Here is a 72,089-nt window from a genome sequence, read left to right as displayed (position 1 = left end):
CGAGCAAATTGATGAACAACAGAAGGACAGCACTACAGTGCTACGGTGCCATTCTCACTGGTGTGGGGTGATATCTCATTTTTTCTTGATTTGGTTTGCTGATCACTGATAATAAGTGATGATGAGCACTTTTTCACATGTCTATCAGCCATTTGCGTCTTCTTCAGAGAAGTGTCTATTCATTTCCTCTTCTAATTTTGAATACAGTTTTTATTTCTATGTTGTTCTTGATCTTTGTAAGTACTTTACATATCTTAGATACTAACCCTTTGGGCTTGAGGTACAGCACAGTGGGTAGAGCATTTTCCTTGCATGCAGGCAACCCAGGTTCAATTCCTCCGTCTCTTTCAGAGAGCCTGGCAAGCTACTGAGAGTATCCCGCCCACACGGCAGAGCCTGGCAAGCTACCTGTGGTGTATTCAATATGCCAAAAACAGTAACAAGTCTCACAGTGGAGACGTTACTGGTGCCTGCTCGAGCAAATCAATGAACAACGGGAGGACAGTGCTACAGTGCTACTAACCCTTTATCTGATGTGTTGACTGTAAATATTCTCTTCCATTACTTGGCTGTTGTAACACATCCCTTTTATCTCCTAGTATTACTTAACTCAAATTTAGTAAATAACCCAATAATTAACTCAAGTTCAATGATTAAGACCCAATTATGTAATAGACAAGGCTTAGTGCAGAGGGAAAAAAATTGATTCGGTGCAAGAAACCTAAGCACATGGTAGACCTTGTACTTGTTCGCACAAACCATCTTACTCCAGTTGAAAAATGGGGATTTATATAGGACTTGTTGGTAACTTAAATCGGTATTAAAAACTGCATAGCATATCAGTAGGGAGAAAGGGTCCAGCTGTCATCAGTGGCTCAATAAATCCGGGGTGCTTGTAGTCTAACTCTTATAATATTGTTGAGCAACATCTTCCTTGGTGATAGCCTTCAGAATCCTTATGAAGAGCCTGTTGCTCACTTTTTTCCCTCCTTCCATAATTATACCTAGTTCAATATTAAACACCCAATGCATGAGATTCCTGAGTATAAAAAAAGAGGACAAAGGCCAAGCAGGATTAAGAAACTCTAAGAAGAACACACCTGAACAAGAGAGAGCCTATAATGTTTACTTAACCCTGCACATACAGTATTTCTTGACCCGTTTCATCTTGTATTAAATCAAAGAGTTAAAAACTATTTTGACAAGTCATAATACTAAATCAGTATCGTGTTAGAGGTATAGTCATAGAACCAACTAGACAGAGTATATGAACATGCAGAAACTTGAATGGAAACATATACAGAAGTTCCTGCTATCTTGGAGAATTCAAAGGGGGGAGTGCAGTCTCTCCTCCAAGAACATTTGGAAAACACTGGATACATTTTTTTTTCAAAATCTCTTCCTCTTATAGAAATGCAAATAGCTGAGGAATTCTGGCAAACTGGGAGAAATGGGTAGGCCTGGACTCTCTTTTTTCCCACATTTACAAAGTGAAATATTGGTCCTGAAAAATACCAAGAGTTAGAAGAGTAGGGGCCTCCAGGCAGACTGAGGGAGACACTGCAGAGGATGGGAAGAAATAGGATCACCCAGGGAGTCTCTAGGGTGCCGTGGCTTTCGAGAAGGAGGCACTGTGACTCATAGGATGTCATGCAAAATGTGAGGCCTTCTTCAGGAGAGCAATGAAATGTTGGGGAGCAGTGGTCCTGGCCAAGTGCTGTAGGAACAGACACTAGCAAGGGCCAATGCTTGACAGTCATTGAACAACCAAGCAGCCAGTAATCAAAGGGGAAGATGCCATGTATCAAGGCTCATGTCACGAGTTTCTGTGACAGCCTGTGAGGCTTTTGTTTAAGGTGGAAGCTTGACTCCTAAACTGGACCCTGTGAGTTGCAGCTGGATTTTGAGCCTGTGGTAGAGCCAGGTCATGAAGGTAGCCTGTTAGGAACCCAACAACTCCCTAAGAGTACCTTTTTCTGTTGATACCGGATATAATTGCTGGATTATCTTCATTTACTGACTCCTACTTGGAGTCGGGGTCAAAATGCAACTTGTTTCTCACTGATGACATTCATAGTCTGAAAAACACTATCAGTCTGAATTTACCTATGAACGCAGTAGAGACTGTTGCCTGACCAAAGGACAAACCCTTAGTTTCCCGACTGATCTTTCTCTGTCGCTTGCACCCTGATGAAAAATTTGGGTGACAAAATCTATGAATCATAAGTATATCCCAGCATCTACATTGCCTGAGAAACCCCAGACTACAAATGGGAGGAGAAGAAAATGGAGAGGAGCTGGAGGATGGAAGGAGGTGAGGGGACAGAAGGGAGGGGAGGGGAGGGAAGGGGAGAGGAGGGAAGGAGATGGGAGGGGGTAAGGGGAGCTTATAGATAGCAAACCCTTGGGAAATGTCATATATTCTCCAACAGCATTCTTTGTGCTTTTGACTACTGCATTTCCTACCCGGTACTGACACTAGACCTTCAACCATCCAGACTAGTGGTTCTGAGTTGATTGCATGTTGAAAATCACATAAACAAATTTAAAACTATGGAAACCTGAGTCTCACCCTCAGAGGTGATTCTGACTTCATTGGTGTGGTGTGGTGTGGCCCTGAATCATGTTATTAGGAATATTAGAAAGACAGAAATTTTTAAAACTCTTCGCATGAATTGAACAACAAGGAATGTTTAAGAACCTCTAATCTAAGCAGGTGTAGAAATGCCAGTATATAGAGAAAAAGACACTATAAAATTCTTGGGAGTTATCCTGGGAGCCCATTCTGCAATCTACAATTCTGATTGAAGGCCCACATTGCAAGTGAAGGAAAGACAGTTGTGCCAAAATTAAGAAGCATGCCAAAATTAATATGAAATATTAAGCAAAATGAAGAAGCAGGGATTTTCCAGAAAGGATGTAGAAAAATGAAAACCCAAGAGTGAATCTCCACCACCCAATGCCACCATCTTCTCAGCTATCCCCCTCACATTTCCACATCTTAGTTTGATCTCTGGAACCACTAAACATCCCTGGGTTTAGACTTTGGAACCCCTGGGCACTACTGGATGCAGACCTGAAAGCACCCCAGAACTGCTAGGGTAGCATAGGCAATCAACAGAACCACAAGGTCTCAGCATTCTTGAGCCTTTCCATTGACCTTCAGGTCTAGTTGCCTAAGAATTAACACTTGAGATCTTGGGCCTCCTGAGAAGGCCTTCTGAGAGATGAGTCCCCTCTCCATCCCAAAATTAAGGCTTTTTTGGTTTATCATACTTTCTATTAATCATTGATTAGCTATATATTATTTTGATCTTAAAGTTCTGGTTCACCTAGAAGAGCCAATTTGGTGGCTTGGGTCTCTGCATCTTCTAGAACAACAGAAGGGTGATAACCACTGTTGGATATGCTGCTGGTTGCTTAGCTACAGGTTGCTTAGAAACATGGAAAATCACCTATGCACTCTTAATTCTTACTACCAGAAAGATCACATGACACAATAAACTCATAATTCTTTATCAGAGGAAGTCATCTAACCACACTTAACTTCTAGAGAACAAATGAGCACAGACCCACCATAGCCCAGACAAGGGAGATGAAGTATTTGATAAAAACAAATGATTACCATAGCCAGGAATAATCTTCCACAAAAGTGAATTGGAGTCTCTCCCTTTAAAGGTAGAAAAACTCCTGCAAGTTTAAAGACTGGTTTCTCTGCTTCCTTCAATCCCTTGGTGTTTAAAAAATTTCAAGAATGTATTCATCTACAACTTGACTTATGGTCATTAAAAGGTCAGGAGGAAAAAATGGCTATCTATTGCTATTGAGGAAGTTAAGGAGGGGGATAGGGAAAAAAGATGAAATATGGATTTGATTTCGAAGGAAAGAATTTGTATTTTGAAAAAAGGAATGAGAACAATCCTGGTGGAATCACTTATGTGGAAAGTCAAAATGTCCAGGGAGGCTGTTAGGAAAATGAGAATAGAGTAACTTGCCCCCTGGCAGCATCACTTATTTAAGGTTAGGTGGTAGTTTGGAAACAGACTGTGGTAGACCAAGATAAAGAACACATCTCCATTCTACAGAAAATAAGAGACTGGAGACAGGGTGATGATTGGAGTGTAAGAAGATAAATCAGTTCATGAAGAAGTTGATAGATTGGGAGAGAAAACACAAATAAAGAAAAGCTAATTGGTCCTCTATGGCCCTCATCAATGTCCAGACAAGAATGGTGACAGCATCAATGGCTGGCCATAAGGGTAGGGGTCAGAGATTTAGAGGAAAATTTCTTGGAGTGATGACAAAGAGGGGAAATAGCAGGTCCATGCTTTCTTATTCCTCTAGTTAACATTGTTAGAATTTATAGTCATCACTCAATAGATATATGTGTTGTAGTTTGGGGGGAAAGCAGAGAGGAAGAGGGGGGAGAGAGAGAGTGAAAGAGAGAAGAAATTTATACTGTGGGTGCCCTTATAACTTGATTTTATTTTGACAAACTGTGAAAATTAATTGACTATATATATCCAAACTGAACTGAATGTAGAGTTGCTTGCTGGTCTAAGTCAAGTATTTGAGACACAAGAGTTAGTACTAGAAAAAGCAGTTTTATTCTCGTGATTGCAACCTGAGAAGATGATGAACTTGTCCCAAAATCATCCTAGCTCCCAGGATGATTAAGAAAGTAGACAAGAGACAAAAGAAGAAAAGTACAGAAAACTGTAGCATGGGGTCATGGGGGGAGCGGGGGAGTACTTTCTAGTCACGCAACATATTGTTGATTTTAGTTTTATGAAATCAGTGGGGTAAGCTGACCTGCTTTTTGTAAAACCTTGAGTCACTCCACTGTGCAGCATCTGCCCCCAGTGGACATGTGACACTATTAGGAATCTGGTATCTATGGTTCTCCGCCCCCCCCCCCCCAGTTGTGGTTGGATCCTAGATTAAATGAAGTATATATTGTATAGGAACATTTATTAGCATTAGAAAGGGAAGAGGCAAGAGAAAATAGTGAAAGAAAATCTAAAGATTCTGTGAACATCTAGATAGATGAAATTTTTAGCACCTTCTCTCTTAAAAAGAGAGTAAGGATATAATAAATTGAGTAGGACGATGCTGTTAAGACCCTACTATTTCTATGGGTAGTGCTTAGGGACTCAGGAACAATTCTCAAGGATATTCTTCCTGGAGATGCAGAACTGATGGTTGAGTGATAGGCCAGATTATGCAATGCTGTTTGGGACCCATCATGGCCACCCCAGGAATACTAGGGGGTGATTTTGCTCTTGAATTTTTGTCCCAGGCCATTCATAATTTGTTATTGTTGTTAAATAAAAAGGCCCTCCCGTTGTTCATCGATTTGCTCGAGCGAGCCCAGTAACGTCTCCATTGGAGATTTTGTTGTTACTGTGTTTGGCATATCGAATACATCACGGGTGGCTTGCCAGGCTCTGCCGTGTGGGCAAGATACTCTTGGTAGCTTGCCTGGCTCTCCGAGAGGGGCGGAGGAATCGAACTCAGTTCGGCCATGTTGGCTGCATGCAAGGCAAATGCCCTACCGCTGTGCTATCGCTCTATTTGTGTGTTCAATATTATACTCTTTTATTGAGGAGAGGTTTCATTTGGGCCACACCTGGCAGTGCTCAGGGATTACTCTTGAGTGTGCTCAGTAATCATTTCTGGCAGAGTTTGGGAGTCCATAAGTAGTTTCCATAAGCAGTGCTGAAGATTGAAGCAGCATCTGCCATCTGCAAAGCAAGTGCTGTAATATCATACTATATCTCTGGCCACTCAATATTTTACCCTTGAATAGTCATCTCTGGGGTTTCTAAGTTCAAATTGGCCTCCAATTTGAATTAAACCTGGAGCTCCAGTTTTTTGATTCCGTTATTAAATAATCTCTTTGCAGTCAATTTATACTTCTAGATTTTACCCCAACTCCATGTCAGACTTCCTATCGAATCAGAATTTGTACATCAAGTTTTTCCATATTTTACCTACAAACGTATTTCCAGCACCAGTATATTACTATTAGTAAATTTTGTTCAACTTATTAGAGACATTTCCTCATGACCGTTTCCCCAACTACCTGATTCAGAATGTTCCCAAGGCCAACCCTAATGGTTCCTAAGTGCTCGCTTAGGACATATTCCATCTTTGGTGGCTCACCACTTGTGTAGAATAGGTATTATTGTTCTTATACAAGAAAAAAATATGTTTTTCGTCCTACTGTTTCTCCTTTTTATCAACATCTACCCACAGTCTGTATTGCCCACTTAAAACGTGACTCAAGATATTTTCATTTTACACCCATAGATTTCACAGTAATTTCTCATTGAGGGAGACAGAGCCAGTAGGTTATCTGAGAAAGATCTTTATTTAAGATATTTTCATGTAAAATTCAAACTGCATCCGGCTTCTATTTAAGCTCCTTGATGACCGTGATCCTGAGACATACAAAAGAATCTCCAAACGGAATAGCTCGCTGCAGAGATTTCTCCAGACCGAATTTATCTAAAATTTTAGAATTTCAGGAGTGCACAACAACTTATGCTATTCATAACAAGCAAAACAAAATAAATTATCTAGTATTTGCCTTTTTGCCACGTTTGAGCGGTGGCAGGAAAATTCAAAATAATGGTGGTGGGAAGGTGTAAAAGGTGATGGTGGTACTGGTGTTAAAATATTGAATGTAATTCGTTGTTGTGAACGACTATGAAAATAAATTTTCTAAAAAGATATTTTGTGTAAAATTAATTATTTGTAAGAAAATACATCATTTTTAAAGCCTGGTATTTAGACAATGACAATATTTTTCTCAAAATTATATTATGTAATGAATATCTTTCACTGAAAGTCAACATCGAGTCTATTTTTAACTCTAGTATGAGCTACAGTATAACGATGATAGTATCATAGTGCTGTAAGAATCTACTGATCATGAAGAGCTTCAAGAATGAATAATTATTTTTGTAGAATTTTAAGTCATCTTTAACTGATTCTAAATATTACAATCCTAACTACAACGCTTGAGGTCTCTTGCTGATGCCAAAGTACCATACAAATTCAGTAAAGCAGTGCAGTGTGACTATAATAATAGATAACTAGATCACCGAAACAGAAAATAGATTAAAAAAACACTTATTTCTATGAGAGAAATTATGTATGATGATGGTAAGGAAAACATCAATTATTCAATAAATAGGCACTGTCCTCCTGTTGTTCATCGATTTGCTTGAGCAGGCACCAGTAACGTCTCCATCGTGAGACTTGTTGTTACTGTTTTTGACATATCGAATACACCATGGGGAGCTTGCCAGGCTCTTCTGTGTGGATGGGATACTCTCGGTAGCTTGCTGGGCTCTCTGAGAGTGGCGGAGGAATCGAACTTGGGTTGGCCAGGTTGGCTGAGTGCAAGGCAAATGCCCTACTGTGCTATTGCTCCAGTCCATACATACATACATACATATACACACACAACCACACACACACACACATATATGTATATATAATATATATTAGATTTCATAGTCTCCAAGCATTGAAAATAAGGTTTAGCTCTGTTAGCAAATATGGAAAGAAATCTGTGTTAAGTAAATTTCTGACAATTTTTGTATTCATTTATAAATCAAATCTGTGTATTTGTAAACCATACATGTTCAACTTGCATAAACAGACACTAAGAAACAGAAGAGGAAGTTTAACCCCATGAATAATCAGAGTGATAGGGGAAGAGTTTGTGAGTGAATGTAATCTTTTTATCTACAATTTACTCCACTTTGTAGTCCAAATAATTAAACACATTTTTCTCTTTTGCAAACTAAAAGATTATTCATTCATCCAAACTAAAACCATCTATACTAATTTATGTTGATGAGACAAACCAAGGAGAGCATCTTCAGTGCCTTCTATTATGTGAGCTTTTCTCCCTTCGCTTGAGCAAATACCTAATTCATCTGTTGTAGACTAGCACTCACCCACTCCAGTCTGCCATGGCACGTGGCAGGCAAGAGTTCTAGTCTCCTGCTGTGCCACTCGAAGTTCACTTTCTCTACAAATTTCAGTATTTAAATTTATATTTTAAATGGTACTTTAAAGCAGAGAGCCCGGCAAGCTACTGAGAGTATCTTGCCCGCACAGCAAAGCCTGGTAAGCTCCCTGTGGGAGTATTCGATATGCCAAACACAGTAACAAGTCTCACAATGTTACTGGGTCCACTTAAGCAAATCGATGAACAACAGGAGGACAGTGACAGTGACTACTCTGCTAACATCAGGAGGACAAGAACCATATCTGTCTTGTTCCACAAACAAATTCCAGTGCTTGGCATGAAAGAGGTAAGCAGATGATATGTACAAGTGAATAAGTAAAGAAATTAAAAAATGAATAAATTGCATGAATGAACAACTATGGACTAAATGAATGAATAAATTATTTAAATCAGAAGCTATCGATTGCAAAGTGCATTCACTATGGAGAAAATAGAAACCATAACTATCGTTCTCATATAACTAGAGGGAATTTAAACAGATGCCCAGGAAACTGGGCATTAAGGGAACACTATAACACTATCTCCCAATTTTCTTTGAACAAGAAACAGGCCAGGAAGTGCTAAGTGAGGAAGGTCAGATTTGTTACTTAGAAAGCTGCCTGAATTTTCCAGCTGGATTTCAGGTCAGAACTGGCTAGATAACGGGATTCCCAGGAGAGTTCTTTTTTGATTCTGTAAATGAGTGCTCTAAAAGAAAGATATTGGTGAAAGACAGAATCCCCAGACCCTGGAAGGAACATAATGCTGAGTAGGCCTGAGGGAGAGGGAAAAAAACCAACAGTTTTAACAGTGAATGAGACTACCTTTCTTTATAAGTAATGTTGGCAAAGGAGGAACCCTCAGAGGCACTGATGTTGGCTCTGTCTCCATCCATTTCCTCTGGCTCTGCTTGATAGCAGATACCAGCAGGATTTGGCGATGCGGTGGGGTTAGCCAAGCTAGGAAAGGGTCACCAGGGAAGCCCAGCTGGCTTCCAGAGTTGCTTTTCAACTGCATTTTCCCTCTCCAATCAGCCTTTAACCCATAGGGCTATCTACCAGACAGATTCAAATGCTGGGAACATTATTTACATTTCTGAATAAAAAAATTAGGCCTTGCACCATGAGTTTTTTCTTCACCAGTCTTTGTATTCTAGCTACATCGGGTAAGAAAATCAAGAGTTTTTAAATGAAAATTCTACAGACAGATCCTCTAAAACCATCCAAATAGATCCTAACTAGCCTCTTCTATATCTACAGATTAATGCAGACAAGGGCTTTGAACTTAAACTTATACGTTCCAAGGAAATGAAAATATTTTCTTTGAGAATAGCCATTAATCAAAAACCAGTAGCCACCAAAATATTTTTTTGTTTGTTTGTGTTTTGAGTTAAGGAGGTGGAAAACATCTGGAAAGAGAAATTTGATTCTTCAGAAAGAAAACACTGTCAGGCAGACCAGCATCCAAGTAAACTGTCCCTTTTAGCAGGAAAACAAGACCTTTAAAAATAAAAACAAAATCAGTGGTATAGTGTTGCTGTCTGGATGTTTTTGTTTGAATGTTTGCTTTAAAATATAGGCAACTACTTTATATTATAGTCACTTCTTTCCAGTGTTAATAATGGCATCATTTTCAAATATTACAGTTGAAAATAGATGCTCTGACTCATCTTTTTTGAGGGGGCAGTGGGGGGGGGGTGGGGATGTGTTGGCTCATTCTACATGGTCAGGGGTTACGTCTAACTCTACACTCAGGAATTAATCCTGATGGATTCATGAACCATATGGAATGCCGCTGATAAAACTATGGGTTGTGTGCAAGGAAAGTACCTCAGACATATCACTTGTAAAAGTAAAAATTGTGCAAGACTACTCATCTCCAACCACACTACAGTAACTCTTTTGCCCCAAATTTCAGTTTAACTAGCATATGACATTTATTGATTTATTTATATTTTTAATTTATTTTGGTAAACTACAATTACTATACATTTATTGTATTTAAAAGTTATTTAAGGTGAAAAGAAATAAATTTAATTTTATATGGCAGAAGAAATTATTTTTATTCTTGAGTATAGTAGTACTGGAAGCCCAAGTGTAAATCAGCATTCTTTAATTTTACTATTTATACATCAAAATTTATTGCTATTTATGCATTTTTGTGAAGTTTTGTGCCAGCATTTCCATTTGGTTCTTTTGAAATTTGCAGTCACTTGGAAAGGACTAAGTGAAACTTGGAGAGAATAAATCTGGTGCCACTCCCAGAATCCCAGAAATCTGCCTCACCAAAGCTGAAAATCTTTGAGCTGCATGTCCTCCTGTGATCCTAACTAATGGCAAGGAGATAAGGAAGCTATACCTGTTTAAGGAAAAGAATTTTATAAACTATCCAACAAAATTCAGGACTTGTGTTTCTACAGCTGCTTATTTTTTTAGCTGCAGGCATACTCTTCCAAGACCTGACTATAAAAGAGTATGGTGAAATGATGAAACGATTGGAATCAAGAAGTCCTAAATGCAAATACCAAGTTTCCAACCTATTATCTAAGCAGCATTCACATGGTATTGCACATTTTGTATAGCCTGTTTCCCCATCTGAAACTAAACATGAAAGATTAAAATTAATGTATATAAAGCATTTTGCTAAAAAGTGGATGTTCAATGATTACTGTTTAGGGTAGTAGGCAGGCCACATCTGAAAGTATTTTATTTTTAACACTGTTTTATGTTGTTGTTTTGGTTTATTGGTCTTGGTTTGGGGGCCACAACTGGCTGTGCTCAGGATGTACTCCTAGTTCTGTGCTCAGGGATCACTCCTGGTAGGCTCAGGGTATCGTATGTGGTGCCAGGTTCAAATTCAGATGGGTAGTGTGCAAGGCAAGTGCCCTACCCGCTGTATTATCACCCAGTCCTAATATTTTATTTTATATACATTTATAATTTAACCAAATTCTTATTGTTAAACTTGTAGCAAAATAGTTATCAAAAAATGTAAAAAGTAAACTGATTTTCTTTGGGCAAGTCATTTAACCTCAGTTCTCTCACCTGTAAAACAATGATTTCTGAAATTTACCTAATAAACTTAAGTCTGAAATGAATTAATTCATGCACTTTTTTGGTTTGTTTTGGGGCCACACCCGGCAATACTCAGGGATTACTTTTATCTCTGCACTCAGGAATTATGCCTGGCATGCTCTAAGAAATGGCATCAAGAGTTGGAGTGTATGCTATGCATGCCAAAGTCCTGGGTTTGTAACTCAACACCATATGGTCCCCAAAGCAATAAACTGGGAGTACCCACTGAACCCTGTGGGTATGGTTCAAATGCAAACAAAAAAGGTGGACTACTACTGCCACTATTACTACTACTCCTACCACTAATTCTACAAGTTAAAAAAAAATCTTCATATATGAGGTAAAGAATATAGTACAGTATTTCTCTTTCTTCCTCTGTTTAGATAGGCTTGAATTTGGTTGTGTGATAATGTTATTAGATTTAGAATCTATATTAAGTGTTATAATATTACTGTTTACTTTATAATTAATTTATAATATTTGAAAATATTTTTACATTTGTGTTTTTATTTATAGCTAAACTTTTAGCAATATGTGTATATATTTAAGTTTTAATTTAATTTAATTTAATTTAATATTGTCTATGAGTGCCACTTTATAATATAATCTTTCTAATCAGCTACTCATTTTATTTTCTCTCTCATAGTTAAGAAATGTTTTGCATGAATTGTACATGGGTGTTACATTATCTGTGTCTTTTCATGCCTCAGTATGAAATACTGATCTTTCCAAATTAAGAACAAGTTAACTAAGTATGAAATTTTTTTATTTAGTTATTTTGGTTTTGGTACCACACCCGGCAGTGCTCAGGGCTTGCTCCTAATTCTGTGCCCAGGAATCAATTCTTACTGTGCTTGGGGACCATTTGTGGTGCTGGGGATCAAACTTGTTTGGCTAACACCAGGAAAGAACATTACCAGAGATCTGTACTACTTCTCTGATCCCTAAGTATAAAATTGTTAAACCCAAAAATTGCCTTTCTAAAATCCTGTGTGTTATACATCATTATTTGGACAAGATGCATTTATTTATTTATTTAGGTTTTGTGGATACATCTGACAATGCTCGGGATTACTCCTGCCTCTACACTCAGGAATTACTCCTAGAGATACTCAGGGGACCATGTGGAATGCTTGGGATTGAAGCATGAAAGACAAGTGCTTTACCTGCTGTGATATTGCTCTGCCTAGGGGCAAAATGCATTTATAGAAAGTCATTTTATTGACATAGCCTAGAGCATGGTAATCCCTTTCAGAAAGCAGTTTTTTTGTCTTGATTATAGTGAATTTATTATTTAAGAACAACTCCTCTTTATAAAACATGGAAATTTGAGATAAATTGGCTGCATTTAGAATCAGTTGGGAGTTTTGAATTTTATTTATTTAATTTACTTTTATTGTTTTTTCTTATTTTTTTATTTTTTATTTTAATGAATCATCATGAGATACATTTACAGACTTACAGACTTTCATGATTGACTTTCAATCAAACAATGTTCAAGTACCCATCCCTCCACCAGTGCCCATTCCCCACCCACAATATTCCCAGTATCCCTCCCCCTACCCCCACCACTTTCCACCTCCTGCATCTGTGGCAGGCACAATCCCTTCTACTCTCTCTGTCCATTTGGGTGTTATGGTTAGCAATACAAGTAACAAGCAGCCTTCATGTTTGGTTCATAGTCTACTCTCAACATGCATCTACTATCCTGAGCGATCCCTCCAACCATCATTTCTTTAGTGCTCCTCTCTCCATCCCAGTAACCTTTTCCCGTAGTGCATGAGATTGGCTATCAAGCCATGGGGGAGTCCTCTTGACCCTTATTTTAATTGTCCTTAGGTGTTAATCTCCTATTATGTTACTTTATATTCCACAAATGAGTCCTTTTATGACTGTCCCTCTATTTCTAACTCATTTCACTTAGCATGATATTCTCCATGTTGATCCACATATATGCAAATTTCATAAGTTCATTTTTTTCTTAACAGCTGCATCGTATTCCATTGTGTAGATATGCTAAAGTTTCAGCTGTTCTCAGGCTCCTGGGTTTTTTCCAGATTCTAGCTATTGTAAATACTTCTACTATAAACATACAAGTGCATATGTTATTTCTACTGTAATTTTTTGCTTCTCCAGGATATATTCCCAGAAGTGATATTTCTGGGTCAAATGAGAGCTTGATTTCTAGTTTTTTGAGAAACGTTCATATTGTTTTCCAAGAAGTCTGGACCAATCAGCATTCCCACCAGGGGTAAAAGAGAGTACCTTTGTCCCCACATTCACGCCAACACCGGTTTTTTTTTTTCTTTTGCATGTGGGCCAGTCTCTGTGGTGTGAGATGATATCTCATACTTTGTTTGATCTGCATTTCCCTGATGATTAGTGATGAAGAGCATTTTTTTTCCATGTGTCATTTGGCCATTTGGATTCCTTCTTTGGGAAAGTTTCTATTCATTTCATAGCTCCATTTTCTGATGGGATTGCATGTTTTCTTCTTGTAGAGTTCAACCAGTGCCTTGTATACCCTTCATATTAACTCCTTATTGGAGGAATATTGGGGTGAACATCCTTTCTCATTCTGTAGACTGTCTTTGTATTCAGGTCACTGTTTCTTTTGAGATACAGAAACTTCTTAGTTTAAGATAGTCCCATTTGTTTATCCCTGTTTCCACTTGTTTGGTCAATGACATTTTGTTTTTGAAGATACCTTTGACTTCAATGTTATAGAGGTTTTGCCGACCCTGTCTTCAATATACCTTATGGATTCTGGTCTGATGTTGAGGTCTTTAATCCATTTTGATCTGAGTTTGTGCATAGTGTTAGGTAGATGTCTGAGCCCCTTTTTTTTGCATGTGGATGTCCAGTTTTACCAGCACCATTTGTTAAAGAGACTTTCCTTGCTCCACTTCGCATCTCTTTCTCCCTTATTAAAGATTATATGCTCATATATTTGAGGGTATGTGTAAAGATTCATCACCTTCCCCAACTTCAAACTGTATTACTAAGTGGCAATAATTAAAATGTCATGGTATTGGAACAAAAACAGACCCACAGACCAGTGAATAGGTTTAAACATCCTTACACAGGAAGCAGTTTTCTTTTCTTTCTTTCTTTTTTTTTTATGTAGGAGTACTGCTATTTATTCGCCACTGATTAGCTGATTGAATTGTGCATGAATTTCACCTTAATTTTTTTTTCATTTTTTATAATTTTATTTATTGAATCACCGTGAGAGCAGTTACAAAGCTTTCTGGTGTAAGTCTCGGTCATACAATGAAACACCCGTACCTTCACCAGTGCCCATTCTCCACCCTCAACAACCCCAGTATAGCCCCATCCCAAACCTTCCCCCTACCTTTGGGGCAGATGATTTCTACATTAGTCTCTCTCTACTTTGATCTCATTTTATATTTTTACACCAGACCCACCATTATTATTTGAGATTTTACCCCAACACTCAGATCTGCTAAAAAGTTGACAGTAGACAATTTGTTTTCTATTGCTGGTTATGAATAACATATGATGTCACCGACCCTGTCTTCAATGTACCTTATGGATTCTGGTCTGATGTTAGTGCAGTAGTAGCCGTGCAATTTTGAAATTCCAAAATTTTAACACTTAAATCTGGAGGGATTTCTGCCAAAACCTGCTGGGTTCCGAGATTTGCTCCTGAGTCTCTGGGATCATGGCCATTAAGCAGATTGATCAGGAGCCAGAAAGGCCATTCATGGGTGGTGACAAGGGGTTTCGTTGGGGTGGGGAGGGCAGGACTAGCTCCACCCCCATCCCTTGAGGCGCAACATATCTCATCACTTCGGCCCCAAACCTGACTGATCAATGGCCTCTGGAGGATGATGGCCACTGAGCTGCCAGGGGGAAGCAGGCAGAGGGACAACACCCTTTCCACCCTCAGGTGGCCCAGCGATAGTAACCTACTGTATGGTCTGGACACATTTCTGCCAAAAGCCTCTGGGTTTTGAGATTTGTTTCTGAGTCTCTGGGATCATGGCCGTTAAGCAGTTCGATCAGGAACCAGAGAGGCCATGCTTCCAATTAATTATATAGCTGTGCCAGAGGTGGTTTGTGGGTGTGTCTCCCACATACCTAACTTTTGGCCGTTTACTTTCTTGGTAAACTTTGCTCCAAGTTTTTGGAGTCTGGCCAAAGGCAACATTGTAATTTAGAACTTTGAACTTATTTTATTCTGAGGTATGTAAGACTGGATGTAAATGTTTTATTATTGAGGAAAGAAAACCCCCACTATGTGTTTTTGTGAATCATATATCTGAACGACTGGAACAAAGCCTCAATACTTTGTAGATGCAACTTCTGTTTAATATTACTCAAACGTGCCCCAAGATTGCTTGATGAAATTTGACAGACAAAATATTCTTTGGAAACCATTGAAAGGGTATGCATAAAGTATGCATAAAGATAAAAAGTCTTCAGAAAGATGGAAAGAAAAGAAAATCAGATTAAAAAGGAACCCTCAAGTATAACATTTTTCTACTCGGTTTTGGCATTTTTAGTTCCCAAAAAAATGGCATTAATTCCATGATTTTAAAAAGAGAAGCAGTTTGGAGTAATATTAAAACAAGCATCTCAATAAATAATAGGGATAGGCTGATATGCTTTCATTTAACTTTTTTCCTTCTTATATTTATTTATTGAGTCACTGTGGGAAAAGTTACAAAGCTTTCAGGTTTAAGTCTCGGTCACAATGATCAAATACCTTTCCCTTCACCAGTACTCATTTTTCACCACCAATATACCCCCTTCCCATCCCAATATACCCCCCTCCTACCCCTCCCAGTGCCTGTGAGGCAGAAGATTTCTATTTAACTCTTCTCTATATTGATTACATTCATTATTTTGACAAAAGATTCACCATTATTGTTTAGAATCCCCCCCAACAATCAGAATTGCTGAAAAGGCATTGTGAAATACTTTGTTTTCTATAGCTGGTATGAGAATCACATAATGTCGCTCAGCCACAAAAGCGGTCATGCAATTTTGGATTTCTGTAAAGAGCCAGATAATTATGAGATTGGTTTCTGTGCATTTGATGTTATGGCTGTGCCAGAGAGCCACTCGTGGGGGGCAACTTGTGACCTCGGTAGGGCATAAAGGATGAGCCGGTACCGTCCCCCTTCCCATGAGACTGCAGTTGCCCCATCACTGTTGACTCATACCTGGCTTTCCAATAAGCTCTGAGGTGGCAGCCACCTTGCTGCCAGGGTGTGGGGCGGGGGGAGGCAGAAGGGAGCAACACCCTTTCCCTCCTAAGGAGGCATGGCACCAGAGTTTAATGCATGGTCCATTCGCTTTTCTGCCGCAAGCTGCTGGGCTCTGGATTAAGTCCTTTTGCCTCTGGAATCATGGCCGTGCAGGAGAGCCACTAGTGGGGGGCAACTCTTGAAGGATGAGGGCATGAAGGATGAGCCAGTACTGCCCCCCTTCCCATGAGATTGCAGTTTCCCCATCGCCTCTGGCTCATACCTGGCTTTCCAATAAGCTCTGAGGAGGCAGCCACCTTGTATGAGGTCTAGATGCATTTCTTCCAAAAGCTGCTGGGTTTCGAGATTGTTTCTGAGTCTCTGGGATCATGGCCATTAATCAGCTTAATCAGGAGCCAGAGAGGCTGTCTGTAGGCAGCGACTTGGGGTCTCGTTGGGATGGGGAGGAAAGGGCCGGTTCCACCTCCATCTTGTGAGGCCCTGCATGTCTCATCACTGCAGGCCCAAACCTGACTGTCCAGTGGCCTCTGGAGGATGGCGGTCACTGGGACAACATGGGAAACAGGCCTTGGTCTGTTGGCACGAAGCCTATTCTCACCTGGAATGGGCCAGCGCCAGTAACCTACTGCAGGAAGAGGACGCATTTCTGCCAAAAGCCTTTGGGTTCTGAGATTCTTTTCTGAGTCTCTGGGATCATGACTATTAAGCAGTTCGATCAGGAACCAGAAAGGCCATGCCTCCAATTAATTATGTAGCTGTGCCAGAGGTGGTTTGTGGGTGTGTCTCCCACATACCTAACTTTTGGCCATTTACTTTCTTGGTAAACTTTGCTCCAAGTTTTTGGAGTCTGGCCAAAGGCACCACAGCAATTTTGGGGTATCTGAAAGTCTGACGGTGCCATCAGGCTGCTGATGCACTCGCCTCACAGGTACAGATTGACCTGCTGGTGCCTCATACCCCCTTATTTAACTTTTTAAATAGCACTGTAGCACTGTAGCACTGTCCTCTCATTGTTCATTGATTTGTTTGAGCAGGCACCAGTAACGTCTCTATTGTGAGACTTGTTACTGTTTTTTAGGCATACAGAATACACCATAGGGAGCTTGTCAGTCTCTGCCCTGTGGGATGGATACTCTCCATAGCTTGCTGGGCTCTCCAAGAGGGATGGAGGAATTGAACCCGGGTAGGCTGCATGCAAGGCAAACACCCTACCCACTGTGCTATCACTCCAGTACAACTTTTTAACTTTTATTCCCTTCATATATATATATTGTGATTGCAACATTAATTGTGATTTAGAATTAGTATTACCAAAAATTACTATGGGATGGGGGCTGGAGCAATAGCTCAGTGGGTAGGGCATTTGCCTTGCACGTGGCTGACCCAGGTTCGATTCCCAACATCCCATATGGTCCCCTAAGCACCGCAAGGAGTGATTCCTGAGTGCATGAACCAGGAGTAACTCCTGTGCATCGCTGGGTGTGACCCAAAGAAAGCAAAAAAAAAAAAATTACTATGGGAGGCCAGAGTGACAGTATAGTAGTAAAGCATTTGCCTTGCATATGATCAATCTGGGTTCGATCCCCCCTACCCACCCTCTTGATGTATGAGCCCTCCAGGAGTGATCCATGCCAGAAGTGATTCCTGAATACAGAGACAGGAGTGATCCCTGAATTCCTCCAGATGTGGCCTCAAAACAACAGACTATTACTATAAAAGTAACTGTACTATCAAAGAAACAGTTGAGCTATCCAATTAGTCTTTATGTGCCAGAGTAAAATCTAGCACTAGTTTAACTGTATTTTAAACAAATGCAACTTCTGTTTAATATTACTCAAATGCACAGAGACAGTAGTGATCCCTGAGCTCCTCAAGGTGTGGCCCAAAAATAAGAGAAAATTTTCTTTCCATCTTTCTGTGTGCTCTACATGTTTCTACATACTTTCTGCATCCCCTTCAAGGGTTTCCAAAGCATATTTTGTCTGTCAAATTTCATCAACAATTTAAATAAACTAGAGAATCAATTGAACATAGAACACACCGGTACAACAAATAACATGAAATCAAATAATTTTTATTTTGACATTTTTATTTAGAAGTTGTAATAATTGCTTCAAATCTAAGCAAGACATACTAAGGGTTCTACCAAAATAAATTGTACCAGAAGAAATTTAGCAGTAGAGATAAATAAGGTTATATGTACTGAATATGGTAAAATTGCCTAACATAGATAAAATAAAAATTTGACCATTATCTACTTATTTAAATCTAATATGGGGAGCCAAACTGAAAATTTTTTAATTTACAGAAGAATTAACAGATCTTTACATGATTATGGTGTTACAGACCTAAGTCCAGGAACAGCAGGGACCATTGTCTAAAGGTATTTGCATTCTTATTCTTATTCTTATTCCTAGGTATTTGCAAAAAATTAATCTTAATTGTGTACACTGAATGTGGGTATACATATGTTTTTCATCTCAAGTAAAAATGTCAAATTTTACTAAAATTATGACAGAAAGAGAACCACACCATGTGAAAGAGAAAAGCTTCAGAGAGTGAAATAAAACTAACTGCGTGCTGAAGTTTTTACTTGCAATATATGCTTTGACAAGGAGGATGGAGAATCAGGAAGTTTCATGTATGAGAAAACAAGGATAATCATGTCTTCAGCAAAAAGGCAGGCGTGAGCTGTGTTGCATGTTTTCTCTCCAGATCAGTTAAAGAGCAGGTTTCATTTCCGGAGTTCACTCATACAGGAAACAATTGAATTTCTGAAGATGAAAGCCTGGGGAAGATTCTGGGAACAAGCCAAAAATGACTAACTTTACTAACAGGATACAACATATGATTAAAAAAATGAATTTAAAAAATAGAATATTTGGGTTTGTTGATTGATATTTTATAAAGCAAATTTCTAAATTTACACAAGTATAGAAAACTTTGGTTATTTTAGTATCAAATTATAAAGATGCTTTCCTTGGAATTCATTACCTAATAAGAAGACCATATAGATAAAAATATAATTGTCTTTAGATTAATTATCTTTAGATAATTTTAAAATAGAAGATTATATATTTTAGATAAACATCTGGGATTGTGTCAATGGAGTCCCATTTTAACATTACCGATACTACTTTCACATTTATTTTTTTTTAGAAAGAGAAATTCCTATTTTCTCATACATTTGAACAGAGAAATCCTAAATCTCTTTGTTATAATTTTAAAGATCAGATTTCTTTTCAAATTTAATAAGCAGGAATGACCAATTTATTTGTCATAACTTTAAAAAATCTTATTTTGTTTGCAACAATTCAAAAAAATTTTACCTGTTTTTCCCCTTATTTGTAATATCCTTTTAAATATCCCAATCTCCCAAGCTCACTGTAACAAAGTAGTCATTTCTGCTCTCTTTATTTGTTTCTAATTTTAATTTGTTTAATTTTGTTTGGGGGCTATGCCTGGTGTTACTCAGTTCTTAATCCTCGTTCATTGCTCAGGATTCACTCCTGGAAGAGTTTACATGGCTATATATTCCTGGCAAAGGATAGAATCTGAGTTAGCCATGTGCAAGGCAAGAGACCTGCATTCTGTATTAGCTCTCACATCCTCATTTTTATTTCTTACTGTTTCAACATACATTTCTTTATTTTTTTCCCTGTGATAAAAAGCACACTGGGAATTCAAGGGATTCAAGCTAAATCAAATGGACGAGAATAATCAATTATGCTGCATTCACAGTAAGAAATTGAAAAGCAGCCCCTTACATTCAGGAACTGACCTACAGTTCCCAGCTGGGTTTTGGTGTTCTCCTTGTTGTTAAATCAACAACTTAACTAGATGTTGAAGTTTAGATGAGGGCCCATTGAAATCATGATATATCAAGATACAAACAAGATAATGCCACAATCATAGCAGCAAAGCATATTGTCGATGTCACTCACTCACACACACACACACACACACACACACAACACACACACAACAGTCATCTTCCCAATCCAATCCAATTAGTACAACTGGTTATTTTCTAGTGACCAGTTGGTTATTTACTAGTTGGTTATAACATGTTGATCAGTTACCATGTTTAAAATCTTTTCCTTTCTAGTAAGAGTTCATTAAAATGCCCAAACACAAAAATGGTTTGTTTTTTTTAAATCCTTCCCTAAGTCACCTAAAACATACCTGCTTGCCATTCCTAACAACTTTTTGTTGAGATGTTTTCATTTTTTCACTGCAAAGAAAACTAAAGCTACCTTTATCACACTCTTCTTCTTCTTCTTCTTCTTCTTCTTCTTCTTCTTCTTCTTCTTCTTCTTCTTCTTCTTCCTCTTCCTCTTTCTCCTTCTCCTTCTTCTTCTTCTTTATTGAATCACCATGAGATACAGTTACAAGCTTTCATGTTTGATCATGCAATGATCAAACACCCATCCCTCCACCAGTGCACATTCTCTACCACCAATGTCCCAGTATACAACCTCTTTCCAACTTTCCCCCCTATCTCCATGGCAGACAATTTCCCCCCATACTCTCTCTCTACTTTGGGGCATTATGGTCTGCAATTCAGATACTGAGAGGTTATCATGCTTGTTCTTTATCTACTTTCAGACACAGCTCCCATCCCAAATAATTGCTCCAACCAACATTGACTTAATGATCCCTTCTTTATTCCAGCTGCCTTCTCCCCCAGCTCCTGAGGTAGGTTTCCAGCTATGGGGCAATCTTCCTGGCCCTTGTTTCTACTGTCCTTGGGTGTCAGCCTCATATTATGTTTATATTCTACAAATGAGTGCAGTCCTTCCAGGAACCTCCTCTCCTCCCCCTATCCAGATACCTGCCCAGTGGGGCTGCTCCTCAAGACTCAGGACCAACCAGACCCACGCAGAGCTGGTTTTTAAGCCAGAACTGCAGGGCACAGGAACCAAGACTAAGCATGCCAAGAGCACACATTTATTCTTGGTGATTTATGGTGAGGAGGAACATTGATGCCAACTAACATTCATTAGTTTATAAAATTTTAAGTAGTGGCTGAGCAATGTTGATATTCAGAGCAGAGAACTGTCCCCCACAAATAGAATAGAATATTATTGAGTCATTATATACTCCTTAATTTATTTAATTATTCAACTATCAATCACATTTTTATTAAAAAATATTTGTTGATGTAAGAACTGTGCTAGGCACTGTTAGGATCTGTAGCACTGTAGCACCATCCTCCCGTTGTTCACGATTTGCTCAAGTGGGCCCAGTAACGTCTCCATTTTGAGACTTGTTGTTACTGCTAGGATCTAAGTATAAAAAAAGATTAAAGTCCCATTCTCATCATTCTTACATATTAGGCCAGATGTTACTTAGTTATGTACAAGTGCACAGAACTTAGCTTTTTAAGAGGATTTTGTTTCATACACTGCTATATTTATTCCATCACCATGAAATTAAAAATGCTTTAATCAGATAACTATTCCTATTTTGTGATGTGCATTGTTCCCTTTATCTGTTTATTCAGCCCATGGGGAATAAACAGATCAGTCGATACACTACAATGATACCAACTTTTGAACTGTAACTGAGATCTTTGAAATATTAAGCATTAAATGATTCAGAGTACAATAAAAATATTTCTGATTTGATAACCTAACACTAAAACCAGAGTTCCTTTCCTCACCACAGGAAATTAATATCTATCTGTATCAGCATTACAAGATATAGAATAGGATAAAAATTTGCCTATAGTTTATAGTAATAACATTTCCCAAATGTTATACATAATGAATTTCTAGAACGCATCTGAAAAGTTAATAATTTCCTATGAAATATAAATGAAAGAATTTTCATCATCAACTAGATGGTAATAACCAACAGACTAGAAGCTAAATTATGTTCTATGTCATGAGTCTGTTCATTCATTCGTTCACTCATTCATTTGGTTCTGTTTTTCAACCTAAGTTTATTGATATCTACTAGAGTTCAGGACTAGGCTAGTTACCAAAAACACAAATTAACCAAAGAATCACAAAATACATATTATATTTATATTTAATATTCATCTGTGCTAAGTGCTAAGAAGAAAGGCCAACACCTGATGAAAGTATCTAATGAGGAAAACAGTACTGCGGGGATGGTTTGAGAACTGCTTTTCTAGGATGATGCTAACCTGGTAAGATCTAAATGGAGTTAAGATGTTCCCAGCAAATAATAGCCAAAATAATAACCAAATGTTATAGGTAATGCTACATGACCTCTTAAAAGACAGAGCTGAGACTCAGTTGTATCTAGTAACAAAGAAATGAATAATACAAACTCTGTATTTGTAATATTTTACAATCCAATGTGAATTCAAATCTTAAGTGACTCAGTTCATCCCTCTATTAGCACAAACTTTCTTTGCTTAATGTTTAGACATTTACTTTCCCAATTCCAGTGAGACATACTAGGCAGAACCTGTACCTAATAGATTACAAAACTCAAATAAATAAGTATCACATTTAAAAATTCAACTAGATAATAACTAATATATGCAGTTAAATTTGGTTCATTGTAAAAGAACTCTTATAGGAAAAGATCTTAGGAAAATTTTTTGAAAAACAAAACATTTATAGAAGTTTAAACTGACTCTTTTTATCTCAACTTTAGGAGCATTTTTAAAAATTGTTTTATTAAAATTAGAGCTAACTAGAACTGTATAGTTTTTAGTGGCCTTTGTGGCCTATAACTATTTAAATACTTTCTTTGTTGTAAGATTTACTAAGAAAATCAAAACCATCACTGTGATTTATTTTAAAACAATTACGTATCAGTATCATATGGGCCTTGATTCAATTTATTTTACTTTGCCCATTTTTCCATGTATTTACTTTTTTTCCTCTTTTTTATAAATGTGTAAGTTGCCTATATAAGAGATATAATTAGCTAAACAACTATTTTTGAAAGCTCCATGAAGGAATTACGAATTAGAGAACAAAATTCCTTGGATCTAGTTTTATTGATCTTTTCATACTTTAAAATTGTTCCTCCCCATCTAAAGGAAATTAAGACAAATTTATCAAGGGAAATAAAACCAAAAAAAAAGGAATTTGAGGAGGGTGTACAAAATTGGCGCTGTGGAAAGAGATCAGTCATTGTGTCTTCACGGTGAGGATGGTGATGATGAAGGAGATATCTGGGATAACTGTATGGGTATGTTGTGAAGAACTTGCTTAGATGCAATAAACAGTTCTGTCATTAGTTTCTGATTCACTGCCAAGTGCCAAAATTGAATGAGAAAAATAGGAAAATACAAGTGAAGAACATGAGTGGTAATACAAGTAAATGAATAAGAGGAAAAAAGGAAAAGAGATAAAGCTGAAATCCTGTGTGCGAGGGTAGGTGAAAATGAAGATAAGATAGGCATTTTCTGGAGTTGCAGTTATAAAGAATTTTTGTTTCTTTGGTCATATTTTCCTAAAAGAAAAAAATTCATTCAAGGGTTTACAATGTAATTCTTTCTAAAGTAGATCCCTATGGAGCAAGTTTTCTAGATGGTATATTTCTAAATCACAAAAGTTTATCTACATTATAATCATTACATAAGTAACTGTTTAGTAAGAACTTTAATTTCATTTTCTCTAAAGTCTTCACACACTTCAAATCTTAAATTAAGTTTGATAATTTATTTTTGGGGGAGGCGGGATGTGGAGAGGCAGAACAGCACATGAAGTGCTTCCTTTGCATGCGCCAGATCTGGGTTCAATCGTCGGAATCCCGTGAAGTTCCTGAACCAATGTCAGAAGTGCAAACTGGTCCCAACCCCTGAGCATCACCAAGTGTGACCCAGAAACTAAAAATAATTTTAAAAATAGAATAGATATTAACTTAGATCTTTTTTAATTGCAAAAAGTATCATCCACCAGCTTGCTCACGTTTACTTTAGGAATACAATACACACCTCAGCCACCACTAAAGTACCACTATCTGTCCTCCACTCTCCATTAGACCCTCCTGCCCATGTCCAATGCCCCACTTCATTCTCAATTCTGTTTTCAGAGTCTAAGGACTTGTTTCACTGGACATTATCTCTAACAATGGAGCAATTCTCTTAAGGGGTAAGCATATGTACAAAATCATGTTGTTCATAAAAGCAGAAGGATCAAGGAGATAGGACAGAAGCAAAGGAAAAAGAAACCGGGAAATTTCTATGTATGATTTATCCAGTCAATCAATAGACTAACATTTAATGAACTTTGGTGGAAAATATAATGAAGGAAACAAAGAAAAATATGATGTAGCCCTTACTTATCAGATACTTTTAATAAATACACTAGGCTTTAAATTTAGTAATAGATCTAATAACTCTCATAACAATTCAAGTGCTATGCAAGTTGCTATTATAAGTTGCTAATATTCTTGGAGAATTTTTTTTCTTCTTTGTGTTATACTTTACTTTGATCATCATGAAGACAGTCTCTAAAATACTATCCTGTGCTATTGAACACTAGTGCTATACTGTAGCACTGCACTGTTCTCCCATTTTTTGTCAATTTGCTCCAGCAAGCCCAGTAATGTCTCCATTGTGAGACTTATTCTTACTGTGTTTGGGATATCCAGTATGTCACGGGTAGTTTGCCAGGCTTTGCTGTGTGGGGAGATACTCTCTGTAGCTTGCCGGGCTCTCTGAGAGGGGAGGAGGAATCAAACTCTGGTCAGCCGTGTACAAGGCAAACTCCCTACCTGCTGTGCTATCGCTCCAGCCCAGCACTATACTACAGTGTATAATAGTATATAATACAGTACTATGCTCTATTGATCTTAAAATATATAAAGTGTAAGTAGCTACATTTTTCCTCCTAATTGTACTTCATTGCTAAAATATGCATTGTATAAAAGACTCATATTTCAATGTACACATTTGTTTTCAGTATTTATTCCAAAATATATATTTAATAACCTTTCTACATTAGATAATATGTTTGGTGCTAAGATATAATTCCTAGGCTCATTAACTTGTAATTTAGTTGTCTATACTAGAGAAAACATATGACAAATTTGGAATTACACACAAGGAAATATGAATTTAAAGAAGTGTGTTCTAAATGTGCTCTATTTTAATTTTGAGGTGGTGCGGGCTGTGTTTGGATCACATCTAAGCATACTCAGGGCTTATTCCTGGTTCTGTGCCAAGGGATCAATCTGGAAGGTGTTGGAGGACCATATGTAGCACCATAAATCAAACCACGGTTAGTCCATGGGCCATGCTACAATCTTATGCCCTGAACTGTTTATCTAAACCAGGCCAATATTCATTTGTATGGGATTTATGGCAATTGAGGCTATCCTTGGGCTTATTCCTGACTCCTAGGAGTAATCCCTGGTATTTATTGCTCAGGTAACTATGCAATGTCAAGAATTCAAATTAGGTCAGCTACATGCAAGAAAACTATATTACCTCCTGTACTATCTCTCTAGTCCTCCTCTGTTTTCTTTTTTAAATCTTTGGGCCATACGCCCTGATTCTCTGGACTACTCCTGGCTTTGCACTCATAAATTCCTCCTGGTGGGGATAAAACCCAGGTCTGCCACTTGCAAGGCAAACACTTTGCCCACTTTGCCACTTGCTCTCATTTCCTTTAAATGAAATGATTTTAAATAAAAAACATATCAAAAATGAAAAGATAGTACATTCTCATGGATTGGAAGGATTAACATGGTCAAAATGAGTATCCTATCTAAAGCAACATACAAATTAAGGGCAATTTCTATATAATTCTAATGGCATTCTCAAAGTAAATGGAAAGAAGAATACTGAAGATTTATATGGAACTCCAAATCTTGAGAAAAATAAACTTTTGTCACATCATGGGCATTGTCCTTGATTTCAAACTCTACTACACAGCTATCAAATACTAAGTTATTGGAACAATACCAGACATAGCATTAGAACAGAATTGAGCAGCAAGAAATAAAAACAAATAGTGTGGGGAAACCTGAATATCTATATACAAAGGAATAAAACAAAGTCACATGTCATATCATGCAAACCAAACCAATTACGTCATATCATGCAAAAAAATGATTATTCAAATTGGAGAAAAAGCTTTGATATGAATCCCATAACTATAAAATACATAGAAGAAAGCATAGGCAAAGTTTTTCCTATTAACTTCTGGAATGTCTTGAATACCAGCAATGAATTTTGTTTTCCCCAGGAAAACAAAAGCAAAAAATAAATAGTTGACACTGCGTCAAATAAAAACCTGATATAAGGCAAAAGTAGCTATCACTATAATGAAGAGACATTCTACAAATTGAGAGGAAATATTTGTGCATCATATATCTAATGACATATACTAATATCAATCAACAATCCTTAAAATGTAGCAAGAAATATCATATAATCACATTGATAAATGGATAGAAACAATTAACACTTTTCTCCTAAGAAGGCATGCATATAGACAAACATAAGACAAAAAAGGTCTATAACTCCATTGATAAATGGATAGAAACAATAAATAAACACCTTTCTTCTAAGAAGATATGCAGATAGATAAACATAAAACAAATGCTCATTGTTACTTATTACCAGTGGGGAAAAAAATCAAAAGTACAATGAGACATCACTTAGACTGGTGATAAAGAACTTTATGTCAAAAGACTGAAACAATAAGTTTTGGGGACAACATATTTTGAAGAAGGAAATCTTGTACATACATTTTGGTGGGGAATATAAACTATCCATTCCTCTCAGAATTCTCCATTCTGATGCTAAAACATACTTACTATGTAATTCAGCAATTCAACTCATAGGTTATGATCTGTGTAGAATAAATGAATGAATTTGAAAAGATTATTGCAACCATTTATTCATTGCAATACTATTTACCAGACTGGAGACATGAAAACAATCCAGGTCCCCAATTTATGGATGAGTAAAGGCAAAATGTTATACATAAATAATGAAATATTATTAAATTAAAAGAAAATATAATCTTGTCATTCATCATTCTAATTGGAGTTATGCTAAATGAAATAACTCAGAAAGAGAAAGTTACATGTCAAATGATATTGTTCATATATGATACATAATGACACAATGCAAAGAAATAGGCAAAGCAATCCAAAACCCATCCTTAGGTCCAGACCCCAGATCTGAGGTTGTAAATGGGAGAGACTGTAGGGGCACAAGCGGTGGAAGAAGTTAAATAGATGAGGATAAAAAGATAACAGCACTTTGATGGTGAGTGTGGCATAACAATTTACATCTGAAGAGGTGTGAGAAATCACCTATTAAACATATACTATAATATAACCTGTTCTACTTCAATAAAAAATAAAATTAAATAAATTATTTTCTTTAATTTTATGAAAAGGAATCCAGGGTATTCATCTCTTCTCAGCAATACACCTAGACTCTATGAGTATGTTATAAGGAGAAATAAAACTCTAGTGGGTTATACGTAGTAACAGAAGAGGCTAATTTGGGCAAAAATGTACACGAATCATGAAACAGTGAAAGGGAAAAAATCAGGGAGGAAAAAAATTACAGTTAAGCTAACCAGAAAAAAGGATCTACTGTGTAATTATCTCTTACTTAAGGATATGGTACCTGTGGGTTCCCCAGACTTGTTTGGAGTTCGCTTGTCTGCTAGGCTGGCATGGTTATCGGCAGGACAAAGGAAGATAAAGTTTGCTGGGAACATAGGAGAAATGGTACCATGAAGCCTTGTAACTTAGAACATTCCCAAATGCCTCCTGGATTAGTTTGATGGAAGCTCTAGAATTTTAATATATTTCTGAAGAATCAGGTAAGCAAATAAACAAGTCAAAGCGGGTTTTGATAACATTTTCACATGAGAACAGCAGAATTTCCCTGGCCTATGATGTGGCTGGAGCAACAGCACAGCAGTAGGGTGTTTACCTTGCACGTAGCCAGTCCGGACAAGCCGGGTTCGATTCCTCTGCCCCTGTCAGAGACCCTGGCAAGCTACTGAGAGTATCTCGCCTGCATGGCAAAGCCTGGCAAGCTACCCATGACATATTCAATATGCCAAACACAGTAACAACAAGTCTCAAAATGGAGACATTACTGGGCCCACTCGAGCAAATCGATGAACAACAGGAGGACAGTGCTACAGTGCTATGATGTGGCATCATGTAACTGGTCAGTCACCAATCCAAGAAAATTTTATGTCATGTATTTTAATCTTCATTGATTCATTCATTTATTCATCATCATTTCATTCATCAGATTAATTTTATTATGCATCTTCTAGGTTCCAGCTCAACATTATGTACCAGGAATACAAATCATTTGAAAGAAAACATAGATATAAATATTGAACTATAAAGAGTTCTAATAAAAGGGAACAACCAGTATCATAAAAGTACCTAATGAGCAAAGTGACACCTTTGTGATGGGTGAAGAAGAACTCTTATGGGGTGGTGGTAGACATGGATAAAAATATTTAATATATATAGATAAGTTCTTCAAAAAGCTTTAGTTTTTCTGTACAAAGTTTGCCTACCATTTACACTGTGCTATTATAAACAGTTAAAATGTTGATGCCAGTTCTCATGTTAAGTATTTTTACCATAATAGCATAAAGGAAGAAAGGATGATTAATGAAAAACTAATAAATAACTCAAGATGTTAAGAGCTAACCTATGTAATGTGTATTATATCCTTTTCTTAGAGGAGAAACTGTCCGATATACTAGCAATGGAGAAACGGGTGAACCAAACTTCGAAAATTTGTCTTTGCATATGTTTCACCTTGAAATAATGATGGGCAGATGATAGTATACTCATGAAGCCAAGAATTATGGAGCTCAAGACGAGGAGTATTGTTTTCAGGATGCTTCTGAAACCTCATCTCTGGAAAGCAGCAATCTGTTATTGAAATGCAACACTTCTTGCCTTGTCTTTATTTTCTGGTTTCAGGCCACACCCAGCAATTCTCAGGTGTTATTCCTGGCTCTGTGCTCAGGGATCACTCCTGGCAGTTCTTTGGGAAACATATGACATGGTGGGGTTCAAACTCAAGTCGAGTACCTTGCCTATACTCTCTCACTGGTTCCATTTTCTTTCTCCTAAATCCTGTTCCAAAATGAGGTCTACAATGGAGTTTATCTGTTACTTTTTTTTGTTTTAGAGGCTCAATTCTAGTGTGCATTTTCAATTGACTAATTCCTAGAAATGTATGTCGGGTGAGACATGAATTGTTCTGAAAACCTTCTTTCCTATTGTTACTCTTCAATCCAAGAGTGACTAGATTCTCTTCAACATTACTTCTTGCTTTTTCATGTATGCACTTGGGATCATGTCTAAAATGTCTGATTTTAACTTTTCTCAAATGTTGATAATTATGTTCTGTAATCTATTTTTTATAGTTTTTCAATCACTCCCCAACCCTATGTTTAACACAACATACACTTTTAGTTAGTTTCACTCTTGACTTCAGACAGACATTGCCATGGTTTCTTCTCTCTTGCCTGGAGTGGGCAGGGAGAATGGAAGAAGCATATAACCTTTGCTGATGTTTAACAAACACATATTCCCTGAAAACCTGGTATATTCAGGCCGCCAGGTCAGACATTTGCCTATGATGGTGAATGAAGGAGATACAGGTATCCTGATTCTGTGATGCATCTAATATCATGGGAAGTCCCATAGATCCAGATAACAGGAGCATTTAACCCAACCTGAAAAGCCTGTGGAAATATACTTGTATCAATTTACCTGAGATGATAGTTGAATGACCAGATTGCATCTACAGTAAACTCTAGTTAACCATACGAAGAGAGAAAAGGGGATTTGGAGATAGCATAGCAGTTAATACATGTGCCCTATATGGGGTTGACTCTCAGCACTACGTAAATCTCCCCAGCATTATTGGTGTAGTAATTTCCCTCCTCCAAAAAATGGGGAGGGGGGGAGATAAGAATATTCTGGGTAAAGGAGCAGCTTATGCCAGGCAGAGAGCACAGTGACTGATTCTACAGTTTCTGCTTACCTTGTTTTAAGGCAAATCAAGTAATGTAGAAACATACATTCAATACTGGGTTTTTTATTTTTGTGTGTTTGGAAGGGTTGTTCATTCTTATATATTTGCATTATACAGACATATACATACACATATGTGTGACTATATATATATATATATATATATATATAAATTTTTTTCTTCAATAGAAAATTTCTTACAAACTTTGCAATGAGATTCTAATTAACTTGGAGGTTCCATGAGCCGTGGTTGTCTCCGAGAGTTAGAGATCTGAGTAAGTTTCTATTCTGACTTCACCCTCTCCAAATTGCTAGCATTCTTCTACCTCTCCTCAACCTGTTTTGTGGCAAGGAACTGGAAATATCACCTTTATTTTCTCGTAACTGATGTCAAGAGATACCAAGGAAATTGGCAACATTCCACTGAGAAAGCTATCTTCTTCCCACCCCGGCAGAACACCAAAGAGTGACACAAGTGCAAGTATTCCTGAGTTGAAAGGGTGCACTGACAGTTGTTTCGTTTCTCTACACTGGCTGCATTTCACAACCACATTTGAACTGAGGGCTGGGAAGTTTACTTAATGCATCTATCATCTTTAATAATCAAAGCTATTTCTTCCTTTTTTAAAAACCTTCAGACACCTATTTTCTTATAATTAAGTCAACACTAATCTTCCATTAAAATGGATCTAACAGATCCAGGATTGAACATTAGGGACATTTTCTGCAGGAAAAAAATGACTCGGCATGTAAGTAGAGGCGTTATTTGTAGACCCTTCATCATAGAATTAAGGACTTGGATTTGAATTGAGTTCTTTTCTTTAGACCAGCTCAGCTGTTTGTGCTATTTTGCTCTTGAAGTAAATTGATCCTACCCTGTCTATTAGTATCCTCCTTTTCTTATTTCTCTCACAACACGCATTCATACTGTAGTGCTAATATCTTCATCAAAACAAAACATGTCATTCCATTTATTATTTATCTTAGAAGTAATACTCTCCTGCTTCTGTACATAAGATCAGGCGAACACCTGAGCCTTTTTTCCTTTTATTTCCGTGAAAGTCAGAGTTTGCCTTTGGAGGACAAAGGAACAGATTTCTTTCATCGACAGAATTAGACTAGTCATTGTTCTCCGTAGAGTTATATAGAGGTAAAATATCAACCACTTACAATCTAATCTCATCTCTTTTGCTCTCTAAGCCTTCAAAGAAGCTGTCATCTGAGATTCCAGACATAAGTTGAATGCAACAATAGCAATAATAATAACAGAGAAGAGGCCTATTTCTACTCCCCCAATATTGCTCTGGATTATGATTTTACATCTATTTGGTTTTCTCAGCCATTAGTCAGGCAGCCAACAAAGAGAGGGTCTAATTCATTCTTCCCTTGTCCCAGGAAAAAAAAACAGAGAAAGGACTCAAAAAAGTATTTGTTGGGTACATAAATGACTAGGCCTGCAAAAGCATTACCCAAACAGTTATTTCCATTATTTTATTTTTCACTCTCAGTAAAGTTCTGTTGCATTTGCAAGGTGTGTTCTATCCAGCTTGTAAGAAACAATGTATTCTAGTTTCATTGAAAGGCAAATATCCTCTCAGAGCCTCCTCCTGCAGATGCCAGAATATTGGTCAAGGTCCAGGTCCAAGGGAAAACAGTGAATCAGGTATCCAAATACCTAGCTTTAGACTTTGCCACCATAGGCAAGTTCTTGCCCATATGGGCTTCCATTTTCTTGTTAATATAATATAAATGTGGTTATGGGAATTTCTAATCCAGAAAGCCTGTATTCCTGGATGAATAGCAAGGCAATTCTATGAGTCTTCTTACAGTGTGTGTGTGTGTGTGTGTGTGTGTGTGTGTGTGTAATATTAACGTTTTTGTGATATAGTTTAGAATATATTTTTGGGAAAGAAGTTTATTGGCCTTATAAGTTTTAATTTATTTTTTAAAATTTAATTTATTTTTTCTAATCTTCTCTGTATCATTCCAATTTTAGTATATGTGCTCCTGAAGCAAGGCTGGAGCCATAGCTCAGAGGTATGGCATTTGCCTTGCACGGAGCCTGTCCGACTGAGCCGGGTTCGATTCCTCCACCCCTCTCTGAGATCCCAGCAAGCTACCAAGAGTATCTCACCCACACAGCAAAGCCTGGCAAGCTACCTGTGACGTATTCGATATGCCAAAGACAGTAACAACAAAGTCTCACAATGGATACGTTATTGGGTCCGCCCGAGAAAAACGGGAGGAGAGTGACAGTGATTTATTTTTGCATTTTGTATCACTCTGAGTGATGATCAGGGCTTTTGCCTGAAGCTTTCTCCTGAGGGAACCTTATAGAATTGGCCAATAAGGATTGAATTCAGGTTGGCTGTGTGGAAAGCAAGAGTTTGAAGATTGTCCTATTTTTTAGTACCTAAGAAATCTGTAACTGGCTATGATCAATTTAATTGTAAATACCACTGCATGTGGACAAGATTTTAAAGAAAAATAATTTTAAAAGGGGTTGCAGGGAGATGCTGTATAGATATTACTGAGGGTAAGGTACTGGTCTTGATTGCAGTTGACAATTATCCCTGGCATTGTCTATGGTCCCTGGCATTGTCTATGGTCCCTCAAGCCCTGCCAGGAGTAATCTCTGAGCAGAGAGCCAGGAATAAGCCCTGAGAAGTGCAGGGTGTATCCCAAACAAAAACAAACCCAAAAAGTATATGGCGGCTGGAAAAATAGTACAACATGTAGGGCACCTGCCTTGAAGGTGACCAACCTGGGTTCAATACTCAGTATCCCATGTAGTTCCCTGAGCATGCCAGGAGTGATTCCTGAGTACAGAGCCAGGAGTAACCCCTGAGCATGACTGGGTGTGACCCCAAAGCAAACAAAAATAAAAAAGGATACAAAAATCTGGAATGGCTTGATTTTGATATCCTTTTGTTCTTTTGTCCTATAAAATTTCTACACTTGTAAGAAAATTTATTATATTGTTTCAGTTCACCCTATGTTTTTTTCCCCTCTAACATTACATTTTGCCTTTGATCACTGCCTCATAATACCTTAACTATTCATGCATGGGCACATTAAACTTCATGTACATTATTTGGATTTGAAGTTGGGTCATTTGCTTCTCAAAATACCCATAGTAAGTATTCACTGATAATATTTGTGGACTAGTTTTATCCCAAAGCTTTAGCCATTTTCCCTCAAATACTCTGTTTTCTAGGGTAAAGAGTATGTTTTCCCCCAAGAAACTCCGGGATAAGGGACACTGTTTGCTGAGACTGTTCACATAGTGAAAAAGGGTGAGATAATAGTGCAGGAATCTGGGGAGATAGTTATCATGGAAGAGAAATGGTTGGTTTCTAATACTCCCGTGGAATGACAGACAATCTTGGATCTGTGATGATAAGTTCAAAAGCAAAGATCATTGTCTCATAATCTAAAGGATCCAAATTTTAGGGTGTAGGAAGAGATTTTTGTTTATGCACTAATGTCAGTTTCTCATTGTTCCCATTAAAACTTGCCATAGAATTAGCAACTTAAATTATTTGCTCACATTTATTTATCATGTCACAGCTTTGTAAGAAAAGTTATGTTTATGTATATTACATAAAGTAAAAGAAAAGAAAAAGGAAAAAGGTATTGGTATGGATAAATATATTGAAAACTATTAAGAAAAGAAGGAACTTTGTACCAGAATTAAAATAAATAATTTTAGCAAGTTGCCAGTTGTCTCTGGGGAGCAAAAAGTATTAAGGACTTACTTTCTTTTTAGCTGTTATTTGTCAGTTACCCTTATGTGGGGGACTGAAAAATTTGAAGGGTTTTCAAATAATAATAATAATAATAATAATAATAATAATGTTTTCAAATAATAATAAGAACTAAGTAGACCAGAGTGTAAGAGATGACTCAAGCTGGTCCATTGCAAAGATGATCCACCCCTTTTTCTTGGGTGCTTACATTATTAATTAGCTGAATAATTAACCTACTGTAATAAGTTATGTAGGTACATTGACAAAAACAGCAGACCTTCTCTCATGTGCTAAGAATCAACATTGTGAGATACAGTAGAAACTGTTATTTAGAAAGAATGGTATTTAAGGTCCATACTTACAGACTTGGTAAAAATAGGGCACAAAAAGAACAAGAAAATGTTTAGGTGATTATTTTTGTCCAGCTTACCACTGGACATATGCTTGAAGGATGGATACAATTAGAATTGAATAGAGCTTCATTTGAACAAGGAATGGTTGAAAAGTAGAAGTTACTAGAGCTGGGCACTGGATACGCAAGAGGAATAAAGCACATGTATTTTTTTTCAGAAGTGTACAAGGAAATATGAAGAATAAAAAACTTAGACACAATCCTGGTGGTAGATTCATGTAGCACTTCTCTCAGTCCTGATGATCCTTAGTCAAACTCATAGGAGTGGAAACACTTCTTTGTTACAATTGAGTTGTTAGTGAGCACAGACCCAGAAAGTGGTTTTCTACTGTCCAGAAAGAGAGCACTCATCAAACACAAATGGGCAGACCCTCAGTTTTAGAATTTCAGTTACTTCAAGAAATAAATGTCCTTATGCTCACCCAGTCCATGGTACTTGGTTATGATAGTCTAAGTAGATTTACAGGCCTTTTCCTTGTTCCCTTAGAATGCCCGTGTCACCCAAGAATCAGAGCAAACACGAACAGGAGGTGCAATGAAAAGAGGCAGCAGTGTGAAGGAAGTTGGGGTAGATTTGGAATTCTAGAAAGGATTGATACGGTTGCAGACCTCTTGTGGTCAGGCTGGATGTAGCCATACCAGGGTTCAGCAAGCAGATGTCTGGCAATAATGTTCAGCTATCTTGCACCCAGTGCACCAGTCCATACAAAGTATTTATCTGTGACAAGATGGTGCCATGGTGCAGAGCACAGGCTTCTGCCTGAGTCCATTTTAAGCCATGCCTTCCCATGTGACCTTAAGAAAAATACTGGAACCTTTAGCTGTAAAATAGGGAAATTAATGATGCTCCACTCTGCATATATTCATTATGGGGAATGAGTTGTTAGGGGAAAAAATCATTTAAACCATTGTCTGGCATATAATGCATTCAATCTCGGAGTTTATAGTTTAGTTTTTGGAGGGTACGAGTGACAGGACAGTGGGTAGATAGGGTGCCTATTTTGCACATGGCTTACCTGAGTTCAATCCCTGGCATCCCATATAGAACTCTGAGCTTGCCAGGTGTAACCCCTGAGCACCACTGGAGGTGACCCCAAAACAAACAGACAAACAAAAAACAAAAAAGAAAAAGATAATTGACAGCTTTCATTTGTCACTATGGATGCATTTTTAAAGGTTATTTTCCTTTTTTGGAGGGGAGAGGTTTGGGTGACACCTTGTGACCTTGTGTTGCTTATTCCTGGCTCTGTGTTCAGGGTCCACTTACTCCTGGGTGGTGCTCAGGAGATTCTGTGTGGTGCTAGGGATCAAACCTGGGTCAGGACCAGATAAAGAAGGTCCTTAACCCCTGCGCTATTTCTCAGATGCTGTTTATTTTTCTTAAAATAGAGACTTCCTTATGTTTTTTTAGTAGAGGCACTGTGATTTGAAAATTATTCAGTTTCAGGTACACAATTTTCTAACACCTACCCCAGTGACAATTTCTCTCCACAATTTCTCTATCAACATTTCAAGTGTTTATGGAAGAAACGTATTAATGGCTCCCTCTAAAAGAAATAAAACCTGAAAAAAATCTTACAATAAAATTAGCTTTGCCAATCTTGTAAATTTTAATTTTAGGATTCTTTAGAATTTCCCATGATCCCAATGGGGCAGAGACAAAGGACTTTAGAATTGAGTTAGTGAATACTTTTTAAAAGATATTTTAGATTCCCAGTGAGTATATATTTGCCATGTTAGATGATAGCTTCTCCATTTTTACCCAAAGTGCTATTTTAAATACTTTCATTTTTGAAATCTCCTGATAGTTAATTTCATTTTATGTTAAAGTTTTATGCTACTACAAACTGTATGTCATGCCCACTTTTCCAGTGTTTTCAACAATTGAAGATCTCACAAGAAATAACAAAGTGCAAATCTCTATTACGGTCATGTTTATAACAAACAGTGTGGGGGTTTTTCACACTGCTATGTAAAGGAATGGTTTTCCCTACTGGACCTTAACGGTCACAGTATAAGATCATTTTACAAGAATTATAGTGAATACTGGCAACTAATGTGCACATAATTTTTCTCCAATTACCATAATGGACCCCAACCTCTAAGACACACTTGAAAATTTTCTTTGACAGAGATCCATGATAGCATGCTATTGTGGCACCATGTAGCTAATAGTTAGGTGTACCTGATTACATATTGGAATGCACACGATTCCAGCACAGCATCTATGATTCAGTCCCCTTCCCTGAAGACCACACCCCTATGTGGTAGATCCTGATTTGTGACTCATTTCACTAGACAATAAGTTCTCTAGGCCTGACATTGGATTTTAGCCATGATTCGGTTCCAAATCTAGAAAGGAGCTGCACAGAATAGGTACTGGATAACACAATACAGGAAGATTTATCATAGAATGTAAATGCCAAAATAATTCACCAGAAGCATGTCCAGCTTCAAGAGTTTCAGGAGTCTTAGGAAAGGAGGTGATTCAATTTTCTTCCTAATGAAAAAGTTAAATTTCCCTGCGTAATTTCTAATTTGCATTGAGGCATGCATCAACAAGATTAGAATATTCTAAGCATTTCTTTCTCTAAAAGATTAATAGAGGAGACCAAATTAAAGTTTTACTCAAGAGTTTGAAAATCACCTTAGTATTTGAAGAAGCATTCATCATGATGATGAATCAATGAAGGAAGTTCACAGAATGCTTAGAATAAATGTTTTCTAAAGCAAAAAGTCAAAGGAAGAAAGGGAAGAACACACGCCCAGGGTTTAAGACTAACCTTGTTTTTTTCCTTCCTAGTTTAACAAATTAAAACTGCTGGAAAGAACAATTCACCAGAGAGAAGCATTACTGCACAACCTACTGAATACTGCCAAGGTCAGCAGAACCTCAGCGGTTGGTTTCTTTTTTGCCCTTGCCAATTATCATTGAGAAATGAATTTTTTATATGTCTGACTTATATGTTGTAATTAGAAGTTACTCAACTCTGAAGATTAGGAAATTTTATTTCTTTCATTACTTGCTGACAAGTATGAGATACACACATTTTTGATGAATTCTCTCTGTGTTTCCACTGCTTTTCATAAAGCTATCCCATACAGTCAGTGCTTTTTGGTTACTCATGCTAGATCCTCTGGTTTCTTTCTGAAAACTATTAAAAAACTATACATCAGCAAAAAAAAAAAAAGAAAAGAAAAGAAAAAAAGCGGGGGGGGGGGGTGCTGGAGAGATAACACAGCAGATAGGGCATTTGCCTTGCACAAGGCCAACTTGGGTTTGATTCCCAGCATCCCATATGATCCCCTGAGTACCGCCAGGAGTAATTCCTGAGTGCAGAGCCAGGAGTAACCCCTATGCATCGCCAAGTGTGACCCAAAAAGAAAATAAAAACCAACTCCTCAGCAAAGATTTCTAAAGTCATTAACACACATACACCCCCCCCCCCCACACACACACACTCATTCTTGGTTTTTATATGAAGTGACTTAACTGTGTAGAAAGAAGAATTGAATCTTAAAATCCCACATGGATATCTTTGGATATTTATATGAAACTTCTTTAGCCAAAGGGTGATACCAAAACTGGGTTTATGGGATTATGGGTCCAGGTATCTCCTGATTCTATTACTTACTTGCTTTCTTCTCTCAGGTCACTGGTGAAGCATCTCTTGTGTAGTTCTGTATTGTTCAGAAATGGTTGTACCATAAACAAAGACATTTTTGTTTTCCTTTCTTCCCCCCTTTCCTTTAATTATTGCAATAGCCATGCCCTGGGTTATTTGCCCAATTTGCCTCTGTGACCAAGAATATGAATGCAGGTGGCTGGTTAGCCAGAGGCTGAGACTTGGAGCCCCAGAGGGTAGACAAGCATAAGTTCACATCAGAATTAAACCTGTGTCCAGAAACTGCATCATACTCTCCCACTCTTGAAGAGTTCAAAGATCCCCATGTCTTCAGTGTTTAATCTTACGTTTACCTTAAGTCTTATTTTTATATATTTTTGGTCTTGGTCTTATTTTTTATATTTTTGGTGTGGACCTGGAGGTGTTCAGGGCTTAATATTTTAGTCTATGTAAGCTCTTTTTATTCTTGAGATTTTGAATCATCATGAAAATCTCAAATATGTATAAACATAAAAGTTTATATTTCTTTAAAAACTATTTCTATTAATATTGCCAAGAAATATTGCTATTACTGCCAAAAAGAATCCTAAATTATTAGTTCAGGAAATGTTAGGGACAAGTTCTGTAATCATCTCTATTAAAGATCAAAACTGAGCAACTGTATTAGGAAGCAGATAATAAAAGACAGATTATATTTAAACAAAGACATGGTTACATTTTTATTCGAAGGGGAAAAAATGTATGTTTTAATAAATACTGCAGAAACATTGACCAAACAAACATACAAAGTGACTTCAACATTTAAAAAATGCAACAAAAGTTCTGCTTTATAACAGTTATAACTTATTTTCTTTTTACAATATTTAAATACAGAAAGCACTTGCCAGCTATTTTGTAATACTGCCCAAAGCATAATGCTGCATCAATCAAAGCATATTATGTTGGTAGAACATCTGTATTTCGTGGGAAATGACTGGAATGGTATTTTCTTGCAGAGACAAAACAAAGTGCTTGTAAGACACAGAACTGAGTGTTATAATTATGTTAATCTCCTCTCCTGCCACAATTTAATGGGAGCACAGCTTCAACACTTCAAAAATGAAGCTTTATCATTGGAAAGAAAGCTCGTTTTCAACAAGCGCCAACAATAACGGTCGGATCTGGTTTCTCCTCTGAAAGAAGCACTATAATGAACTGGTCAAAAAATATCTGTAAACTATTTTAAATGCTGATTATTTTATGTATCAACAGCGATCAAGTATTGAACACAGGCCTTGGCTGAATCTGGTTAAGTGAGGTTCAGCATCCATTCTCTAGAAACGTCCTAGAATATTGTCAGGACTGATGTTCCTTAATTTTCCTTAAAAGGATTCCCCAAAAGGTTGGGTAAGAGGGTCCTTCCCATTTAAAGAAAGTGAAATAAACTAACAGATCATGAGATGCTGCCAACTTCAGAGCTTCAAGCCAAAATAATAAACTTTTTGCTTTGCACTTCTGGTAACTTAATCCCAGACAGCTTTACTCACAAACTGTGCTTTCTGCTACTATTCCTTCATTCAGTATCTCTTAAGGTGAAAATAGTACCTACATTATTCTCCCCCTTGTATCATTCTATGACGTCAAACCAAGACACCTTTTATTTGACTGCATTTTCATCAACGATGGCCAAAAAACCACACATCCTCTTTTCTAAACAGCGCACAAAAATATTACATTGAGCAATTTACCACTTCTTAATGACAATCACAATGATGAACAGAATCATCAGACTGAATAAAACTCGACACTTCTATTTGATCTATTCAATGTTTGTAGTGCTGGTCTGTATATCTTACAAGTCTGCAAAAGCTTTTCTTTCAAACCATCTCACTCAACTATCTTCAGGAGGGCAAGAATTCAAAGCCTCACAAACTTTTCCTCTGGGTATCCCATGGGTCCTGATACAATTTCCATTTTAATGATGAGCTAGGAAGAAATTAGATCACATCCTCTAGAAAACTAAACGGTAAGGTCACAGTGCCAGTTCCCCAATGAGGACGGTATATTATATATACTTTTTTGTAAAGGAGATTAAAACATTTAAAATTAAATCAAAATAGAGATCCAGGATAGATCAGAACAAAAACAAAAACGCAAGCACCATTCAGAGCGTGATCGTTCTTCCTGGGAGTACTTGCATTTCTCCTCATCTCTCTCCAGCCCATTTGAATCTCTCTCTCTTTTTGGCATAGTTTTCAAGTCACATTGCAAAACTCTCCAATATATTCACTTCTCACCACATGTTCTACGTGCCAAACCTAAGGACAGGATTCCAAAACAATGAGCATCCTTTCGGACACCTCTGAAGCTTCAGAATACGCGACTTTGGCTGCGTACTTCACTTAGACGTCACCTTTTTATTTTACTCTCTTTTGGTGTTTGTCCACTAGATTTCCTTGTCCTCATTAAAGATTATGGGAAATTCACATCACAGTGCAGCTCTTTGCTTTGTCCTTTCGCAAGTCCGTGGCAACTGCAGAAAGTTCTGGTCTGCTGGGCATGTGTGAAATCCGCTTTGTGGCCCTTTGTGATTTGTTCCGCTTAACGTTTTTATTTGTCTTGTTTACACATGCCAAGGTGGCAACATGAAAAATGTCTCTGACGCTGTTTTCTGACTGTAAAGCTGAGCATTCAATATAAGTAGCTGCACCAATCTGTTTGGCCATGTTTGCTCCCTGAGAAACAAAAAAAAAAAAAAAAAGGAATTGCAATCAGCAATTAATTCATTTGGAGGGGAAGTTAAAAAGTATTCTCTCATTCCACAAAATAATCATCACTTTAAGATGTTCCCAAGGACATCACTGAATTTTCCAAGGTTGCTGTATAAAATCCCCAATTAAACTGCCTCATTTTTAAGTTTGTAAATATCCATAGTCAAAACTCAGTGAGTTCTAATGCATCCAACTCTTTATCACTCACTATACTACTTGACTTCTCAGAACTGCTGAAAGCTGATCTAAAGTTATTGGACTATGAATAATTGAGGGCTCTGATCATCAAACAGAATGGGATGATTCAAAAGAGCAGAAAAGAAAACATGTGGGCTATGTGCAGGCCCTGGGCTATGACAGGACAGGTGAGTATGTTTCACGTTGGCTACTCCTGGTCTACCGTCCTGTCTTATATGGCCCACAAATAATGTTCCAAATATCCAAATGACCCTTGGTAGATAAAAGGTTCCCCAGTCTAGAAGTTGATTCATCTTCACTATCAACTGTAACCAAGAATAATTAGATATTTAGATCTTTCAGGTTATACCAAAGAACGGAATTATCCAGAGAATATTACTATTGGAAGAAAGCTGAAAATCATGGATGTACATGCATTTATTTTCTCATGGCCTCATCAGGGTAATTTCACCCTAAAAACCTATTGTACTTCACAGAGAATTCAATTTCTTTTATTGAGTGTGAACGGCACTGGCACTCAGGATTAGTCAATAGATTATGCAAATTTTTTGACTAGATTTTGAGGCAAGAAATTTGGAACCAATTTGAATAGGTATGCTATTATGCCCTGGGGCCAAAATAATTAGAGGATGAGCAGAAACTGCATGACATCTGTGTCATGAGAAAACACAAAATACTTCCCGGGCCTGGGTCTTAGTACAGCAGGTAAGGTGCTTGCCTTGCATATAGCCAACCCACATTCAATTCTGGGTACCATATATAGTACCCTGAGCCCTGTCAGGAGTAATTCCTGAGAGCAGAGTCAGGAGTAAGCCCTGAGCATTGCTGAGTATGGCCCCCAAACCAACCAAAAACAGGCAAACAAACAAAAACCAGAAAATTTAAGAAAATACTTTCTAAACAAGCATACGTAAATCAAAACTATTGATTTAAATTACTAGCATTTTTAATTAGAAATTTAAGATAAATATGAAAAAACACAGTAAGATGCTAAGCACTAAGTACAATTCTAGTTATTTTATTCTTAACTTTCTTCAGAATCTGGTCACAGCTTTTTCTTTCTATGTTTTTCTTTTTGGGTCACACTCAGCAATGCACATGGGTTACTCCTGTCTCTGCACTCAGGAGCTACTCCTGGCAGTGCTCAGAGGACCATATGTGAAGCTGGGAATCAAACCCAGGTCAGCCGCGTGCAAGGCAAACACCCTAACTGTTGTGCTATCTCTCCAGCACCTGGTCACAGCTTTTGAAGAGAATGGACTCCAGAAACTTTCTCTTCCTTCATTCTCAACAGTTGCAGAAAAAGTCAGCAGAAACAAAGTCTAAAAGATGCTGTTAAGGAGTCGATCCTACTTTGCTGGTAATAATGTGTTTCGGAATTTTACTGTGTTGCTGAGTACAAAATTAGATTAACTCTCTTAGAGAGTATTAAACAGTATTACTAATTTTGACCACTATCTATCTTAAATCTGTGTAACTAAATCCAGAGGGTGTTGCAGAGATACCACCATTTCACATGGCTTGAAAGCAAATATCATGTGATTACTCTACTGAGTAACAGTATTTTACATTACAATTTGTTGTCAAACTTGTCTTACTGATGCCTGCACATATACAGATGCAGATATAGTAAGATGTTAAAAAGTACTATATAACTTTTTGATAGGGCTTAGCACTAATATGAGGATTTCAGTCAAACCTTGCCCCATATCACTTTGGTACTTGGTAGCTCTTTCTTTTTTGGGGTGGTGGTGGGGATGGTGGGTGGCAACTTTGCAACATGCAGTCACACCCTGCAATGCTCAGGGGCTTATTAAATTCTTGTTCTGTGCTCAGGGACCACCACTCCTGGTGGTGCTCCGGGCACCATATGCAGTGTTGGGGAGGGAACCCAGGACAGCTGTGTGTAAGGCAAGTGCCTCCCTATACTAATCTGGCCCTTTCTTCGCAGTCTTAACATTAGTTGGAGCTCTGAATGGCCATGAAGAGGTTCACAGGGTGCTAAGACACTACCTTGCTTTGCCTCCCTTTGCAAACCCAAATCCCAGACACTTAAAACCACATGGTCACAATCTGGAAATATTGTGCTTATGATCATGAATCCAAATTGAAGCTCTTGTAAGTGGAGTAGAACACTGGGTGACTCTTTGCATACAAGAGGCTGTTTATTCTGTATATAAAGAGACTCTGTTTCTATAAAAAAAAATCCACTTTTGAACATTTGTACATTATACATATGAACACTGAACATAGTACATTGATAATATATATACCTGGTCATATGACACTAAAAAAATCTACGTTTTGACCATGTGTGCACTGAATATATGTACATCAATGACATACATACCTGGTCATATGACACTGGTGTCTGCCGATGATTTGATAGTTCCACCAATGTACTAACATCTGTCCGGAGATCAGATTTGCAGCCAACCAAAAGCATTTTGGTATTGGGACAAAACTCCTGGATTTCACCTTTCCACTGCAGGAAGTAAAAAGGTAAGAATAAATAAATAAGACATCACTCATGTAATGGAAAACAATTCCACTGACAGAACTGAACAAAACATCATCCATGTAATAGAGAACAATTTCTCCAGTGACAGATGCTGGAAGGAAATGGAATTCAAATGGACATTAAAAACATGTCACTTCAGTTGAAGAAGCAAAGTGACATTTATCTTCTAAGTAGATATTAAGTTTTACTACTTTTTAAAGCAGATCCATTAGGGAACATTTACGTATATTATTAAGTATTTTCCCTCTCTATGACTCATGTATCTGTCCCCACTGCAAGAGACTTGTTGAGTGTTGTCAACAATTTCTTAATTACTGGGTTATCTCTAAAAGATAAAAGTGCCTTAAGAATAATTACATAGGCTGCTGAGTGACTACATCCTTGGGTATGTTAATTCGGTTCTTCCCAGCAGAGAAAGCTGGGAAAAAGGCAGAGCCAAGACAGCACAAACATGCAACAGCAATAGAGATTCCAGGAACTGCAGAAGGAGCTAAGAAACAGAAGGTCCTGCCTCCATGCTTCTATTCAAGTGGCCAAATCAGCCAAATCAGCAACGTTAGTGGCATCTGCAGATAGTCCATCTCTTGGGCTATTAGGAACACACATAAGAGTGTGGCTTTAATGTTCCCGGGTTAGTATTAAGTTATAGAAGTTGTTAGATATTTCCGTTTAATCTGCTTTGGCTGGTTGTTCTGTGACCTAAGAATGATTTAAGTCTCCAAAATGTCCAGCAGGGGAAGTGTCTTCTTCAAGAGCAAATGTGCCTGTTTATGGCTTCATTTCCTCAAGCTTGAGATAATCAAGATGGGAGTTGGCTATTCAGAGTCTTCAAAGGAGAACTATGGCTCTCAGGAAGGGAAATCCTAGGGGCTAAAGCAGGAGTAATTTCCCACTCTCCCCATCCACATTCACAAATGTATTATTAAGGGCTCTACTAAGGATGATCATGGTTTCAAGGATGATTAATACATTCTTATGGAAAGAAATTCACAGAACACTGGGGGTGATAAAGTCATAGATAAAAGACTAGATAAGAGGAACACCTTAGAGGAATAATTAAAATATTGCCAGAAAAGTCTCCAAACCCTACAGTGCATTTTGGCAATAACAAGTACTCCAATGGAATGAAGAGTAAAATACACGTTTCATTTCATAATTAGCTAATTTATAAAACTGTTCCTCTTTCCCTTCCTCCTCCCCTCCCAATTTTAGAGGCATTACCCATGTACTAGGTAAGAACTGAATGCAGAACTGAAAAAAGAATAAGATCCTTTATGCTTTAAGTCACTCCAACCTCTTTGACATTCAAGGATTTAAAAGATTCAATTAATCAAGAGGAATCATAGCAGGGGTTATCAGGAGCCTTAAACCTCACACGAATATAAAACACACTCATTAATATCTCTAAGACTCAAGTCACCGTTCATTTGATCTTTGAAGACAAAAGCAAAATAAATCAGGAGCAAGGGTTTTCACCATAAATTATGTATAACCCAGTAGTGTATCAAGTAAAAAACCTCCAGTAAATAAGCAATCTCTCTTATCTCCCGACAAGCACTAGACATGCTGTTATGTCGTTCTTCAGCTGTGTAATGACTTTAGCCTCCCTCTGCATGTCTGGCAATTGTTTACAACTACTGAAGACAGAAAAGGTATATTCCTGCCTGAGACTGACAAACATTTGCAAAGCTTGTGTTAGAGACACGTTACTCAAAACAGAAAGTGGTTAAAAATTGCCTTTGATCTTTTAAGGAGTTTGTATTTTGCAGAATTAGATGCTTGGGCCATGCCGTGTCAATAGACAGGGGATGATCTACCTTCACATCACAATTTCATGAGGACATATAAGAAGCAATCAACTATGGCAGGAGAGTATGAATTAAGAAAAATACAAAAGACAGATACCTTTTTACTCTTATCCATATTCTCTAAAGCCAAAGAGTGGAAAAGAGAGTACTCTACAAAAGGGCCTGATTCTGGAATCTTCTCAGAACTCAGGCCAGGATGGAGTAACAGCTAGTGTCTGACATTTACTTGGTCAGAATTCATCTTGTCTGATAGATGAAAACATATCCTTCACCTTCCCATTTCCTAAACAGCCATTAATTCATTCATTTTAATATAAAATTTAAACTGAAACATGATTGATAGGGCAAATGAAGGAAAAAAGGAAAGAAGGCACATTTTTTTGGGGGGGGGGGCAGAAATTTTTGGCCACAACCAACAGTGTTCAGCAGTTCTTTCTGGCTCTGTGCTCAGAAATTACTTCTGGAGATAATCAGAGGACCAAAAGGGATGCAGGGTATTAAACCGAGCCTGACTCCATGCAGTGCAAGAAACTTATCCACTGTGTTACCTCTCCAGGTCAAAATCACACAATTTTTAGTTGCCTCATAACCACCTAAAGAGGTCAAACATGGAGGCACAGAAAGATTATTTTGTGTTATAGCTTCACGAATAGAATTCTACGAAGCAGAATGATCTCAAAAGAGTGACACCTGTGCTTAGAGAACCTGTTATGTGTGAGCATCTTCTTTTCAGTGATTCATTGTAAAAAAAATCTATAACAGAGTCTTCACTGGAGTGACTGAGCTTTCCACATCCTGAGTGTCAACTAGCACTAAACCATATTATGATTCCCAGCATTTACCTACCTTTTTAAGAACACTGTCCAGAGTCTCTGGTCTACTGATGTCAAAGCAAATCAGCACAGCATCTGAATCTGGGTAAGAGAGGGGCCGGACATTGTCATAGTAAGGGGAACCTAGGAAGAAACAAAAAGATAGATCAGTTTCCACCTGAAAATCCCACTGGTCATGCACTGACTGTCCCTTAGAGTTAAAACTTTTGAATGTCATGTTTTGGACCCACACCTACATCCCCTAACTCATTGAAAAGCATGCAAACAAAAGCCACGTCATCATCTACTCCCTTCTATCAGAAGACATGAAGCATCATTTTGGTTAACCTTAATTCAAGGAGAGAAGCCAAGACTCCCAGTCAAAACTGGCACAGCTCAAAAGTAGACCATAAAGGTGCCTGGATGAAATGGGCAAGTTTCTGTAGTGCTATGCATTGTAGGGTAAATTCACCTCCACAATAAAGGTAGGAGTGAAGAGAACTTATGTGCATTTCTGGTCTTTCATTCAAAATGAAGCTAACAATAGCATCTATCTGGAATGAAATTATGTCAGTGATCTCAGGTAGTATCTAGCACAGTTACTACTTAGGGAAAGATAAATAGTAACTATGGATGTGGTAGAATGACTGTGATTAAAAGTTGAGTGGTAGCAAGCGCTATAATGAGAGATAAGAACTCAAGTCCATTCTGATAGTAGGAGGGGCATGCAGGAAATGGGTAGTTTTGGCTTATAAAGAAAATCACAGTAAAACTCATTAGCAGTAGCCTGAAAGTTACAAATTTGGATAAACAATTGACCTTTTGGACTTGTTTACTTAAACTTACTCTCAAACAGCATGTAGACTCTAATAAAAGTCATAGTGGATCATGTCAGTTTTTTCCTTTCTTACTTAATTTCTTTCATTTAATTTAATGACAGAGCTCTCCCAATAATTTAGGAGATTTCTCTTACCCTTTTAAGCATTCCAACGATGGGTAATTATTGTAAAAAGTCACGATACATTCAAATATACCTTGCCAATGCTACATTATTTTCATGGCCATGACATGAAAATGATTTTTCTTAGGTATTCCCATGCCTTCCAGAGCAGAGAAGGAAAATGTGAGCCACCAAAAGTTTTTTTGAAACAATTGCATTTTGACAGTACTTTCCTCTTGTAGCAGAAGAACTTAATATATTTTGTCTTGAAAAAACAAAACCATCCAAGAGAGGAGGAGAGGAAAGCAAAAGGAACTTTAAATATATCTTACAGTTTCATTTAAATGAAGTTCCCATGTGGCTGTTTCTGAGATTCAGAGTACTGGCTCTTTGGATGAGGCCTCTCTAATCACAATAGTTCCCACACCCCTCACATTCTCTGCAGAACAATTCTTGAGCTGCTTTTGTGATATGGTGGGCCTTTCACTAGCAGCTTTACTGATGGAGAGTGAACTTCAAACCAACTGTATGCCAAGCAAGCAAGGAAGGAATGTTCTAGGAATCAGGAAGAAAGGTGAGTAAGCGCAGGTCCTGGGAAGCCAGCATTTCTCAGGAGTTACTGTAACTCCTCACCCATATCTGGAATCAGGACCTGCTTGATGCGGATAAGACAGACAAAGGAAAAGTGTTTTCCAAAAGTTTAAGAGTCTTTAAGAGTTGATTTGAACCACTAAGGCACACAAGAAGGTTTTTTTTTTTTCTGAAAAATGACAAGCAATGATTATTGTCCATTAGTCACTCAAGGAAATCTGAGGTTTAGAGAATCACACAAAAACTCATTAATTAAACCATTTGTTGAGGCAGATGAAATAAATGACTGACCATGTTCTACTGTTATTTCCACCATATTTTCACTCTGGAATACTGCTTTCTTAACTGCAATCTCTCCATTTCTTGTGTGTGTGTGCTCAAAGTCTAACTTTGACTCAGCTTCTGCTTGTAAACATTAGGGAATCTCTTTGTCAACATGGAGTCAGGACATTGAAAGATAATAAAATGAAAATCCAAATACCGCAGGGTTTCTTCGGGTTTTCAAAGCTGACACCATATTCATAAGGCCAGCTATTTAAGCATGAGGACTGTCAGAAACCAACTGGGGCTCCAGAGCTTTCCTTCCCATACAATCTCACCTTAGGAAAGACAACTCTTCACTGTACATTCTTTCTACTCCCAATAGGACATGAATTTTAAAGGACAGGCATATCCAGGTGCCTTATTCCCTCAGAACATGGCCTTAGACTAGATGAATCTGAGAAGACTGCCCAACAATAGACCTGAGCTTTCCAAATACACCATTGGAGAATTGCAAAGGGGCTAAAACAGTGTAGTTAAATGAGAAGTATTAGGAAAACCTAGAGAATGTTTTCAGTACTTGGTTCATTTTAGGGCTGCAGAGAAACACTTCTGTGTCCCTGTGTCCTCCACACATTCTGAGGACAAAAATAGGACATCTTTTTGGCTTTGTCTTCAAGCTTCTGACTCAGCAAAAGATTCTGTGTTTCCTGAAAACCAAAGTAACACCTTCTGGACTTTGTGGGTACACCTAAGAAGCTAATAAAGTATGACAGTGACATGCTTTCACAACTACAGCCAAATTCATATGAAGATTTGTTTCTGCTCTTACTTTAATTTGGCTTAAAGTCTCAAATAAAAGTAGCTGCATACGTAAAGGTTTGTGAGAAATAAACCATCCCTGTTGAGGTAGAAGTAATTTTTAGAAGATTAAACAAGATCTAATTAGCAATGATACTTTGATCCTATCCTATTACTTTTACTAAATAACAGTGCTTTCAAATCAGCAAGAGTATCCAAAGGTAGTAATAAAACTCATTGCCACATTTATTAGCTATAAGCCTAATTTGGTTAACCACTAACTGCAAGAGTAATATGTCATTAAAAACGACAGACCATTTATTCATTATCTTCTGGGATAAAGTTAAAACTCTTTTCCTCATGGGAAAATCAACTGATTTTCTTTGTAATGGTTAAAAAAAAACCCTTAATAAGTGTTTTAGTGAAAAAAAAAAATCAAACAAGTCACGAGTTAATAGGATCTTCAGTTAATAGGAAAGAAAAAAATCTTATGTAACTTACAAGTGTTGACTCAGTTTACACATTTTAAATTCTTCCTTAGAGAGCCCAAGCTGCCACACAGAGACCGCAGCAGAGCAAAGCTGGAAAGGCCTGGTGTGCTCCTGGGGCCAGCTGGGGGAACTCTGGAGCCAGGACAAAAAAAAAAAAAAAAAAAAAAAAGAGGAATTCCAGGAATCCCTTGCAAAGTGAGAAGCCATCAGGGAGGCAGAAGCAACACAAAAGAAAAAGCCCCAAAAAAAAGAGCCCAGGAAACAAAGACAATACCTGTTCCTCCTTCTCAGATCCCTTCAGAAAAGTCTGCAAGATGTCCTGGTCAAGCCAAATGGCATTTAAAGGAACTCCCACAGGAGTTTGGTTCAAGGTGCTTAAGAGGCCCTTCCAGGCTAGAGTTCAACACAAGGAAGAGCTAACACTGTTTCATTATGTAGGAAAGCCGGAACTTTTACCGTGACACGTGGTTGATGCACATGTTATATGCAACCCAGTCCCAAGAACAGACTCACGCGGAATTCAGTTAGTTTGGCTACAGCACTTTGCTAGGCATCTGTATATCTTTCCACAGAGAACAGGTCTCCTACATATGGGAAGGTCAGAGGCAGCATTTCCTTTACACCATGTGTAACACTAAGCATTCCATTCCAAGACGGACTCTAATAATTCACAGACCATCAAAGGTAAAATTTTAGAAAAACTCCACATTATAAACAACTACATCATATGCAAAATGCCACTCCCTTCCCTGCAAATCAGTTAAAGTGCTTCCCTAGGGTTGAAAGAGTTGCACATTTGGAATTCTCTGTGTTCTGAAGTTTGGCAAACACCAGCAAAGTTCTACGAGGCTTCCTGAAACTTCAGATCTACTCATTGGTATCTTCAAGATCGTTAATTCTGGGTGAGAGCATTATTTCCAGTCTAAGAATAGCCATAAAGCACCTCACCCAGAAACTAATTCTGCAGTTACATACCTACCTGCTTAAGTCATCCCTTCAAAAGATAGAGCATACCATATATGCACATAATTAAATGTATATGTAAGAAGATGCATGCCCAATAGGGAAGCTTTATGGAATCTTTGCAAAATCAGTTCAATGAAACTTTATATGGGACTTTATAGGCACTTGAGAACGGAAAACTCTTCTAGCTGAGTATTTCATGATAGTTTCTTGACACTTAAGGAGAAAAATCTTCCTTTGCCACTTCCAAAGAAATCCCTACCAAGTATAACGAAATTACAAATACTTCATATTCTTTGGCAGAGGAAAGATGGTAACATTTGATGTTTTTAGTGACCAACTAGAAAGTCTCTACCTAAGAGCAGCTACCATGGCAACTGTGGGATCTGCCTGATTGTTACAAGATTCCATTTCCTGTCCCATAACAATTCAGTGAAAGTTTCAAATTAGTAACAGTCTTAAGAATGTGAATCAAGTTAGGGCAGAGCTTTTGTGTGTGGCTCCCTGCAAGACTGTTGAACTCCTTTTCCAAGTAGTCAGCACCACAAGTATGCCCACAAACAGATAACAAACATTCTGAGGACTAAGATATCAATTGTTTCTTCTCTATGAGACTAATAGGAGCTGTCAAGAGACTTGATAATAAGGGTTGGGGTACTTATCTGACACATTTCTTTCTGTTTTGCCATAAAAATAAAACCAACACTTTTAATCACTGGGGGTTATGTTGGTGCACTTTTGGGACAGAAAATAAGGCAGGTAGTTATAAGATAGGTATTTTGAGACTTCACTCGAACTTTAGTCTTAAATTAATCTTACGGAGATGCATATAAAAGACAAAAATACTTAAAATGGAACCTTTAGCGTATCAGAGATATAGGATGAGTTGATAGGTATAATTTTCTAAAAATTACATTATCCTCCACTTGATCACTTGACTTCCCGTTAATCATCGATTTGCTCGAGCGGGCGCCAGTAACGTCTCCATTTGTCCCTGTCGCGTGCTAGTGTAGCCCAATGGCATCTGTTTGCTCTAGGAACATGAAGAGCCTCAAACCATTCAAGATCATCCTTCACTTATGGATTGAAAATTTTGTGTCTCATATAATAATAAAAAGTAAGATTTGGGGGCCGGAGCGATAGCACAGCGGGTAGGGTGTTTGCCTTGCACGCAGCTGACCTGGGTTTGATCTCCGGTATCCCATATGGTCCCCCAAGCATTGCCAGGAGTAATTCCTGAGTGCAGAGGCAGGAGTGACCCCTGAGCATCGCTGGGTGTGACCCAAAAAGCAAAAAAAAAAAAAAACAAAAAAGAGAAGATTCCACAGAGTTGAGTACACACATGGATTCACTTTTCCACATTCTATGGTCACTAAATTAATATTTCAAAACCAATGTGCACAGCACATGGCCACACTTCTTAGACAGCTTATGTTGAGGGTCAATGAAATTTCTGTCTTGCCAAGGGGGACTCTGGGTAAAGGTGCCAAAATTAGTAACTGAGTAAAGTAAAGTAAAGGCCCTCCCGTTGATCATCGATTTGCTCGAGCGGGCCCAGTAACGTCTCCATTGGAGACTTTGTTGTTACTGTGTCTGGCATATTGAATACGTCACAAGGAGCTTGCCAGGCTCTGCCGTGCGGGCGAGATACTCTCGGTAGCTTGCCGGGCTCTCCGAGAGGGGCGGAGGAATCGAACTCGGGTCGGCCATGTTGGCTGCTCCTAAGGCAAATGCCCTACTGCTGTGCTATTGCTCTAGCCGCAGTAACTGAGAAAGTATTTAAAAAGCATCAGAAAATGGCTGAGACACAACTAATTCATCTGGAATAGTCCAGGCACCAGACGGAAATGGAGAAACTACTGGTCCTCAGTGTCATAACTATACACAAAAAGTTCAAAATGGACTAATGAGAAAACATCTGGTCATGTCAGGTGGCACACAAGGACCAGTCTATTCTTCTCGGTGAAACATGCATTTTAGCGATAAATCAGATTGGCTGGGAGGGGGGAAGGAAATAAAAGTTAAAAAAAATCTATAATGGCATATGCAGATTTAGCCAAGCAATTAATACTCCAGCACTATTTTGTTTGCTTTTCAATCCATAATTTAAATGGAAATTGTTGCTTATTAGATAAATCATAGGAGTTTTAAGTATTGCTTAGTGTAAACTGCCATCCAAACTCAGAGCTCTATAATTTTGTGTCAAATTGCTCTTTTTAAAAGTTTCAGAGGGAAAATAGTTTAGTTGAATCTAGTTTCAAACCTCTAAGTCCCTAGAGTTCATTATGACTCTATGATTGAACTGGTTTGCTGTACTTTTTGCCCTTGATATTTACAAACACCTATTACTTCTTCCTTGTAAATAGCTGTCTTCCTTTTCTCATAGGAAGGTTAGGCTGGAAATCTTCAATTTCAAAATCTCTTTTATCTCATCCTCATTAACTAGACAGAAACATGTTTTGCAGCAGGAGGAATGTTATAGACTTAAGAACTGTGTCAGTTTCTAGAGATAAGGATTGGGAGGTAGAGGTTCCCATGAGGTCACAAATCAGTAGGCTCCTGCTAGTCCCATGACCTCTAACAATTCTGAATCTGCTGCCAGATGAACTCAATTTTAGTGTCTAGGCTCTAAACGCAACAAACAGTAAGCTAAAAAGTAAGCTAACAACAAAGAATGGTAACACCCTGAAGGCAAGAGAAGTTTGCTGCCACTGTGGGGAACTTTTCCTTTAGAACTGTAAACCAAAGAACATGTACATAGAATACCCTGGAACAAAGTTTGGAAATATCTTGCCTAGATGTGTTAATCTATGATTAATATCACACAAATATCACATACACACTCATACACACACACACAAAGTATCTCTTTTGAAGCTGTTTTCTGCATAATTTTGTATTAATTTTCATGGAAGAGACAGTACAATGGGCTTAGCAAATACAAAGTATGTTTTGCATACAGGAGGTCAGGGTTGGAATGCTAGCGTCCAGGCCCAGAGGTCATCTGAGCAGCACCAGGTGTGCAGGCCCCTCGCCTCCTCCCCCAAATCCCCAGAATCAAATATTTCAATAAAGTTTTCAGCACCAAGACCATTTCTCAAATCATATCCAAGGTACAAATAAAGAACCAAGAAAGACTGTTATTTGTAAAGGAGTTTGTCCTCAAAATTGAGTCATAAATAAATAAGATTTTTCTTTTCTCTCTTTAAATGTCTTTAAAGAATACTGTGTTCTGTTAATTATGCTAAAAATGATTCCAAGAAGTGCCAACTTTAGTATGCATGGCCTAAAAGCAGCTTCTAAGGTTATCCATGAGGCAAGAGCATAGTTATTGTGGGAAATTTTCATAGCGGAATTGAAAATTTTAAAACAAATAATATGCCTTAAGTAAAATGAGCATTAACTTGCCTTGGTTAAAAGCCGGCATAACTGATTATTCCTCCCTAAATCACATGTGCTGAAATTACACCGCAATCAAATCACTTAGGAAAAGATATGGTGATACTTAATGACTAAGTTTCTATTATTAGGAGGCATTTGGCTTCATGCTACAAATTGCTTTCATGTCTGGCAAACGTGGCAGATTCTGAAGTACCAGACATTAGAACTACTCTGGCTTTACTTAGTGCTTCAAAATACCAAACCAATACCCCATGTTTTGCAGAAATTCTTTGAATGACTTGCAATCCCTTATGACCATTTCTGTAACAATAAAAAAAGTTCAACCTATCAATGAAAAGGACATATTTGAGTAAAAAAATCAGAAATTATAGTTCTATGTGCATAGGCCTTAAAAAAACCCCTCCTTTTAGAGGACTCATGTAGCATTATTTAAATGACTTCATTTACTTTGTGGAGTGCAGGAGAGGGCTGGAATAACTTTATGCAGTCATAGAAAATAAGCTGGCAAAGTGCCATTGTGGTTGCTTTAATTGATGTGTGCTGGGGGTGGTGGGGGGTGTCTCCTATCAGAAAACACACTGGAGCAGAGATCAGCAAGAGGAATAGCTGACAAGGTAAAATGGGGTTGGGGTGGGGGTGGGGTGGGACCAGACCCCAAAGTTCAAGGCCCTGACAAAAGTCGCTCATCCTAGGTCAACTGTGAGCCCAACCAAGGGAGGAGAGCTTCCTTTATAGAACTTCTTTTTCCCCCACTCACCAGGTATGATTTTAATTAACACTGCATCTTTATCTTAACACTGAATTTCTAACTTGTGTGCAGCATATGCACAAAGAAAGCTAGGGGGTGATAGTGGAAAAGACAGAAGGATCTGGTAAGCTACTGTGTCTCAGAAAATGCAAAATGAATTCTCCTCTCTTATTCTTTGTATAAAGAGGTCTCATATTTGATGCTTTCTCTTATACCTAATTTGGCAAACTTTTGTCTATGGTAATTTTATATGACTACAGGTAAAAGTGTAGCAGGATGAGAAGTAGAAGCTGTCCAAGGACAGAAGACAAACAAGAGAACAGATATTGCAGCTAAGCCTTTGCCCTCTGGGAGGAAACTGAACAGGATATGAATGCCATCCCAAGGGTCAAAGTTTATGTCCTCCCTATGGAGCAGATCTTAAGCATGACTCATATATCGATCGCTAACTTCCACAAGGTTCTAGAAGGGGATATGAAAACCTGACATCTAGGATTTTAGAGACTGGATTGAATCTTCTTTTTAGACTTCAATTGATAGTATTTGGGGAAGATGTATCAAGATGCAATTATGTTCACAACCTGAACGCAACAAATGGCTCAGTGGGCAAAGAAAATATCAAACATTTGTCAAAAAATAATCCCATCCAGAAATCTGCTATAAAACATTGGGACAAAATGAGAAAATGTTCAAGATACTTGAAATGACTAGTTGCTGATACAATATTGCTAGCTGGATGTACTTTATTCATGAATGAAAAACAATTTTTGGTGGAAACAGTCTATTCTTAGAATGTATGCAGTGCTTAGTGACTATTTTTAATTAACTCACATTTCACCTCACAAACAACATAATGGTATTCTAAATAATTCCTTATGCTCCTTTTTCCATTTGCATAGGACCTAAATTTGAAGTAAGAATTCATTACTGGATAATTTTGCAGTGTAACATTTTCTTAATCATTTTCCCCCAAACCTTTATATTTTAGTTAAATATGCATAGGCTTTATTCTATTAAATAAAAATACAAGTGATTATTTCACTAAAGACTTCATTTCAGGTGATTATCTTTAATTTGCTGAAAGACAATGTTTATAAAGTTGCCATTCTCAGAGCTTAGGTAATTCAGTGTAATAAATGTCATTGAATCGCATCTCCTAGGAAACTATGCCTATGATTATTCATTTGTTCATTCAACAGATTTTACTTGGGTGAGTACTGTGTGCAAGGCATGATGCTATATGTGCTCTGACTACAAACTGCTTTTTATTAAATTCTTCAAAATATCTGAAGTCAAGTTTCTCTACACATGAAAAGCATTGCCTCTAACTATAAACTGCCCTCATTTTGTTTGTTTTCTAGCCTTTGAAAAACAATATGCTTTTTTCCTCTTTTAGTAAAAGTCAATTTAGCACTTTGGGAGCCTAATCTAAAATCTCCGTTGGTGGTCCTGTGACTCTTGAAGCTTGAGACAGGGATATTAACCCAGCATTCCTACCAGCCCACCCATTCCTCCAGGACTCAAATCCATCTCCTCCCTAAATCCAGCAGGAAACAGGGGCTCTGCTCAGAGCCTGCCTTGCTCTGTAGGTGGTGAAAACCCCAGCACAGAATGCCAGGTCCAATAAGAGGGAAGGCCAGCTAACATCCTGGGAAACACAAAAAATTTGCCTGTCTGGGAGTTCTAAAGCCAAGCAGGGTACAGCTGGGGGAATTCTGCACATTCCCTAACTTGGTATCCTTTTTACAAAGGATGAAAAAGAGACTCAGGGTAGTAGGGGATTTGCACATGGAAATCCCCAGTAACTAGTAGCTAAGACCTAAACACAAACTTCTATCTATCACCGGATTAGACTCACAGAACCCACTCCGAAATAATTTATATTCTCCTGCCTTGGGTCCAAAGACGGTTCAAGGAGGATAGGGAGAAAAGGGGGGCAGGGTACCGGTACTAATTTTTACTGCATCCATCAGCTATGCCGTTCTCTAGGGACAAGAAATACCAGGATGTACGTGGGAATTGGAGCTTACTAAGGATTGGACGGAAGGGCAAGTCTGATGGTAGAAACCACCTTAAAATATAGAGAACACTCAGAATTCTGCCGATCAACACTTTCTCTACAGTTCGGGAGAAAGTGTGAGCGATCCCTAGAGTTCGAAAGGCAAGATTCTGGCCCTTGGCGAGCATTTCCAGGGGAAGCAGAGGCGGCCCTTCACTCCCCCACGCCGAGCACCAGGCGCCGCCCCTGGAGGCGCTCGTGGGAGACTTCTTGCTCGCCTTTGTGTGTGGGGCGACACTGCCAGGTCTGGCCCGTCTTCCCGCTCTCTAATCTCCTGCGGTCCCCAGGGGCTCCGGAGGTTCTCGCTCTGGGTTGTGGGAAGCTCGAAAAGCCCCGAAGCACCTCCAAGAAAGCCACTCCCAGATGAGAGCAGCTCCACCTCAGCCTCCCCGCCTGGCAGCCCGAGCGTGCTGGCACTTGCGCGCTGCTCGGCGCCAGTTTCGCCGGGATTTGGCTCGGCTCCCCTGGAAATGCAGTCAGTGCAGCTCCCAGACCTAACCGAAGGACCCGGCTTTCCTGGAGGCTCCGCCTCCCGCCGAGGAGGCCACTTTTGTTCGTTTGTTTGTTTGTTTGGGGCCACAATCAGCGGTGCCCAGGGTTTACTCCTGGCTCTGCACTCAGGATTCATTCCTGACTCAGGGGACCCTATAGGGATGCTGAGGATCGAACCCGGGTCGAGTTGGCAGTGTGCAAGGCAAACACCCTTAGCTGTCCTATGGCTCCAGCCTCCACACTAGTTTTGGAAATCATCTGCTTTCGCCGGCTTCTCCTAGAGAGGATCCTGGGAATCTCAGCCCCGGGATTCCGGGAGGCGCAACCCACCCCCACCCCGGCCCCTAGTGCCCGGCCCCCATTCCCCTCATGGAACAATTCTTTAGTTCTCCAGAAATGTTCCCGCCCCGCTGGGTGCTCGGGCCTCGCTCCCACCCTTCCCACCCCGCGCAAGGTAGTAGATGGGTGGGCGCGTGGGAAGGCGATAACCCCACCTTGAACCCTGGACCCTTGGAAATCATTCACCACGACGCCAATAATCCAATTGGACGCGCGGGTCAAAGGCGAACCATGCAGCTCTCTCGAGGCCGGATGGGCCGGCCGAGGGTGATGCAATTGGGGTCAGGCGAGAATGACGCGGGCGCCGGGAGCCGGGGGTGGGGGGTGGGAGCCGCGGGTCGGGGGGGAACCGGGCGGCCCCGGGGATCACGCGGCCCCGAGTCCGCCGCCCGCGCGCCGCCGGCACATTCCTGGCTGTAGGCGTCACGTTCCTCTCCCCGCTCGCTAGCGCCGCATCCGCACGCCACGGCGTCGCTCCGGGGAGATGCTGCCTCCTGCCACCTCCGCCGCGCTCGCCCCTAGCCTCCCCGGCCACCACCAGCAGTTTAGATCCGCCGGGAGCGCGCGGGCCGCCTTGCCAGGTGGCTCTGCGCGGGCACGCGGCGCACCACCGGGGCCACCTCGCCGGTTCCCAGGCCCCTCGAGCACCACCGGCGCTGGCTCATCGCTCCGATCCACTAAGCTACGAGGGTTCCAATCATGGGGTCACCCAGCGGGCACTGAGCTGCCTTCTCCCCGCCGCCCCCCCCCACGGGCATCCCCTCGCACCCCGCCGCCCCCTAGCCATGCGCCCCATCCCCGACTAACGTTTCACCCTGCAGGGGTCGGGGGAAATCCCTTAGAATAGCCAAAGTTCACGTCGGAGGTGCTGCAGAGCTCTCGCCAGACCCTGGAGCCCCAAGACCAGCCGCGCGACCCCCTCCACCGCCAATGTCCCCCCCCCCCCCCCACGAGCGGCTGGAATCCCGGTCCGAGCGGCCACGCGGTCTAGTGACTTACCCGAAGTGTCCCAGAGGCTCAACTCTATCCTTTGTGTGTCGATTTCAAAACTGGCCGTGTAATTCTCAAACACCGTCGGGACGTAATTCTGGACACACAAAATGGACAAAGGGAAAAAAGAGGGCAGAGAGGTTATCTGACCACGCACGACACCAGCAGAATGCGCTCTGAGTGGGGTAGGAAAAAAAAAACGCTCCCCAAACCACCTCCCTGCTCACTTAAAAACGGAATCGTAATTGGAGTCCGGTAGATCCCACCACTAAGCCCGGTGACCCTAGCCGGAGCCCCTGCTGACCCCACCCGCGGCTCTCTAAAACGTGCCTCCCCAAGTCTCCCAGGTTCTGCACACTTGACCAAACAAGTTTCAGAATCTCAAGCTAAAAGCAGAAAGTGCCGGCGCGTCCCAGACCCTCGGTGCTTCAAAGCCTGCTGCCTTCCCCCCCAGCAAGTCTAAGCTGGGGAAAGGGGTTAGGGTTGTACTTTATTTAATTATTTTTTCCTTAAGCACTGAAGGAGCCAAAGCACGGAGAAGCCCACCTCTAGGCAGGGGATTTCCCCCCATCTCCTTCCAGCCACCCCCTTCCTGGAAGCCCCAGCCGGCCACTCACTCACCTCGGGGAAGCAGTCCTTGGCGAAAACGTGCAGCAGCGCGGTTTTCCCACACTGACTATCTCCCACTACTACTATCTTGCATTTCACGTTCTGATTAGGATCCATGATAGATTTACTGGATAATTTCTGGCTGGCTCTTCTCTCCTTCATTGATCTTGCCTTCTTTTCTCTCGGAACAGGAATTTTCTCTTAAGAGGAAAAAAATATATACGTATAGATATATAGTCTCTCTATATTTCTAGTTGGGGAAAAAAAAGACGGATATAAAAATAAATCCGCAAGGCTGGTGGGAACCCTTGAGGCGCGGCGCAGAGGTGGAGAACTAGAGGAGCGGGCTTGTTCCTCCCCTCCAATAAGTTTTCTGCCTGACTCCACCACGCGCCTCCAAGGCCAATTCCGATCCGACTGCTTTGTTTCACGCTCTCGGCGCGGCTTTATACGCCCAGCCTTCCAATCCTCGTCTTTCTCAATGAGAGGAGGAAACTGATCCGCCTCCTCCCCTTTTATGGAGCCTGGGAGCCGGCCGAGCCGGGCGGCTCCTGGAAAATGCAAAGAGTGCGCCCTCTAGGGGGGGCAGTGCGGAATCCGTTTCCAGACCGACCGAGACCCGGGGACTGGCGCCCAAGAGGCTTTGCTGATGGATGGAGCCCTGCAGATCTAGGAGCTAGTGGGGGAGGGAGGTGGAGGAGGAGGCGGCGGGAACAGAACGTGCACGTTGATATTTCTTTACCGCAATTCTTTTCCTAAGACTTTAATAGGGACCGATGTGTGGAAGCCTCACGAATATTTCTGAAAGCTGAAAAGTAATCCGATTGTAGGTAACAAAATATTGGGCGGGGAAAGGTTAAATGACCCTTTAAAAAAATAGCATACATCAATTTTACAGGCCACCCGGAACAATAGAATGGCTGAGGTAGGTTTTTCACACTCAAGAACTATATTGCCTGGGTCACCCCAATTTTGACCTGTGTCCAAAATCAGCCAGTTACAGTCACCCTGGAGGAAATAGAAAGGTTTTGAAGAGTGGATGAGAAGGTGGGAAGCAGAGAAAGAAGAGAAATACAAGAAGCTGATAACTGAGTTATCTGAGTAACAGAAGTCACTGGAAATTCAGCCTTAACTGAACCAGGGACCCCCAGATACAAGGTCCAGTGGGCAGCCCGCCTATTACCACTTTGCAATGAGGAGACTGGGCAGGGAAGGATTCTGATCCTGCTTATAAGTCTCCTCTCTTTAGCCCACACTTTCATGAAGCCAAGTATCCGAATCTGAATCCAGAAAACACAAACATTATTAGTTGAAAAACGTAGGTACGACCCTTGGTCACTTGGTCCCCAACCTTCCTCTACATTCATGCACTTTCTTACCCACAGAGTAGGTGTATTTAAGAGGCTAAAAACCAGCAGAGTATTTAAGAGGCTAAAAACAGCCCATCACTTGTTCTTTTTCCCTACAGATGTCTCTTTTTTCCCCCTCATTTTCATCTTCTTTGCTCCAAATGGCCTGTAGGCTTCAATTACTGAGTTGTGGTAAGGATATTCATCCAAACCAACATAAAGGTTCCCCTATGGAGACTTACTATCTTATAAATAAAAAATGAGATGTAAAGCCAGAAAGCTCACTCTAGGGATGAAAAGAAATCTTGAAAGGTGGTTAAAAGCATGGATGTCATTGGTAGACAGGTAGAAGCATGAAGCCCCAGGGATCCGAGAGTGGTCTCCTATTCCTTTAAGTAGCCTAGAAAACTCTGGCATAAACCTCTTCAAGGAAGACGCCCAAATCACTCCTTGACCATGAACCGGACTCTTTAATATGAAATAGGTTTGGGCATTTTTCTATAGAAAATAGGTTTCTATAGAAAACATAGTTTACACATGTTCTCAAGCCTATTTACATGTATTTGTTTATCATCCATTTAGTTGTTTGAGAAGCATTGTGGTGGGGCAGGAGATCATAAAGAAATGAGAGGATTCACATTTTTAACTTCACAGTTTTTCCACCTCTTTAAGCCTCGATATCATCATCTGTAGAATAGGAATTGTAATAGTAATTAGGAGGAAAAGCCAGTGTAGTTTAAAAAATAGTTTCTGGAGCAATTAAATACCCTTGACCTATTTTATGTGATCATATGTAGCTCTCATTTGCACTTCTCAGAACTATCGAACATGTCTAGAAAAATTATAGCTTCATTAGTAGAATCTCTAATTGAAACTAGAGAGATAGATCCAGTCATTCTTTCTCCTCTCTCGGGTTTTTAACTTTGGAAGTTTCCCCTTTTGAGTGATATGATTTAGTCTTTCATATTCTTGAACAGATGCTGCCTACATGGCTAAATCACTCTAACAATAACTGTGAATTTTCAGCATTTGATGGACTCTGAATAGGATAACCATGTAATTTAATAATATAAGTTGGTACACTTTTGAGAGCATAAGGGGATGTTAAAGGTAAAGGTAAAGGCCCTCCCGTTGATCGTCGATTTGCTCGAGCGGGCCCAGTAACGTCTCCATTGGAGACTTTGTTGTTACTGTGTCTGGCATATGGAATACTCTCGGTAGCTTGCCGGGCTCTCCGAGAGGGGCGGAGGAATCGAACTCGGGTCGGCCATGTTGGCCGCTTGTAAGGCGAACGCCCTACCCGCTGTGCTATCACTCCAGCCCCAAGGGGGATGTTAACAAGTGATAATGTTAACAAGTGATAATGTCAGAACAACAGTTATAAAGGAGTCTATCATAAGCAAATTGAGAGGTATAATCCTTAACCAGTGAACAATCTGGAAGCATAGTTGATGACTATTTTTGGAAATCAGGTGACCCCAGTCTCCAGGAATCTGCCAGTTGCTGAGGGAAATTTAATGGCTGTGTAATAGAGTAGAAAACCAACTGCCTGGAGTCACTAGGTTTTGAGTATCTCTAGGGTAAGAATTCTTTTCTTTTCTTCTTTGAATATGTAGTGTTCAGTGTGTAGTGGATAGCCAATCTAAAAATATTATTTATCACTTAGTTCAACAAATATTTATTCAGCACTGCTATAAATCAGGGACTGTTGTGAGCATGGTAGAGGTAGCAGCTAACAAACCAAACCAGTTTGCTGCTTTCACGGAGTGCACATTCCAGACAAGAGCTGTACAATACAAGAGGAAGCAATTGCATAAATAAGCATAAATGTGGTGAACTGTATGAATCAAAAAACAGGCTGGAATGATCAAGTCTCAGAGGATGGGGATTAGTCCCAATGACCAGACAAAGCTTATCTAAGGAGGTGGAATCTTAACCCGTGATAAGAAATCAGCCAAGGACACTGTGAGGCAAGGCAACCAAGGGAAAGGGTTACATGCAGGGAAGGAACTTGGCAAATGTGAGGAACAGAAGGCAGGCCAGAGTGACTTGGAGACCACAGAAAGAGGGCAAAAGTAGGAAGGAGAGCAGGAGGAAGCAAGCAGGGACTAAATAATTGGGCCTTGGAGACCTGGTTTCAGAATTGGTTTTATTCTGAGCAAAATATGCAGTCAGACAGTGTAAGCTGTGAGACAGATGAGCAATATAATTACTTGAATGAATGAATGAATGAATGCAAGCATGAGTGGCTTGAGTTCCAGGTCTCTCCACTAACTGTGAGAGCTGGTTGAACCTGTACATCTTCAATGAGCATTTCAGACCGAAATCATATCTGAAGTCCCAGAAAAGACTAACATTTTAGACTGTGGTAGCAAGTTTCAGATGGATGGTCTGAGACCCCACGTAGAACATTCCAGTGTCATTCCTTTCAGTGTTCTTCCCATTTGTCTTCCTTATCATTAACTCCTTTCTCTAACGTCTCAGAAGTTCAACAAGAGAAGGGCAAGCATTTTGATTTGTACTGGTTCACCTGCTTTGTGTACTCAGCATTTAATTTCCCTAAGAGGTTGAACATAAAGATTACTTCCTTTGGATTAACCCTTTGCTTTAATTGGAGGAAGTTTCCTCCCCTATTGAAATTGCATCTCATATGACACAGGAAGTTGATCCTGGGGATAGAGAGGGTAAGTGCATGAGAAATATTCTTTAGGGATTGTGAATTACTCATAGTGGCTCTCTGTTCTTCTTATGAGCACTGAACTACAACATTGGAAATTTGGGTTCAATTCCAGGCTTAAGTAAACACAGTCTAACCTTTGGCAAACACCAACTGAGTGCTTTCCTTTAGTCTCATTTTTACAAGGGGATAATATTTGTCTCCTCTCAGTTGTTCAATGAGGTTACTGAGTAATGTATGTGCCCACTCTTTCTTTAGAACTGGACTACAGACATCTCTCATTTTTTATGCTCAGTGTACTAATGGGACTCTCAGCTCTACATGGACGGTGTGACAAAATTCAAATTGTATATGCTGGCATCTGCATATTTGTCTGCCTTTCCTCAGACTCAGTAGAAGTAACTGTAGGAGCAAATTCATCATGAAAAGAAAACAATTTTCTAAAGGCATTGGCAGAAAATGAGAACATGGACAGAATGCCTTCCTAGATATTAGCCTAAAACATACGGAAGAGACATGGACTTTTCCTAAAGATCTAGTAAGGTAGTGGATATAAAATAGTTTCAAATGCATGAATTTTTCAACAAAAGGGCAAGGTAACCTGTTCTGTACTGGAAAGTGACCCTTTCAGATAGGCATATCTTCTTTAGAGCAGTCACTCAACTGACCTTGTTGGTGCTAACAAAATTGGAGGCAAGTGTGGGGAAGAAAGAGAAATTGAGCAAAGCAAGTTAGTTAGATTCACTGGATTGAATGTGCCACTTGGGAAGATTTTGTTTTCTTGGAAATGAATACTTTGCTTTCACTTAAGTTTGTAGCTGTTTGTGCCATTGAGAGCATGTACAATAAGCTGTGTAGGTTGTTTGGTAAGGGTACTTAAATTTAGACTATAGAATTTGGTCTTGTTTTTCCTTATTAATGCTGTCTGTAGTGTGATTTATGGCTGCTCTATTGATTTAGTCCTCACTCTTCAACCAACAGGAAATGACATAGCTGTGTGACAGAAGAAGAACAAGTCATTGCCAGTTGATCATTTCTTTTTCCTGTTCATAGCACATTAAAAAAAAAAACAGTTGCATTTTTTTGAAAGCTAGACCACAAAATTTTGGTTCTGTATACTATAGGTCACACATAACCCATGTCAACTCTCCCTTTGAAACTTCAGTGTCTTTGATTCTTGATGACATTTCTTTCTACTTTAGTATTTCTCAGGAAAAGAACCCAAGAATTAAAACATAAAAGATTTTAAGACCCATTGATTGATTAGTCTACTAAACAGTCAAATATTACTTATAACAATTTGTTAATGTAACATGGAAAGTGTTTAAGGAACTCCCCTAAGGAAAAAAATTAAAGAAAGAGTTCTTTAAAAATTGCTCCTTTTAGTTCCCGGCTCGTCCTTCACGCCCTACCGAGGTCACCAGTTGCCCCCCACGAGCGGCTCTCCGGCACGGCCATGGCTCCAGAGCACAGAAACCAATCTCTTAATTATCTAACTCTCAGTAGAAATACTTCCAGGGTTAATAAGTAAAATAGCAGAAATCCAAAACTATCATGACCACGCGACATCATTTAATTCTTGAACCCAGCTGTAGAAAGCAAATTGTTTCACAATGCTTTTTCAGCAGGTCTGATTTGGGGGGGGTAAACTCTAAATAATAATGGTGCATCTTTTATCGAAACAATGAATCTAGTCAAAGTAGATAGAGTGCTAAGTAGAATTCATTTGTCTCACAGGCATTGGGAGGGGTGGGAGGTGGGGGTTTATTGGGGTTCTTCGTGGTGAAAAGTAAGTATTGGTAAAGAAAATGTGTTTGATATTTGCATGATGGAGACCTAAACCTGAAAGCTTTGTAACTTTTCCCACAGTGATTCAATAAATAAATAAATTATTTTTAAAATTGCTCCTTTTAAAGTTCTTTTTAAAATTCTTTTTAAACCTTGGTAGGGAGTGATGGGCAGAAATGAGAGCAAAAGTTTACATACATCTTCTGTGATTTCATTATTTTTTAAAATACATGTTAATATCCTAAAAAAAATCCTCTTGGTTCATTTCTAATATCCATTTCTTTTGATAGCCAAATCTTTTTTTCTTTGTTGGAAGCTTTCTAGTAGGAGAGATCAGTGGGAAAATATACCCAAAATATTCAAAATGGCACAATAATGCAATATAGTACAAGTTTTAGGAAGTCTAACGTATGCAGGAGATGTTGGTAAGTCCTTGCAATGACTGATTTTTGTTTATTTCATTATTAATTCTTTTTGTTTGTTTTTTGACCCACACGTAGTGGTTCTCAGGGCTTACTCTCTGTGCTCAGAGGTCACCTCTGGTGGGGCATAGGTGACCATATATGGTTCCAGGGATTTTGCCCAGGTAGACTGCATGCAAGGTAAGTGCTTTACTTGCTGTATTCTCTCTCCAGCCCTAGGACTGCTAAGTTTTAAAAATAAAAAGAGAAGGAGAAGAAAATTACTCTTTTATCTGGGGCCAGTGAAAACTTTGTCTTTCCTAAGTATCATTTAGTCTTGAGGGGCCTTTGTACTCGCCTTCCCACTGCATTCTCCTAGAAATGCTCCTTAAAAGACATTGCTTTAAGTGTTGGCTGTGGGTTAGGGAGTTCTATTGTATGTGATTATAAATTGTCTGTAAAGATCTTACAGCTGGTCACATAAGCGGGGGTCAAACGATGCATCACAATAAGATCATGGCCGTTATCCAACTGTAGTTCATGTCATTGCCACCAACCACTAAACTGGCCATAGGTCAAATGTATGTGTAAGTATTATGACACAGTGACTGGTGACTAGCAAGATATGTATGTGATGTAGAAAAAAAATCTGTCCCATGCTTTAAAGCAAAGTGGAGGTCTTAATATATCAATAACATAATTCATCTTAATTCTAACTCAGAGCAAAAAGCTACCATCAGCACATAGTATGTAGTCATTGATCTTAATAAATATTTACTGAAGATTTATGCTAGTGTACTTGCTCTAGCTTATAGCCTCCTTGCTGCCTCTGAAAATGCTCCAAGGTACTTCCCACATTGTCATAGCAAGGCTATGAATCAGTCAAGTGACAGCGTGTGGGAGAACATCATGTCATCAAGAGCCATGTAGAGAAGTCCAGATGAATATAAGATGAAATCACTAGAGGCTTTTAATACATTGACACTAGGGTTCTTCTGGCTGTTCATATACAGTTAAAACAGACATTTGAAATGCAGTTTTAGAGGACATAGATAATCTTAGCATGGTGAGGAAAGATGGGAAATAGAATTATTTTTATTAAAAATATGAATTAGAAGGCAAATATTAACAGTCAAGGGATTTATGTATCGGGCACGGTGTTGGAGTGATACAGTAGGTAAGGTGCTTGTTTGAACATGGATCAACCTGGCTTTGATCCCTGCATCCCATATGGTCCCCTGAGCTTGCCAGGAGTGATCCCTGAGAACAATACCAGAGGTAAACCCTGATTACTACTGGGTGTGTCCCAAAAACAAACAAAAAAGGAGGTTTATGTAATTAATCTACAATATAATTTCTTTAACTCTGATTTGATTTCCAAAACCAGCTGACCAGATATTACTCAACAATGGATACTGGAAAATTTCTTCAAATCGTAGTTTTCATACATAAGTATTTGTATTTTTATCCCCCACCTCTCCAGTTTTCAATTTGCAGTTCCAATAAAGTTGTTGAGTGCTACCTGCATAAGTCTGACTCAGAGGGCTTGAAAAGTCAGGTTAAAACAGTTAGAGAAAAGAAAATCAGTGTTCTTTAGCTATTTGTAGCTCTTTGTAGCATTCTAAAACTCAGCTACTGAGACAGTCCCTGGCCTGTCTCTCAAACTGACTAATGCAAGTAGATTTGTCATAAGGCTCTTAGACATTCGCACATGAATGGAGACCCGAGAATGGTAATTCTAACCAGAAAAATATCTGTAATACCTCAGTGCTTGGATAATATAGAAAAGGCCTTCTGAGGGCAATTTTTGGGGTAATTTTAGACTCCTGATATGTGCTATTCTCAGCCATACAACATCTTTCCTCATATCCCTGCCCTTCATCATGGCCTTCACTACTGTAAGAAAAATCAGTTTGCATTAAAATATAAACAGAACATTAGACTCAAACTCAGTCTCCAAAGGAAATATGGGATACATGCAAGATCCCTAGGTTTTCTAAAATTACACAGGAGCAAAACCAATGAAGTTATAGTTTTGAGAGCAAAATTGTGCTTAAATCTTAAAAATATAAATGCTCCTTAAATTTCAAGAAAAAAAAAGCCTATAAAATAACTGTAGCACTGTAGCATGATCTTCCAATTGTTCATTGATTTGCTCAAGTGGGCATCAGTAACGTCTCCATTGTGAAACTTATTGTTACTGTTTTTGGCATATCCAGTACGTCACGGGTAGCTTGCCAGGCTTTCCATGCGGGCAATATACTCTCGGTAGCTTGCCAGGCTCTCCGAGAGGGGCGGAGAAATCGAACCAGGGTCAGCCGCATGCTAGGCAAACGCCCTACCCATTGTAATCCAGCCCATAAAATAACTATGTTTAAATTAAGTGCAAATGAATAGTTGTGTTCACCAAATGGAGCAGATGTAGGTTCAGTGCAGTGATGCATTGCATTCTTTTTGTTATCTTAACTATATGGAGAAGTTGTTACAAGAAAGGGCAAAAGATGGAAGGAGAATCAAAAATCAACATTCAGACTGATGAGTGTGTGTGCACTCATGATCCACCCAAGTTCATGGTCCACTCACTTTTACTCTGAAAATAGTGGGTGACTGTTGGTATGAGAGACATCTGGATAGAGTGAAGTCATGTGTTTTGGGTAATCTAAATGTTTTTATTACCACTACTGAGCCATATGATCTTTGGCAAACAATTTCACCTCTCCAGACATCAAGTTCTTCCCCTATAAAATTAGAAGTCTGAATGGGATGCGCTCTGAGATCCTCTTCAGTTCTAATAGGCCATTATTATTGTATTTTAGATCAATAGGAATGCCTACATCCTCTATCACTTCCTTTCCATCTGCCCACAGAAACATAGCTCCCAAGTGTAGAATTTTGGGCAATTATGCTACATTTTATGGACCCACATTTCTCTAGGTATTTTGATGTTTGAGTTCATAAGTCCAGCTATGTGATATGTTGAAATCATTGATCAGTAAAGCACCTCATCTCTGTTGTTTTTAAATATTTTATAAAGTATTGAAGACATCTACTTTAGAACAAAAGATTGCTGCAGCAAACAGATTACTTTAAATGTACACAGACAGATATAATTGCAAATCATTTCATGCTATATACGCTGGTGGTTTGAAATATACCATGCTGACTTCCCTCTTAATTTTATTGATAGATGATAACAAACAGGAAAAGTTACACCTCTTACGTACACAGGGTAATGACTTTCTTCTCTCAGGACCAATTATTACCACTTTAGTCTCATAAATCTGTTTTGCTTATTCTTAAACTTGGTGTCCTAATTAATAGTGTTTATTTGGGTCAATTCCATTTTTTATTTCCTTTCTATATTAACATTACAGTGAAGATACCTGTTTATGAATATTTGTGGGGCCATTGGGGGATGATTTAGGAGAGGATTGCTGGGTCAAAGGTCAAAAAGCTTTCCAGTGCAGTTGTACCATTACTATCACACAGCAATGAGTGACTGTCCCCATTGTACTACATTTTTTTCTGTCATCTGCTATTTACTTTGTTTAGTAACACAACTGGAGATTCTCAAGAATTATTCCTTGCTCTGTACTCAGGGATCACTCCTAGCAAGGCTTAGAGGACCATGTGTGATGCTGGGGATGGAACTAGGTAGGTGAGAGGCAAGCACTTTACTTGCAGTACTATCTCCAGCTTGTTTCTCACTTTTAACCATTGAATGAATGTATAATGGGATCTCTTTATCATATTTGATTTTTCTCTCATGTTTTCTCTTTACTTTGGCAATCTCATTCTCCTTTTTAGTAAGCAGCTATCCAAAATGATGCTTTTATTGGCAATATCCATTGTTGTTTTATTATTGATTTGTAGGAGTTAAAAGAATTCTCTATGCAAGTTATTTTTCAGATACATGCATTCTGTGTATTCATTCTAAGTCTTCAGTTTGACTTTTTCACTTCCTTAATGTTATTTTTGGAATTGTTTTGTCTTGATTATTTGTGTTTTTATCTTTTTAGTTAATTAATTTTAAATACTGTATGTTAGGGGGAAGGGTGGACATACACCGTGGTGCTCAGGGGCAATTCCTGGTATGCTATTAAAGGGTTGATTCTAGTTATATTTGGGAGAAATGGGGTGTTAAGACTCTAACCTAGTTCTTTCACAAGGTAACTTGCAGACTAATTCTTTGAGCTGTTTCTCAATTCAGGATCATATGATCCCAAAATGCAAGCCCTCAGAATATTCCAAAGGGTCACAGGTGAACATCAAGTTAAAGGGGACCATGACATTAAACTAGTGGCTCTCTGGTATGAAGGGAACCACTAAAAGAAAGACATGGAAATTTTTTCATTAGTTTTTCTAGAATTTTAAGGCACAGGGTAGAAAATTTCTTTTTGACTTGTTTGTGTAATATTAATATTCAAAGCTATGAATTTCCTCTATAAACATAGTTTTAGTTGAATTTATCAATTTTAGCATGCTTTATTTTTCTTTATTTCTCCATTAACAATATTTTATAATTTTTTAAAAACAAGTAAAGATATTTTATAATTTTTGTTTATTTTCTTGACCAGTGTATGCCATTTAGAAGTATGTTTTCCTATTTCTATATATTTAACAGATATATATGTTTTGAATTTTAATATAATTCTGCTGAGGGCTGGAGCGATAGCACAGTGGTAGGGCGTTTGCCTTACAAGCTGCCATGTTGGCCGACCCAAGTTCGATTCCCCCGCCCCTCTTGAAGAGTCTGGCAAGCTATCGAGAGTATCTCGCCCGCACGGCAGAGCCTGGCAAGCTACCTGTGTCGTATTCGATATGCCAAACACAGTAACAACAAGTCTCATGATGGAGACGTTACTGGGCCCACTCGAGCAAATCGATGAACAACGGGAGGACCGTGACTGTGATCTGTTGAGATTAGATAAAGTACTATGGCTTTAATATTTTATTTTTATTGAGTTTTTAATAAAGTAGTACAGTGTATTTTTTGGTTAATACTTCATGCATGCTTAAAATTTTCTATTGTACATCACCTAGATAAAGTATTCTATGAAAGTCTATTAGTCAATGTTGATACCATTCAAATATTTTACATATCACACATTGTCCTCCCATTGTTCATCGATTTGCTCCAGAGGGTCCAGTAACATTGTGAGATTTGTTGCTGTGTTCAGCATATTGAATATATCATGGGGAACTTGCCAGGCTTTGCCGTGTGCAGGCGAGATACTCTTGGTAGTTTGCTGAGCTCTCCGAGAGGGGCAGAGGAATCAAACTCCAGTCAACCCTGTCGGCCACATGCAAGGTAAACGCCCTACCCGCTGTGCTATAGCTCCAGCTTGTCCATCTTAATCAACTTGTTCCATAACTTGCTAAGAGGAGAGTGTTAAGGTCTTCAATGGTGGTTGAAAATTTGTCTATTTGTTAATTTAGCTTTATCTTACTTTTTGTTTCATACAGTTCGAAGTTCTGCAGTAAGGTATACTATATTTTAAATAGTCAATCTTTTATACTATTGAATATTTTATAATGTGATATTTATTTTTATATACTTTTATTTGCCTGGTAATTTACTTTTCTATCTTCTTACTTTTAAACTATTTGAGACCCTTTATATAGTGTTATTTTTAGCATAATTGAATTTTGGATTATTTATTATTCATTCTGAGCATCTCAGTCTTTAGAGATTTAAACCCACCTACATTTAATATAATAATTAGAGTAAGATAGCTCTGTATGATTTTTGGTTGTTTTAAAAAAATTAAATATTTTGCTTCCTTTTCTTGGTGTTATCTAAATTGGTTCCTCTTGATTTAAGTTGTTTTTCTATTTCTCCAGGAAAGTGCATAAGGAATGTGGAACACATACGCATGGCCTGCAATCAAATGAATAGAGAAAATGAAAATAAATCAGCTGGGAATACAGGTTTGAGAGTGGATCACACATCTCCTGATGATTATGCTGAGAACTTTTCAGAGGAACAGTGTCAATATTGTAGGTCTTCTCTGGGTCCAGCATCAGCCTAACTCTACTAAATATTTTCTTTGGTGATTTGTAAGAAGAGTAATTAAGGGAGTAAATGATATATCATCAGATTGAAAGGTCACCCGGCTCAAAGTGCAATAATAAAATAATATGTTGAAGGGCTAATCCATCATAAACAAAACAGATGTTAATTGATTGTATCTTCAGCTGATACATTTAAAACAAACCTGAAAGAATTCAAGCTAAAAGGGATGAGCAATATTAGTGGGGGGAAATCGAGTTTGACATAATCAAGTGATACTTTTTCCACTGGAGTCCAATGGTTTAAGTTTATTTTGTGATAGCAGGACTCAGAAATAGTCGATAAGCATGCCATACTGGTGACCTGACTTCTATACTTAGCATCAGCATGCTGTATCCAGTCTACATTCCCTGACTCATGTGAGAAAACAAGATGGATTTTAGGAAGCAGCAGAATTATGGACAGAATTATCTCTATTTGTGATACACTTCACATTTTACTTGATGATGAAATCAGAAAGGTTGGATAATTCTATCCAAAGGTTACCAATTAATTTGGCAGCATCTTCACTATAGCCTTAATCAATGATGTATTGCTCTTTTCAGTTTCAAACCAGGGATTTTTGTGGGGAGGTGAAACTGGCCAACACCCAGATGCACTCAAGGTATATACACAGGGATTACTACCCGTGGGCTCAGGGGACCATATTGTGATGCCAGAGATTGACCCAGGTATGCTCCATGCAGGGAAAATGCCTTACCTGATATACTTCTCTCTCTCTCTCTCTCTCTCTCTCTCTCTCTCTCTCTCTCTCTCTCTCCCACTTTCTTTCTCTCTTTCTATCTCTCACACACACATTTTTAGATTAGATACAATACCTGTCAACATGCCTATGTAAACTTCTTCAATTAAAGATGGTGCATAGACATTACTCATCTCTAACAAGTGACTTTATCTCCTCTGAAGATTACACAAGAGAGATGTG

The 72,089-nt window shown here is 38.8% G+C and overlaps 1 protein-coding gene across 1 annotated transcript; it reads right to left on the bottom strand.

Moving 5' to 3' along the window:
- Positions 1-39,699: 39,699 nt before the first annotated feature.
- On the bottom strand, positions 39,700-59,276 carry RND3 (Rho family GTPase 3). The gene is made up of 5 exons (XM_056117571.1): positions 58,889-59,276; positions 58,277-58,364; positions 46,225-46,334; positions 43,400-43,534; positions 39,700-40,815 (listed from the first exon to the last, which is right to left on the bottom strand). Exons 1-5 carry the CDS (start codon positions 59,036-59,038, stop codon positions 40,564-40,566), a joined length of 735 nt encoding a protein of 244 aa, XP_055973546.1. The 5' UTR covers positions 59,039-59,276; the 3' UTR covers positions 39,700-40,563.
- Between the last annotated feature and the right edge of the window lie 12,813 nt (positions 59,277-72,089).

This window comes from Sorex fumeus, unplaced genomic scaffold (assembly GCF_029834395.1).
Source record: "Sorex fumeus unplaced genomic scaffold, SorFum_2.1 ptg000035l, whole genome shotgun sequence".
Taxonomy (NCBI): domain Eukaryota; kingdom Metazoa; phylum Chordata; class Mammalia; order Eulipotyphla; family Soricidae; genus Sorex; species Sorex fumeus.
Note: the sequence above shows the minus strand (reverse complement) of the source record. Positions and strands in the feature narration are given on the sequence as shown.

What these genes read in the sequence shown, in the direction of transcription:
- RND3 (XM_056117571.1), bottom strand. Translation starts at nt 59,038, where the DNA reads ATGAAGGAGAGAAGAGCCAGCCAGAAATTATCCAGTAAATCTATCATG. An exon ending in CCAAGGACTGCTTCCCCGAG is followed by an intron (nt 58,365 to 58,888) that starts GTGAGTGAGTGG and finishes TTGTGTGTCCAG; the next exon opens with AATTACGTCCCGACGGTGTT. An exon ending in TGGACAGTGTTCTTAAAAAG is followed by an intron (nt 43,535 to 46,224) that starts GTAGGTAAATGC and finishes TACTTCCTGCAG; the next exon opens with TGGAAAGGTGAAATCCAGGA.